We start from the raw sequence: 72,089 nt of genomic DNA, 5'->3' as shown, positions 1-72,089 counted from the left end.
TGTTGTTATTATTTATTTATGTATTCATTTATTTATTTATTTTAAGTCTACCAGGGGGTGGGTTTTAAATTTGTTCAGCTGCTTTTTGTTTTGTACAACTGTTCCCTGAATAAAATTCAATAAGCAGTTGTTAACAACAAGAAATGTTGACTAATTAGTTAATTTGATTGTAACACATGAGAGGGGAACAATTCCACATCAAAGATATTAGAATGATGTTTCAATTCTATACTTGTTTCTTTTGCACATAAAAGCATAAAAGCATCTTAAATGTGTTTTCATGCTCAGACACAAATGAAACACAAATGAAATGTGTCTTTGTATCTCCCAACTGTGGCATTATATCACACAATATGACTTTTAATCTCACAAATATTTCTCATTGTTGTGAATTTTTAATCTGACCCTGTGACTTCTTGACCAGACTATGCATGTGATCTTCCACTTGCCACTTTATATCTCACGATGTGACTTTATTTCTAATTTTAAATTTTATCTCACTATCTTTTTTTTATTATTATTATTATTATTTTAATGCTGAGGTATAGGTGCTCCTACACACAGAATATATTTTCTGCTGAGATGCTGCTCCTATACATTGTACAAATTGCTGCACATGGGCTAGTTTAACCATAATTTACAATAATTGGATATACAACACCAAAAGGAGGGTACACCAACATCTCTCTCAAAGTATAAAGCATCGTGGCTGGTATTTAAAATAAATAAATTCATTAAAGCACCAGCACATACTGAACTACGGTTAGTCTTTAATGTATAATTAATAAATCTGTGTCATACATATGTTTTAGTAAATCCCTTTGATACTTGGATTACTCAATCTGTTGTATTTTGCATCATATAATTTTCCCTCAGATCACAAAAATATAAGAAAATGATAAAGAAAATAGAAAGTATAGAAACAAATTGAGGCAGGATGATGGAGTATAACTGGCATCTTAAAAGTGACAAAACCACAAAACAGGTGACGTGTGAGGAAGTGTGAGAGGTTGTGAGTGTGTGGGCATGTCAAGACAGTGTCCGGATTGATGACTTTGCAGTTTGTGGAGCAGAGGATGAGAAACTTGGAGGGGAGCATAGACGAGAGGTTTGTCATTATCTGAAAATGAGTTACAGCCCCTCCTTCGCTTCACTCCCACTGCATAAATAACAGAGCTGTCACCCGCTCTTAACAAGCAGAGAAACTAAACTGAGCTCTTTATTAACACACAATCACAGTCTGTCGGGATATTGCTCACCTGCGTGGCATGTTGTCAAAGCTCTGTCAATTCTGCTAATACATTAAGTTAATAGCAACATAGCAAAATATTTCCTATTAGACATGATTGTATTTGGACTATATTGTATAATATTGCAATATTGGCAAATGCTGTGAGCTTTTTCCTTTGCTATTGCAATATTGCCAGGCTAATGGGCAAAGGTTTGGTCCATATTAGAGCTTTTGTAGCTCAGAACCACTTACTTAGACATCTGACTGACACGTAACGCTCTTAAGGACTTGTTTAATAAGATCTTAACAGAAAAAGTTGTAGAATTTCTTGTATCATGTAATTGTATATGTATCATGTATATTTAAAACACCTTTATATTTAATGTATCTAATGCAATTGTTAGAAAATGAACAACATAGCTCTTGCCAGTGCTTATGTTTTATGTGCCTCTTAGTGGTGGATTTATCTAAAACAGATTATGCCTCAAAAATAGGCTGGTGTGAAATAATGATATATAAATAAAAATGAAATAATAACTCTGCAGTCACTGTGAGTACAAAAAATACTGGAGAAACAGAGAAAATCTCAGATCACAAAAAAAGTATTCTGCTGGAGACAGTCACATATCTATAATTGTCAAATGTCAATCACATAATGTAACATGCAACAAGACTCTAGTATTGGTTGCTTGTTGTTAGTGGAAGGACAATGGTGTTGCATAAACAGTTAAGATGTGTATATGGACTCAAAAAGCTTTGCCTCTTCATTTCAGAAGTCAACCCCAAGCCCCGGTTAAGCGAGTATATGCTCTTTCTGTGCACTTTTTACTTGCTTAAGTTGCTGCCTACACATCACTTTGAAACTCAGCACTAGAAGAAATGTGGTTTTGATCGTTTTGTGTTTATTTAATGGCTCTTTCTCTCTTTTTTGCATCCTTCAGTTCTTTCTTCTGATGCAAAATGTAGTAATGGGTTTGCAGGCCAAACGGCCCTTATTCCTCCATCTAGCACTCCCTTGTTCACCACAAACGTTTACCGCCTATCATTTATTCATTCCCTATTTTCGCTAAAGTGCTTTTCTCTTTCTCTCTCTGAGTTCTGATTAGGAGGTCGTCTAACACGTACCTTTTATTTATTTTTACAGCTGGAGAAAGAGTGAATGAGCTAGTGCAACCCTTTACATCACCACAATTACCTTCACTAACACCTCCGATAAATAATCAACTTGTGAGTAGAGCCTTGAAAAGCATTAATCACGGCATTAATGAAAGGGAGAGCTCACAGGATGCATTTCCTGAGTTAAGTTTGTGCCATTCAACGCCACGTTACATGCAAATAAAGTAGCTCCTATTGCTTGATATAATAAAACTGATAACAAGTTATCATAAAAATCCATTCTGGTTTGTCAAACTGTCAAGTTAGCACTTGCGCCGCTTCAAACAACTTGTCGAGATAGTGGTCGCTTCATTAGCTTCTTCCTTTGAGGATGCACTATTTGAATAAAAATCAGCAATTATGTGACTTCTCTCAGATATGAGCCACTCTAATGTAGCAGATGAAGTTTATCTCGCTAATTTCTGTGCAGTCAACTAGCAAGGCCACTTATTTCCGAAAAGAGTTATTAAATTTATAGGAACGGCTCATTTTATGAGCCTCATTTCGTGTATTCAAATTATAATTTATTATCGGATGCCGTTCTCAACATGTATGGCTTTCTTTAGAGATTTTGAAGAAAGCTTAATTTCTTTTTGTCCATACAATAAAAGTCGTTGGGCTTATAGATAGATAGATAGATAGATAGATAGATAGATAGATAGATAGATAGATAGATAGATAGATAGATAGATAGATAGATAGATAGATAGATAGATAGATAGAGAGAGAGAGAGAGAGAGAGACTGAAATAGTATTTTATTGTAAAATATGCTCCTAAAATCTTTGTTTTATTTACAAGTTCATTTTTTTTCTCCAAACAGTGTATGTATATGTTGAATATCACCGTCCATTTAAAATGTGCTTGTTTTCTTGGTTTTGTTTCTCTACATATTCAGCTTAAATATCATCAAATTAATATTTGGATCATTTACAGATCACAATATCTAATTTCTGACCTAAGAATATATTTTAGAAGTGCTCTAGGCTGAAAAACATAACAATCCACTTTGCTTTGCCCTGTCACTCTGTCCCCTCTAGATAGAAGATAAAACAAGTATAATTACATTTGATGACTCAGTTTGAGCAAGAAGCTATACTCAAGCTTCTCACACAACTGGCCTCTTATGAATAACCTTGTATGCATCATTGAAGTGAGTTTAGAAATGGTTTGAGATCTCTCTATACACTGTATAATCAGCTGAAAAGGAGGAGAATAAAGGATTGATAAAGAAAAACAGCTTCCTTATAGGAGAGGAAAGAACGTTATAAAATAGAGGGTCTGAGTATTGCTGTAAATTATTGGATTTTAGCAGCACAGAAACTCCTCAGAGGACCAACTCTAGGCACTTAAAAAGAAAGATCCAACTGCACAGACAATACATTTTTTTCCCATACCATCCTCCCCTCCTCGACAACATTCAGCTTTAAACTTAAAGAATATCTTTGCTATTGACTCTGGATGGCTTCCAACTGTGCCCTGCTCCCTAGCACACTGGAGGTGGGATGGTGTGCGTCTGTAAATCCTTTCCACAGACTTTTCCTGGTGTCAGATTGAGTGAATGTTTGAGAGGGGCCAGGCGAGATAGGACACTTCAAAGGGTCTGATGCAGCGGCGTGTTTGTACAGGCATAGCAGCCCTGTGCCCGTTCTGATTCAGAAAAGAGATAGGTGCTCGCAACAGCTTTGATGCGCTCGCAGGACATAATGCATATGGAGGAAGCTGGGATTGAGAATAAGGATGAAGTCATGGCGTCATGGTGCACATTGTCTAGTCAGAGTTAGTCAGTAGAAGCCTAAACTAGAATCCAGACTGATGCTCTCAAACTGTGCTACAATTCAGGATTCTAGACAATTCTGATAATGGAATTACTAATGTAAAAGTTTAAAAGAGAGAAATACCACTTTTTCCCCATGTTTTTCAGGCTTATGAACATTGTATTGTGTGTTTCAGTTTATGTAGTAGACGGAATTTCTTAAATACTAATTAAAATAAATAATGTAATTATAATATAATTATATACTATAATATGATGATATATAATATAATATATTATATAATTATATTATATCATTTGTCGCTTTGGATAAAAGCGTGTGCTAAATTACTAAATGTAAATGTAATGCAATTATAAGCGACAAATGATATAATATAAATTAAGATTTAAAAAAAGAAAATTGACCCTTATGACTGGTTTTGTGGTCCATGGTCACATATTTGATGTGAAATGTCTGCTGAGTTGCGTTTAAAGTTTTTTGTTTCATTTTTTTCCCAGAAGAGATGAACGTACATTTGATACACATTAAGTAACATTGGTTTTATACATGCCACGCATTAAATTTCATTAAATGTGACTAATTATCTTTTCTGGTTAATGTACCAAATTTGCAGTCTTTTACCCATATTGCTAACATTTACACATCAACACTGAAATTCTGTTAAAGCTCAGTGTTGTCATTTGCCGGAAAAACGTAAGCTAGTAATCTCTAATTTTTCAATACTTTGTCAACTAATTTATTCATCCACTCGGTTGGAGATAAGCTCTTTCATTTCTGTGCTTGTCCAATTTGACAATTTGTTTATTTCTTTACATAGTAGATAATTACAATTTCCAACACAGGTTCACAGCTAAACAGTTAAGAATAAGTGCATTAGCTCCTTCTGAATATTGCGATGGGCTCAAACTCTTTGACAACAGATGTCTTTTATCCTCATACATGTTCAAATGGTGAATCTTACAGTTTGTTGACACACAGCATTGATACGGATCTCAACAACAATGTATTCTGTTCACACAAGTTCTGGAAATAGAAAAAAGAAACAACTGCATTAGATCTCCTGAAAAGTCTACAACTATTTAGAAACTATTTCCTAGCTTACTTTCTGACTCTACTGGATAATTGGCGACAATCTGTCTTGTGACTGCTGCGTTGTGTTCTGCACTGTCCCATTGTGCATTGCTAGTGGTTGTTGAGTGCTGGAACGCATCCCTCATCTCAGAATGCATCATAAAGCTGTACATATTTTTGCCAAAAATGCTATCAGCGCTTACCCATATTTGTCTAGATTTACTTCAGCAAAATGGCAACCGCCTTGTGTGTGCTGGGATATAGTTTCTGTTTGACCAATCTTGATTGCAGCTGTCAGGGGCTTTTTAGACTTGCTTGAATACAGTGCACTCACTTTTTTAGTCTGGATTGCATTAGATTTTTGGTGGGAAAGACTTTAAATCCTTCTTCGTGCCTCACAATATTTGTTTCTACAACTCATCAAGGCGATTCCTTGAAGTCTGAACTTCTAACTCTGGCTCGCCAGCCTTGTGTTATTACCGTTTGTCATTACAAGACCTTGTCGACCTCGATCTGTTCACTAGCCGCCCTTTTCTTCTGTTGGACACCATCAAAATTACCCATGCTGCAGTAATCCAACTTTTATGGAGGTCTGACCAGTCAACTTGGTGTGTCAGTGTTAAATAAGCTATGAAATGTGAAGGATCGGTTGATGAAGTCATTGAGGAGAATTCCAAAGCCTTGTGGTGGTGGCGAGTGTGTAACATTAGACATTTTTGCTATTATTTGTTTTATACTTTGGCAAGAAATGATGCCGTAATGGTCATATTGTTGGTGTCAAGCAGGTGGTCCAGTAATCTGCTTAAAGAGCCTGAGCAGATGAAAAAATGATGGATTATGTACATAAAACAAATGTGTGGGCTCAGATATTGACTGAACAATGGGAGCCACTTAGTCTGGCATACTACTGTACACACACACTCACACACACAAACACACACGCGAGTGCTCGCGCTGGTGTGTGATTGTTTGTGGGGAGGAAGGAACAGGTTATGAATGCCAGGAAGGGTCTGTGTGTTCAGAAAGGGCTGATGTGCTCTCCTCTGCTCCTACCATGGGAAAGTTGCACTCTCTACGTCTCATCAAAACAATATTGTGTGTATGAGCATGACACACAGTTACCCCCCTTCTGCAGCCCACACATCTCTTCATGTATGATTCAAGAGCTCCCCCTAGGCCAATGCGAAGTGAGAAAGCAGTTACATGAACACACAACATAGAAGGATGGCGATACATAAAGAGAGAGTTTTCCCTCTTTTTTTCTTTCTGTCATTTCTTCTTTATTTTGCTGTACTGTTCAGTATTTATACCAACAGTAGTTTTACCACCTTCTCCATAAAAATTAAAGAATTAAAAAATTAAGAATTAAATGTGCCAATCTATGCCACTAAACAGAATTCCAAAAATAATGACCGTGTTGTCTACCATTGTTTGGCCAAACAGGTAGTCCCATCTCAAATTTGCATTGGAGGTTTAACAGATATTGTTCATCCCAGTTGGGCTACTGAAACAAACTGATTGCAATTCCCTTTGGTGCTGATGGAAACCACAGAAAATCACCTAAGTAAAAATTTGATTACTATAGTTCCAAAATTAATTTATCAGTAATTTTTAGCATGAGGCATTGTTTAAATTGGAACCTGCTGTTAAGTCTACAAAAAAAAAAATCATGATGAGAATATAATGCTTATATTGACCTTGCACTGTGTATTGGACATTTGCATAGGACATTTAATGTAAAAATTGGAAATTGGTCAACAACAGAAATTTGTAATTGGGCATGTGATAAATATAGCTTTTTCTTGGTCATCTATATGTTCTTTAATTTCATTGCAAACGTGTTTACTTTACTTACTTACTTTACTTTTGTCATTTAGCAGACGCTTTTGTCCAAAGCGACTTACAAATAAGAAAAAGTAACTAAAACGAAAAAGTTACAACTCTATAAATACTATCTACCCACATATTTAAGAAAATAAAGAAATTAAATAAAATTAACACATGCATATAACAACAACATTTCAATAATAAACATATCAATGAAAAAATTAAATAAAAAGCTACTACTATCCCTTGCCGGTGTCCCTGCCCGGTGGAGTCGCACGGTAGAGTCGATGGTCTTTACACTCTTTACTTTTTTACTTTTGTCATTTAGCAGACGCTTTTGTCCAAAGCGACTTACAAATAAGAAAAAGTAACTAAAACTAAAAAGTTACAACTCTATAAATACTATCTACCCACATATTTAAGAAAATAAAGAAATTAAATAAAATTAACACATGCATATAACAAAAACATTTCAATAATAAACATATCAATGAAAAAATTAAATAAAAAGCTACTACTATCCCTTGCCGGTGTCCCTGCCCGGTGGAGTCGCACGGTAGAGTCGATGGTCTTTACACTCTTTGGTCTTCACACTAAGAGGGCTTCACACGACGACTGCCGCGACCGCTGCCGCGGTATAATAACCTTTATTATACCAATCCAACAAATGATCATTTACATTCAGCTGGACCCACTTTCCTGTTTATCAACTACAAATGGCCAAGCAAGTGCACACACTGGCAAGATACACGATACAGTACGAGACCAAACGCGATTTCAGCAACTCTCATCCTAGTAAACAAAATAAGCGTTTCCTAGCAACGGCAAATGCGCTAAACACTGAGACAAGTAAATACACTTACGAGCTGATTTTAAACTTCCGCTGATAGACTGCTTCTCTTAAAGACCACTTCCATTACACTGCCTTCTGCTGGCGCTTGAACCCACTTTCCTGTTTATCAACTACAAATGGCCAAGCAAGTGCACACACTGACAAGATACACGATACAGATACTTGTTTATTGTATTGCTTTGCATTGTATTGCATTGTATTGTATTGTATTGTATTTATTTGTTTGCTTGCTTTGTGATGTGTTTGTCAATTTGGGTGCACTTTATTTTACAGTATATTTACTTTCATGTACTTACAGTGTATTTACCCTGTACCTACCGAAGAAAGTACTGGTAATATAAGGTAAGTACATGGGGTAGGGTTAGGTTTAGGGGTAGGGGTAGAGGTAGGTCCAGGGTTAGTACCTAGTTATTACCTAGTTATTGTAATTACTATAATAAGTACATAGTATGTACATGAGTAACAGGACTGTAAAATAAAGTGCTGCCGTGAATTCTGCTCGTCAACTTCCTGGAATTACCTGTGCAATTACTGGTTACATTTCAAGCTAATATTGTATGATTTCTTTATATCTTATACATATAAATATTCGGACACAAATTCAATATCTAATGAAAATAATGTATATGTGTTAAACTATAATAATAAATAATAATTGTTCATAACTGAATAATAAATATTAAACAATAAAATATTACTGTTTAGCTGAGAAATTCTATTTTTGTTTGTTTTCTTTTTTTTTTTAATTGAAAGGATTCACCTTCAGTTGGTCCCCATTCACTTGGATAGTTGTTATTTTTTTGTATTTTTTTTCATACCATGGAAGTGAATAGGGACCAGAAACTGAAGTTGAACTTTCCCTTTATCAGATGTGGCAGCCAGAGGTGGATATAGTACCCAAAAACTGTCCTCAAGTAAAAGTAAAAGTACTTATAGAAATATTTACTCAAGTAAAAGTAAAAGTAATAGTCTGGATAGTTACTTGAGTAAGAGTAAACAAGTATCAGATAAAAAAAACAAACAAAATAAACCTACTCAAGTAGTTAGTTACTAGTTACTTTGGATCATATACTGTACACACACACTGCCATTCAAAATATTTTTATGTGTTTTTATTAAATGTCTTTTTAATGTAATTTATTTCAGAGATACAAATCAGAATTTTCATAAGCCTTTATGCCAATCTTCAGTGTCACATAATCCTTCAGAAATCATTCCAATATGTTGATTTATTATCAATGCTGTTCTTTTTAGCATCTGTTCATCAAATAATCCTGAACAAAATGTCACAGGTTCCAAAAAATATTAAGCAGCAAAACTGTTTCCAACACTGGTAATAAATCAATATATTAGGGCATCACTCATTGCCTAGAGAAAAGTGGACGGTGCGTTTGGAGTAAACTAAAGCATTTTTAACTTGTATTGCATTAAGATAAAGTAATGAGAGGAGCGTCACCCACAGTAACGAAGTAAAAGTAATGTTTTTTTTCACTAAAAATGTACTTGAGTAAAAGTACCCCTCTTTAAATATACTCTAAAAGTATTAGTTACCCCAAAAATGTACTCAAGTAAATGTAACAAAGTAAATGTAACTCGTTACTACCCACCTCTGGTGGCAGCACAATTAATTGTGGTCCCTTTTTATATCCAAAATGCATTGATACTAGATGAATCTCAACAATTTCTGTGTACTCGCTGCTACCCATGCTTGAAAACACTCATATGATTATGTACAGCAAATGAAATGACCAGGATCCAGAACAGTGACCTTCTGCTCAGATAAAACATTGATACACTATTACATCTAAAGCAGAACCTAAATCAAACACTAAAAGGCCTAAGTAGAGTCCTAAGATTACATTGTGTAAAACTGCATCATTTTCATTAGTGCTGAGTAGTACTGTCACCCAACTCATCTCTCAGGCTGGCCTCAAGCCAATCTGATGCATAATTACTCTTTCATATTCATACTCTAATCCATATCCTCCCTGAAAATCTCAGGCTGCCGAATACACTGTAATGTCATCAGAGGGGCTGTGAGAATGACCCTATTAGCTAGTCGCTCTCTTTTGCACACACACACACACACACACACACACACACACACACACACACACACACACACACACACATGTCTGGGTTACTATCCTTGTGGGGACTCTCCATAGGTGAATGGTTTTATAATGTACAAACCATATATTCTATCGCCCTACGCCTAAACCTACCCCTCACAGAAAACTTTCTGCATTTCTACAAGCACAAAAAACAAACAAACAAACAAAAACAAAACATTATGCATGATTTATTAGCTTGCTTCCCCATGGGGACCACAATTTAGGTCCCCATAGTGACACGAGTTCCCATGTGTCAGTGTGTATTCAGGTTTAAGTCCCCACCTGGATAGAAAAACATGTACGTACACACACACACGCACACACACACTTGTTCTTATTTGTTCTGGTAATCTTTATATCTTTTTATCTTGTTCTGTCAAGAATACTATTGTTGTCTATCAGTAAATGGGTTTTATAATGATAATTATTTTCTCCTTTGATTTTACCAGCTTGTTTACATATCAGCTCTTAATGGATTACTTGAAGATGGTGTCAAATTTAAGTGAGTTTTTGTTTGTTTGTTTGTTTTTTAATCATAAGGAAAAATTAATAAGGAGTTTAAGTTTTATTCTAGCTTTTTCTTTTTTTGTTATCATACTTTTTGTTTTAACTATCAAAATTTTCCTTGAGGTCCATTTGTATTGTTAGTATAGTGTCATTATTCTGGTGAAAATAATGTTTCTGCTTTGACAGCACTTTAAAAGTTAGTTAGATTTTTTGTTTATTACAAGGCACATTTAAATATTAAAATATAATAATAATGATGGTAAGATTATTATTATTATTATAGTGTATTTTAATTTTTCGTTTTATTTATTTACAAGACACGTTTACATAATAATAATAATAATAAAACTGTAGTATTTTTTTGTTTGTTGTATTTCTTTATTTATTCATACATTTATTGAAAGGCACATTCCGTGATATTACAGTAGAATTTGTATTTTTTTTTTTTTCAAAACACGTTTAGATAAAAAAAAAAAAATCAAAACAAAGAAAAACATGACAATAGTAGATAATATTATGTAGTGCCCTACTTTGGAGACTGTGTCCCGAAATGACTGTAAATCATTTAATCTGATTTACGCAGGTTTACGCTGATATTATTCTGTCAGTTTTCACCAATTTTCACCTTTTATGATCGATTTGATTTATTTATTTGCATACATAATATCGACCTTGTATCAAGTTCAGTAATTCCACCCTGTATGAACACAGAAAAGTGTCTCTTAGTTTCTGTGTGTATCGCTTGCCTTCCACCCTCTAGATCCACCGATGTAGTGCTCACAACAGCCAGAAACTACACCAACCCTGACTAGTCATATCGTCTGATGTCATCCACACCCTGAAGTTTCTCTTTTCAGACATCCTTTCTCATCACTGTTCCCAAAGTTGGGTCCAAACCACTGCCATCAAAGAAAAGTCCACAACTGTACTGAATGTATCTTTGTGTTCCATAAAACCCAAGAAGCACTGGTTCCAATCCAGCATCCTGTTGATGGTGGGGAATGTTTATTATTTTCTCCGCCTCACCCTGTGCACCTTCTCCCACACGTTTCCACTCGGGTGGACTGTGAGGACCAGTTTTGCTCTCTCCATTTCGCCTCTCTAAAAGTACCCCAGGCTGGACAGTCTAACCGAATGCCTGTCCATCATTTCCAACAGGGTGTAAATCAGGGCGGACAGCTCTACTGTGTAGTGGCGTGTTGACAGATTTACGACAGGTCCGCCTCACCGTGAACTCGTGCTTTTAAATCCCAACCCTCACTTAAGCCACTAAAATGAAAGTTGGACGGACTCGGGCCTTTTGTGAGGAGGAAAGTATTAAAAGAACAAAATCTGTGTAATGTAGATTAAAGTTAAATATTGGGTTAAAGAGCTAATGGCATGAGATGGCCATTAGCTTAATCAAATACTCCAAGTATTTCAACTGTTTCTTTGCAGTAAAAATGTACTTTATAAAACATATTGATTCATTTTTTTCTTATTTTCAAATGTAATGCTAATTTTACATATGCAGTGAATGTGATATAGCAGCCTAGATATACTGTAGCACAGCATATTTTGAAATTTAAGGATTTAAACTGTGTTTTCATCCAGTTTTGCCCTGACAAGATACAAATGCACACTCCAGAGGATCTTACCTCTGAATTCATTAAAATTAGCAATTTGTGAAATTAAATATTTACTAGATTCTTTGACTTAAATGTATATTTGCTCAATAGTAACACTACATGAGAAAGCTTTATAGTGTTTACCTTTATATTACTAATATTGACTATTAATAATATAAAGGCAAGCTTTTTTTAATATATAACCTGTACTTGCTTTGTTCAACAGTTCTGTCTAATAATTTATTTAAAAGACAAACTAAGGAAGGTGGAAAATGGTAGCTTTTGTGCATCTGCACTGTCAAAATAAAAGTCCTGCTTCCGACATAGTGGAAAAACATATCGACCTTTGCTCATATTTAAAAATGGCAAATATCGGCTGATATATTGGTAAATTTTTCCTGCGGACAACAGGTGAATTTTTTTAAGAAATTCAAAATGATCATTCTGTTTAATATACTGAATGTGAATGAAAGCTGGGGCTGTCAATGCTCTAAATTACAGTAAACTGCCAGAAGAGTATCATAAAAGTGGTCCGTAAGACTTTCTACATTTATATTCCAAGTACAAGTAATTTGAAGCCATTTCATAGCTTTGTGTGAGAAACACATCCTGATCTACTTTAAAAATCTACTTTAGCTCTGTTCACGAAAGTAGCAGCAGTGCCAAGTGTGGTGTTCTTATATACGATGAAACTGAATGAGGAGAGAAGGTGTGTAAATATTTGCACAATCTTCTTTTACTTGGCTTTTCTGATTTATTTTGCATCTATCTGCTGAATGCTGTAGATGTCCACTGTGGCTCCTTTCATTTTTATTTTATGGGGGTGTTTGTGAATGGTGGGTTGAGAACTGTAGTCTTAAATTAAACAGATTCACGTGATTCATTGTTGGGATTATAGCTGGTAGGGTTACTCAATCTCCTCACTAAAATATATATTTTAGGGATTTGTTTGACAACGTGTGTCAGTGATAAATCTGTCACCTGAAGAATGAGTAAAGAATGTCGGCATTGTGCCAAATGTGTGTTTCATGATAAATCTTGTTTGGTTATTTTGAGTTTATTCCTCGTCTGCATGTTCCTGTATCATCCGCGTGTGTGCACCTTGACAGTTATAAGGTGACAAAATTGTGACACACAAAACAATATTTTAAAGATTTGTTTACACTCTGTACAACAAAAGTCAATGGGGTCCAAAAACAACATTGGACTACTTTTATGTTTTACAGAAGAAAGAAAGGCAAGCAGGATTGCTCATTGTAGTAGCCAGTTCTTTTCAATTGTAGTAATCACAGCATAATAGGGATTTACAGCAATGTTAAACGTGGCATAAGCAATAAGCTTTAAGAGAGACTATGTGAAAAATAATTATCCTAATCCTTTGTCTTTGTTGGCACCTCACATGAGACAGCAAGACAGAAAACATGAGGCTTGATTTCCATTCTAAATCACAAAAAATATCCTTCCATGGACTCCACAGACAAGCTAAAACTGAAAATGTATTTCAAAACCTATATGACTTCCTTTCTTCAGTCCATAGAGTAAAAGTCAGTGGAGTCTAAAAAAACATTGGTCCTCATTTGCTTTATTTGTAAAGAAACAACAACAACATAACAAAATGTTTTACTTTTAGGGAGTGAACTATACCTTTAACTGGAAAAGAAAGCATAGTATAATGTCCAATTGATTGCACACTTCACCTTGAAGCCATATGCACTAATCTAAACCCCTGCATTGTGAGTGAGAGGGACAAACAGAAAGATGGAGTTCTTTGTAAGAGTTATTTTTAAGACACCTGGCTTAACCCAGATGTTCTCCAGCAAAATGTGCATGAGATAAGAACCATTCCAACATTCCAGAACCCTCCTGTCATTTCCAAACTCTGTGTGTCATTCCTTCTTCCTCCATGTGGTTTTGCTCAATGCTGGATCCCACACGAGATTTGCCAAAAAATCTTTGCTCTGAATTGAACATGAGTCTGTTTATTACTCATCATAGACAGCCAATAAAGATAAAGAAGTTCAAGAGAGGTCTGAGATGCTAGTAACCCCGCTCCTACCTTTTTCTCAGAAACTCTATCTATCCAGGAATCCCGGTATTTGCTGGAAAACATACCTCTGGTTCCATCCAGAATGAAGAGGCTTCACCTGTATGTGAAAAGGTCACCTGACCACCCATTGGCGAGTCAAGACAGATCCCGCTGCCACACCAGATGATAGACAGGTGTGTGAGTCAGCCAGGCTTGATTAATTAATTCATTTCTTTCTGTCTATAGACGATGAGGATGATGATGGTGATGATGGCTGGATGTGCTTAATTAAATTAGGGAAGTTCAAAGAGATCTTGGGGCGCTTATCAGTTTAGAGCAGATCAAAGAAGATTTTTTTCCTGTTTCAGGAATTACTGATTGACAACACAAACAATTGATGTAGGTAATTTGACAGGCACATTCAAAGAAGAATAGATAGACACACAGAACCATTTCTATTGAATTCGCTCCATCTCACACTTGGTGCCCTAAATTATGTGGAACCACGAAGGTCTGCGATAAATTTGTTTAATTCGGTAATAATTGACACTTGATTCTTCACTCACTGACGGAGATTAAGTGGCTTTCTTTTTGTAAACACTTAAAGCGGTTTAAACCTGCAATTAAATGGGTTGGATTCAGGTCTCTGCGTAACGATCACAGTGGATAAAGATTAGCCCGTTACTATTACGGTTAATCAACAGCTTACCTAGCAGGAGATTTTTCTTTATTTTTTCTTTAAACCTTCTTAAGATCTGATTGGACATATTTCTTTAATCTGAGACTAAATATAACAGGAATAAAGCTTATCCTTGTAATGTTTTTTTTTTATTATTATTATTATTATTTGACTGGCAACATTTACTTCTAAAATCTCCAGCTTGGTTACTGACTTTTACAAGGCCTTTTAGTAGATGTTTGTCAGATGTTTTATGTTAAGGTGCACTCTGCAATTTTTCCTCATAAAAAGTTGTAGCTGTAAATAAAAGAATTACAAAAATTACTGGAAGCACATTTAAAGAGCGAGTTCACGCCCAAATTATTAATTTACGCACCCTCATGTCATTCCTAAAATATATAACTTTCAAAATATGTTTTGAAAAATAGTTCTGTTTTATTCCCTTGATACAGTGAAAGTCAGTGGGGTCTAGTGTTGTTTTGAAAATAAAATTAAAACAAGTATATATATATATACTTGTTTTAGTGTTCTATAGGAGAAAGTAAGTCGTACAAGTTTTGAATGATATAATAGTGAGAAAATGATTACAAATGTGTTATTTTTGTATGAACTATCCCTTTAAGTAAACCTCTGAAATGTGAAATTTTGTTGTGCAGGTTAAATAGAGATGATATATCTCTTCATGAATCTGTCTGTGTATCCAGTTTACCTCAATCCATGTCTTATAAGATTTCAATCTGAATCTGATGTTTCCTTAAGATAACTATAAGTCTTTTCCTTTGATAGTATAATAGCTTTCCTGGGCCTGTGGTGTGTATTCAGACAGGCAAAAATGAAAAGATCAGAGGCGACAGGTATCGTTGCACAGCTTGGGTGAGTTAAAGAAGGATGTAAGCAATTTTCTGTTTTGTCAGGATAGCTATCTTCAGCTCACGCCTCCAATCTTCTGTAAGCAGCCACCTTAGAACTGGTAAGTGGAGGGCTGCTTTAAAATCTTGGTGACCAGCTAGAGCATTTATTGATTCGATAGATGTTTACTCATGTCTACAGAGATGCGTACGCTCCTCATGTGTTAGTCACAGATATATTGTGATCCAATGAGAGACACATTATTGTGCATTCATGATAAAAAGCTTTCATGCCTCTGGTTTGGAGTAATAAATGCCAAAGGGAGATGGAGAGAGGATGGTGTCGTTGTGGTATAATGAGTGATTTACAACAGATGCGCTAAGTACACCATCTCATCATTGGAATAACAATAACATTTAGCGACATGAGGTTTCTTTGAGGCTCCTCTTCGATCTAGATTAGATCCGAGCTAATGGATGAAGCACAAGACATAAAGTTTATTTTGATTTTATTGGCTGCTTTAATACTTTGTCATATAATAAAAAAAGAAGTGCACCACTACCTTCTCAAGACAGAATTGGGTGTTTTTTATATATATATATATATTTAAGAAACATGTTTTTGTATTTATTATGCATATTAAAAAATAATAATAATAATGCAAAATAATGTGAACACCTGCAAAATATGTCTTTATTAAAGTGTTTTACTACCATTTGCCTTTAATACAGCTTCCAACCTTCTTAGAATAGATACATACAACTTAGGTAGTCTCCAGTTGAATGTTGTCTACCAAAGCATCTGCCCGTTGCTTTAAAGATGTTGGAGGAAGGAATCTGCTTCTCACTCTTCTCTCCAAACTTGTCTAAAGTAGTTTAATAATATTCAAGTCAGGTGACTGAAATAGCCATGGTCAGATGTTGAAGTTCATCTCGGTGCTCCAGTTTTTATGATCATGCACTTTAACACCATCTCTTTTTTTGCATTTCGCAATGGTGTCTTTGAGGAAAGCAATTGCTGCACTTTCATGAATGTTGGTTTTGAAAAGTTCTCTGTGCAAACAGGGTCTTCAAGGTGAATATTGAGGCTTGCATTCACTTTGATGCAGTATTTCTGTGTTGTTTGGGCACAGTTCTTACTGTTTGACTGTTCCTATAATTCACTTTTGCTTTCCTTTGCTGATAAAGTCTTGCCATGTGTATGCAGTCATAATCATAAAGACTGTAGTTCTTAAAATACAAAAAACTGACCAACCTCTGTATATTTTTATGCTATTCTGATTGTTTCTAAATCTCTTGTGTTGTTCTGCGTGTGATTGAGTTTGTATGTGTGTGCATGTGACGTCCCAAAAGCTTCTGCTCATCTTATCACCAGGAACATACACAGTTAAAACCCTTGAACTGCACTAAAGCACACTGTGATCTGTGCTAGTTACACTGTGTAAGGTTATTTCTGGAAGGTACCAGATAACTGTCAGAAGAGGATGTTAGTGCCATTCATTGTCATCTCTGTCACACCTGTGTGTGAAGAAACACTCGCCCACATACCATTGTACACTCGCTCTCAGAGTAAAAAGTGTGCATATTACTCTAGTAAAGTTCAGTTCAGCAAAGTATCAAGCAAGTTGTCTAGGCAGCGCTCAACTAACAAACAGCTTTCATGCACTCTTTTTTTACAAACTCGGTTTTCAACAAATAATAATAATTGAGCATATTCAGTCATTGATATGTATACATGTATGTATTTATTTATTTTAGATGTAGGAATATTATAGCAATAATTAATAACAGTAACACAATATGAATAAAATTATTATAATTTTTTTGTAGTATGTAAGTGTTTAATACATTTGGTTTTGTTTTGGGTCATGCAATATAAAATTGGACAAAACCAAGGGAAACTTTTTTTTTTTTTTTTTTTATTAACTTTGGGATTTGTAATGGAATGTCAGTTCTGACCTTAAGCCAGCTGACTTCAATTTAATTAGGTCTGGCAGTCCAAAAATACGAATTAACATACCTCATGGTTTCATGGTTAACCCCTCTTTTAGACAGTAGCACTCTCACACGCTTACACACGCTGTTCTACACTAGTGGAAGGATTACTGGAGTGTGGGTGAGATGAGGAGAATTATTTTAGAGCACTCTTGGGTGTCAGTTTTGATTGAGAACCAGTGGAGGAGATCAGATGAGAGCGAGAGAGAAACGCCACAGAACAGACAGCGAGTTTTCATCATCTTCATGCCCACATACAAGTGTCTTTTTTTTTTTCAATCCTATAGTTCTGTAGTAATATAAACAGACATAATGCACACACACACACACACACACACATTGTACATACACATACATTTATAAATATTTTAGAAGACTTTTGAAACCGTGATGTTTTTTTTTTTTTTTTAATGCGGATGGATGGATGGATAGAGAGAGAGAGAGAAGTTCTGGAGCTGAGAGACAAGACAAACCACAACGTTCCTAACCTGTTAGTTAGTCAGACAATTGACCATGCAGACAGGACTGTCTGACTCACAGTCTCACACAGAGAGAAGAAATGAGTGTGTGACAGAAATATGTGACATACATTAGGTCTGTGGTTTTGTGACAGACCATAATGATGTGTCTTTCCCCCATACCAACAGAGACAGCGGGAGTGGTTGACACTTCTACACAATAGGAGTAATTAACTGCTGATTACTGCAGAGAGTAAATATGTGCCACACACAGAGACGAGCAGATTTCACACAGTTTCATAAATACTATAGTCCCGCATTATGGCTTCATCCCTGTCCACAAACTATCGATCCTAAATTGTCTGAAACATTTAATTTTCTTCATTCCAGGTTATACTTCATTGAAATCATTATGCTTAGGCTGCCTGGTAGATGTTTGTGCTATTGTGCTATGGACTACATACATTGTTTGTCCACTCTATGTTTTTTATAGTAATTGTTTGATATAATAATAAACATTTGAATGATATACTGTATTGTATTATTCTAGATGTTTATGTATATTTTAATTGTCCATTTTGTACATGTTAGCATTTTTTATAATAATTATTGTATATTTAATAATAATAATAATAATAATAGTAATAATAATAATAATAATAATATATATGTATGTATTATTGGTACATTGTATATACAATTATTATCATAGGGAAATTTGGACATGCATAAATTAACTACAGTAACACATGGTACAAACACTGAGCCAAATATAGTATTGATGTTTGTTATATTATGAAGTGTTCATTTTTGGCCAGATATTAACATATTTATTATATTATTATAATATTATTATATTATGATTTATATAATATTTTATGTTTACTAAACATATAGAGATATATTTATATATCTTAAAAATGTACAGTTACAAGATTAGTGGGTTTTCTTTTTTTTTGCATTCTGTGTTGTTTCTACACTTTATTACCATGAAATGCATTTTAAGTAAAGGTATTCAGCTAGATGCTAACGCTTAAAGGCTTATAGTATACATGAAGGGGGTCTGTGGCATATAAATGCGGTTTTATGACAGTTTACTTTTTCACTGGTATGGACTGTGTCTTACTGCAGATTAGACTGATTAGTGTGTAGCAGAAACATTCAAACTGAGACCCAGCCTAACATCTTAATCATGTTTGTGAAAGGTTAGGGAGTAAGGGATGGAAATTCCAGTCATTTTAAGTTATAGAAATTCTCTACTGATTGAAGAATCACAAAGTTTTCTGTCAACATCAAACTGTGGCCTTCTCCTCACTCTCTCCCTGTGCTGTCTCTAATCTCATCCTTAATGTCTCTCAGTCACTTTGTAAATATGGATGCAACAATGCAGCATTTGAAACTGATCCGCAGAGAGACTGGAGACAGGGATTGTTGGGTCGTAACGGCGCTAATTAAATCCAGCAAGTTATCTGCGATTTTTAAGAGATGAATCCCCAAGTGTTGTCCAATTTTCCAGCGTTTGCGCATAACTCAGCACTCATAAATAATTTCGACACTTGAGCACTCAAGATTCCAAACAAATGATGATACTGGCACTTCTCTTCTGTGATTTTTGAGCAGTGACACAAATCAGCGGACTGAAAGCATTATGAATGTCTCTGATCAAACATTACACGGCTGTCATGCACACAATGCTTGTGCATACTCATGCAATAAGCACAAAGTTGTCTTCCTTTCTTTTTTTCCGATTTACAGGAAGAGATGACTGCATGAGGAGTCAGGATTAGGAGTGTTGGCTTTGATATACTGTATCAAGCTTTCCAGTTGCTGTCATTGGTCATTCAGGCTCGTGTAGATTGCCAGAAACGGCACGACTCAATGCAGCGTGGGATATTTTTTAATGCTTTATCTCAGCAGTGTGCCTGCACAGTCGATAAAGGGATGCTTGCGGCGGTGGAACAGATAGAGTGAGAGAGCGAGTGAGAGGAGACCATAAATGAATGAGTGCACAGTTGTGAAGGCCCTTAGTAGTGGGTGATATATAACAGGGATAGTTTCCTTGGGGCGGTTTTTGGTCTCCAGGAATCAAAACCTCAGTCAGAGGAGCATCATCCGTGATAAAATTAGAATGTGTTGCCTAAACTCGCTCAGCTGCTTTGTATTTAAGGAAGGAGTTAGCATACACACAAGTAAGTCTTTATAAACTTACAAAAAAATAATGTGGTGGCACCGTGGCATCAGTTGTTAATACTGTAGTACTTTGATTTGCATTATATCACTCTTGTCCCACTGGATGTATTTTGGCCCTAAGAGCGTATTACAGTCAGGTAGATTTCCAAAAGAAAATGTAATGGTATATAATGGGCTATGATTTTTTTTTTCCTCAAGTGCACATAAATATAATTCCCTTGGTTTATCATATAAACAAGGTTGTGCACAATGCAGCAATCACATAGATAGATAGCACTTATCCTCATTGCAATTCAACTTCCTGTAGGCATGGCCAGTTCAATTCAAGTTCATCATTTCTGATTATTGCACAACCCTGCATGTTAAACAAAAAATAAACAGGATGTGACATCTGCAACAGCCATATGTTTCCCCTATCAGTTTCTTCTGGTTTCAAGTCAAACCACTAGCCGCAAACTAGCAGCCATTTTGGCTCCAGCAGCCCTACGCTCATCATTTTAGGTGGAAAATATAACCCAAAGTATGCAGGGGTCAACCAGAAACATGTTAATAGCCACTTAGCATCCAGCAAACCTCATTCACACAGATGCACAGATGACTTTAACAGCTTGCCAATATTTAAAGAAATTGTCGTTGTGGTTCAGCTAGTCTCTTGTTGTTCACCACACACTCACTTTCCTACTGTATTTTGCCCTCTCTCTGTTTTCCTTTATTCTCACAGGTGGAGAGAGAGAGACATAATGGGGGCACTAAACAGAAAGTGCTCAAGATACCTAACCTTGCAACAAGCGTTTTGTCAAATCTGACAAAGAGAAGCTCCCAAGACATCTCTTTTAGCTTCCATGTACAGCGGCATGAATCGCTCACAAATGTTCTGCCATATTATGATAGAGGGTGGTAAGGGATTGTGGATAAAAATTTAGGCAGGAGACATGAAGGCTGTTGGTTTGGAGCCCACAAAAGGCAATTCATCACCACTGAGCTTTTGACCAAGACAATTTTTGCTGTAATATCTTGTTTTATCTCGTCACAAGTTTTAATACCTGTGAAAAATTGGTGTTTGAAATTTGTTGACAAATTTGTCCTTGATTTTGTGGCTATTTATCTTCTTGTTAATTTCAGGCATACATAAAATGTTTAGGAAATCTTCTGCAGAGGTATAAACTTTTTTTTAGTGGGTTTCTAAAATTATTATTCCTAAATTGATTCCAATCCATAAACTCGCCATTGGATTTGGATTTCATTCTGATTTATTGTGCCGTATTTGTGTCCATTGCAAATGAAAGGGTTAGTTCACCCCCAAAAAATAAACCAGCCTGTTTTACTCACCCTCAAAGCATCCTTGGTGTATATGACTTTCTTCTTACAGACGAATCCAATCTGAGTTATATTAAAAATTGTCCTGGCTCCTCCAAGCGTTCGTCACTAATCACTCAACACCGCCGACATCCTACGTCATCCGCCTGGAAAAAAGTGTTTATTACATTTGAAATATGGATATTTATCTTACAAAAACACATGGATTCGCTACAGGAGGCCTTTATTTACCCCCCTGAGCCGTGTGAGGCATGTTTTATTATGGATGCACGCAATTCATTTCACGTCTTCTGAACTGTTGACAAAAAGCACCCGCTTACTCCATTGTAAGGCTTGGAGGGGCTAGGACAATTTTTAATATAACTCCGATTGGATTCTCCTGAAAGAAGAAAGTCATAAACACCTAGGATGCTTTGCGGGTGAGTAAAACACAGGGAAATTTTCATTTTTAAAAAAAAATCAAATTCTGTCATCAATTACTCACCATCATGTCATTCCAATCCCACAAGACTTTCATTCACCTTGCATTGTGGTAGTCTCCTGAATGGTGGTGGAGACTGACTGGAAGAAAATAACAATTTAATAAAGTTGTAATTTTTGTTTTCTTTGTGCACAAAAAGTATTCCTGTGGTTGCATAAAATTAAGGTCGAACTACTCATGTCACATGGACTATTTTAACAATGTCCTTACCACCTTTCTGGGCCTAGAACGTGGTAGTTGCATTGCTGTCTATGCAGGGTCAGAAAGCTCTTGGATTTCATCAAAAATATCTTAATTTGTGTTCTGAGGATGAACAAAGGTCTTACATGTATAGAGCAACATGAGGGTGAGTAATTATTGACATAATTTTAATTTTTGGGTGAACTATCCCTTTAATGATGGAAGTTATACAGGAAACAGTTTGTGGACAAAAATGTACAGGTTTAAAATGAACAACATAGCTCAAACTATACAATTCAATGGCTGTTTATTTACTGAATTGCTATTCATATGCAATTCATTTGCTATTTATTTACTGAAATTCATTGAATCATTCATTACAAGGACCAGTTCAAAAGAGTCAATTGTTTGTGAATTGAACCACATGTTGATACTTCACAACAAATTACTAGGTTAAAAGACTCATTTGTTTGTGAATCAGACTACACAGATTGCATTGTATATGTTTGACTAAAAAGAACTGGTTCATAAGAGTCAGTTGTTTATTAATCTGACTACACTGACTGCTCTATATGTTATTGTGTGCAGCCTGAAAGATGTGTTTCATTGCCATTATTTTGAATCACACAGGCTTACATCTTAAATCTATCTTCTCACATTCTATCTGAACCTCCAACTCAAGTGAAATGTGACTTGCTTTGTTTTGGGGTTCAGGATTCAAGAGTGGAGAAATACTGGCAGTGAGGTAAAGATTGTAGATCTGTAAGAAAATCAATATCAAGATCATTCAAATGAAGACTGTGTATTTTTACCCAGCCCAAATGTTAATAATAGATGTAAACAGCAGGGTTGTCTTTGTATTAAATGTAATGGAGGTTGCAAAAAGCCTCTTCTTCCTCTTCAATCAGTTCTCTAAATGTTGGACACATAGTGTAACAGTATTAAGAAGTTCCTTTGTAAACATTAAAATGCTATCAGGAAGATAACCACACCATCCCACAACAAGTGCTAATTATGCACAATAAACAGGAAATGAATTGGAAAAATTAGCTTTTTAATGAAGGTCTGTTTTGAACTAATAACTATCTGACTCCACCTGAGGCGGGGTGGGGGAGCGTTATGGCAAACTTACCGAGGCATTGTTGTATTTCATAATTGCAGCATAATTAGTATGCAATTGTGTTTTTTTCCTCTGTGGTCTGTGGATAATAGATATTATTTGAAGCATATTGCTGTATCATAGGGTGTAATTTCTTTTTAATTACAATACAGTGATTACATGTCAGACAAAATCACATTGTTGATTCATGGCAGGAGTTGATTTACATGAGGAGAACCACACTGACAGCAACCTGCTGACACAAATACGCACGTTCAGACACGTACACTTGCTCGACACATGTATGAAATGTGCATGAGATTGATTTTGTAAGTATATGCCTGTCTGTAGATTTCTGTATGTTAATCTATTCTAGACCTTATGACATTTTTTTAGGTCAACCGGTTTTCACTGAGGGATTTAAACACATTAAACACACTCTCAGATGTTAAAGTCATCATGGCAGTGTACAACTGTAAGCTTGAGAAATCCCCCATCATGCACCTCTCTACTGCACCTTTCCATTTCCTGGAAACACTATCCCATCTGCCTCTCAAAACCGCAAAGCAGAGGATCATGGGAAAATAAAGGACCACTGCAAACAAACTGAGTGAGCTGGTTCAGCTTAAATTAATTGATTTCTTGTTCTTCCAGGTGAATGCCAAAATCAGATGTTCTGTAAATGTGTAGGTATTGCTGTTGACAGCCTCATCCCGGCTTGTTTTTCAAACCATCACTTATAAGGTCATGGCTTCTCATGGTAATATGAGAAACTGCCCACTTTCCTTTTGTCATTTATACTGACAAATGCTTCCAGCTTCTTTCCAGCAGTGCACAATTCCTTTCTGTTTGTCCTTCATTGTGTTCCTTAGATAAATATTATCCTCCTCCTTTTCTTTCTCTCTCCCAACCCTCATTGTCATCACTGAGGCTTGCAAACACTGAAAACTTTTGCCAAAATCTCTATATTCCACAATGCTAACCATTCCTACATGTTTATCTGCACGAAACCTGTGTATAAATGTCTTCCAATAATAAAACATTAAATTATTTATTTATGTTTGCATTTTTTTCTAAATTTAAGATACAATTTAGCAAAGGTGAAAGCAAAAGTCTAATTAATAATCAATCAATCAATCAATCATATAAGTACATTTGTAGAGAATTATCTGTAAACAAGCCCCATAGTCCTTTTGCTGTCTACTGATATGACACAGTGCAGGTATTTTGGGGTTGAACATGTAATCAGAATTTAAAGTAATAATCTGGTTCCAGACTTGTGTTTTAAATTTGTCATCTGTCTTCTGCTGATTTCTTTCAATGACTCCTCTGTTGACTAACCGGGCCTACACAGGCTGCCCAAATCCGGCCTGGATTCCCAAGTCCTGCTGCGATGTAAATCACGTCTTTTTTTTTTTTTGCCTGTCATGGATACGGGATAAGCTCGGCCCGCAGCTGCACAAGTTTTACACACTGCCCCGGTACACTCTTTATCTGTTCTCCCAGAGGTTACACACTCCCTCTTTTTCTTGTTCAGCTCACATTCACTCTAGCTAGCATGAGCTCTCTTGCCATATGATTCATGCTAGTTGCTATCTGGATAATCTCTCCCTCTCCTGCTCCCCTCTTCCCTCCCTCCACTCCTCTTTTCCACCCTAGTCTGTGGAGTATCTCTTTGACAGAACATGATATAAACAGCCTTTGATTAAGGTCTGTGAGACCCAAAACAGTAAGTAGACGTGGCCCGGGGACGGAAAAGTCCAAATGTTTGACTTTACAGTCAAAACACACAGTATGTAGGGTTAATTGTGTGACGTTGGCTGATTGTTTGATTTCGTTTATATTAAGTTTTCCAGTGTAAACTAACAGTGTAGCAGAAAGTCTGAACTGCAAGCTTGCTCCATGTTCTGGATGGTCGAGGTGCATCTAGCAGGGGATTTGCGATGTTTTTGTTTCAAGCTAGCTTGACGCTGTGTAACAACTGTCACCTGTCAACAACATCTGCGGTGAACAGCTTGCCTTCACCGGATGATTGAGTTTGGCCATACCTGCTGCCTCTGTCTCAAACTGTCGCATCTCAAATCTGTTCACTCTTCATCAGTTTTAAGATTTTGGTGAACCTTTTTAGCGTCTTGGAGTTGTTGAGCACAACCTGAGTGATTTGAATATGGATCAGCATCAGTGGTAATGCTTTACGAGAAGATAGTTAGATTACTTATAAAAGTAATCACTGAAGTGACATTAAGTTTTGATTTGACAATGTATAATATTTCAGTTTCTTAAATTTCAAATTGTTAATCAAATTGTTAATGCATTAGGCATTATGAACTAACAATAAAAACAGTTTTTAAATACAGTATTTGTTAATCTAAGCTTTATGTGTGTGTGTGTGTGTATACTATTATTGTTCATTGAGGTTCTTTCTTTCATAATGTATAAGTTAAAGAGAATTTATACAAAATGATAAAATGTTTTTGAATATGTCGAAATTAACATTAAAGTGCCCCTATTATGGATTTTTGAAAATACCTTCATGCAGTGTGTAACACAGATCTAAGTAAATGAAGACACCTGTAAATTTTTAAATCTGAAAGTGCACAGTGTATAAAGTCATCGTCTCTCAAAATACCGAGTCAACTCTGAATCATTGGAAGGAGTCGTTTTTAAAAAGAATGCCAAGCCGTTTCGTGTTGACGTCAACATGAAACATTAGCATATTGCCAACCCACTTGTTCGTCTTTCCTCATTGGTCTGAAAAAAAATGCAAATTCATTCTTTGCCAGTTGGAGCGGTACAAATGAAAAAGCGGCATTTGAAGTGGCATTTATATTGCTTGTAGATGTTAGTACACTTCGAGTGAGGTTAACCTGTGGCAAATTCAATCGGAATGGGTATGATTTGGAAAGGCACACACATCTTAATAAAAGGTTTAACAGCTGATAATGCATAACAGAGCAAAAACTAAGCCCTGAGGTCAAAAGAACTGCCTGTAGAGATCAGAAACAAGTCTGCGTCAAGCCACACATCTGGGGAAGAGTTCAGAAAACAAAAATTCTGCAGCATTGAAGGTTCACAGAAGCATGTAGTCTTTGTTACCCTTAATGGAAGATTTTCGAAACAACAAAGACTCTTCCTAGAGCTGGCCTCCTGAACAAACTGAGCAATTGATGGAGAAAGGCTTTGGTTAGTGGTGACCAATAACCTGATGGTCACTCTAGTTGAGCTCCATGATCATATGTGGAGATAGTAGAAACCTACAGAGGGAAAAATATCACTGCAACACTCCACCAATCCAGTCTTTATGGTGGTGTTGCCAAACTCAATCCTCTCCTGCAGTGAAGAAATATGAAAAGACACTTGGAATTAGCAAACAAAAAAAGCACCTAAAGGACCCTCAGACTGTGAGAAACAAGATTATCTGGTCTGATGACCTCAATTCCAAACATCATTTTTGAAGGAAACCAGGCACTGCTCATCACCTGCAGAGTACCATCCCAAAAGTAAAGTGTGGTGGTAGCAGCCTCATGCTGTGGGTGTGTTTTTTTAGCAGCAGTGACTCATCAGAGTAGAAGAAAGCTCAATGCACCAAAATATTGAGATAGCCTTAATGAAAACCCAGTTCAGAGCATTCAGAACCTCAGACTGGGCCGAAGGTTCACCTTCCAACAGGACAATGACCCTAAGCACACAGCAAAAGTGGCTTATAGACAACTCTGTGAATGTCATTGAGTGGCCCAGCCACAGCCTGGGCTTGAACCCAATCAAATATTCTGGAGAAACCTGAAAATGTGCATCTACCCCATCCCACCTGTCAGAGCTTTAGAGGTGAAGAGGCGAGGAGAGGAATGGCAGACAATTTCCAAATTGAATGTGAGCAAAACTAAAGAGCTGATCATGGACTTTAGGAAGAGACAGCAGCAGCCCTACACTCCTCTTATGATCAGTGGGACCCCTGTGGAGAGGGTGAGCAACTTCAAGTACTTCGGTGTAAACATCTCCGAGAACCTGACTTGGACTACACACATCCAAACACAGGTTAAGAAAGCCAGGCAAAGACTGTACCATCTGCGACAGCTGAGGAAATTCAGGGTCTCACCAGCAATCCTGAAAACTTTCTATTCAGGGACCATAGAAAGTGTATTGACTCAGTGCATCTCAGTGTGGTATGGAAACAGCTCCAATCAGGACTGCAAAGCACTACAGAGAGTTGTGCGCTTAGCTGAGTGCATCTCAGGGTCTGCTCTCCCCTCTCTGCACCTCAAACGCTGCAAAAGTAGAGCTGTTAAAATCATCAAGGACTCTAATCACCCTGGTAACCATCTATTCACTTTGCTTCCATCTGGTAAGCGCTTCCGTAGCCTGATGGCAAAAACTGAGAGACTTAGAAGGAGCTTCTTCCCCCAGGCCATCAGGCTCCTAAACCCTAACTCTGTCATAACATCATATGACTCCATGTAAATATCACTATATCAATAAGCTTCAGAATTTGTTCTACCTCATACTGCTGCTATTTACATACCCTGTACAACTTTTTGCACAACAACATACTGACCTGCACATTTATACTTATATTCATATTTTTTAACTTTATTTTATTTAATTTTTTTCTACTTTTCTTTTTCTTAATATTTGTATACTTTATAATTGCACTGTCCTTGGAGTGGACTTGACCTACATTTCACTGCTGGTTATACTCTGTATAATTGTGTATGTGACAAATAAAAATCTTGAATCTTGAATCTTGAATCTTGAATTCTGATGAGCAAAGATTGTCGCATCAAACTAAAAAGACTTAAAACTGTAAAGGTGCCTCAGCTAAATATTTAGTTAAGGGAATGAATACTTATGCAACACATTTATTTCAGGTTTTTATTTTTAATACATTTACGAAGTTGTGACAATTCTGTTTTTGCTTTGTCAATATGGTGTATGAGTGTAGATTGATGTGGGAAAAAAAAGGAATTTAAAGCAGTTTAACATAAGGCAGCAACATAACAAAACGTGAAAAAATGAAGGGGTATGAATACTTTCGCAAGGCACTGCATATAAGTATTCATATTTTCGCTATATATATATATATATAACGCAATTGTTAGGGAAGCAAACTTCACACAAAGTATTAGTTCAAAGCAGTGGTGTTTATTTACAGCAGAGCAATCAACGGAGGATGAGACGGTAAGTAGAACGTGCAAATATACTTTGTAGGATGAGATGATTGGATGACTGGACTGAATTGTCTCGACAGGAACTCGTGGACGCTGAGAGGACCATACACCTCACTGTTAGATGATGACTTTCTTGACAGGAGATCGTAAGACGAAACTGGAACCAGGAGACGGATACACACAACGCTGGAGGGATCACAAGTGGTAAGTAGACAAGCAGGTAAGTAACAGGTAAGCCGCTGTGATAGCATATAGGAGTCCACTTTGTAAGAATGAGACCGGACGTCTGAGTGCAGTGAAGTGTGTGGTTTTATAATGTGGAGTGATGAGGTTTAGATGACGTGCAGGTGTGCTCCATTAGAACTCAGATGATGGTGTTCGTTGCGATTGGCTGGTTTGGGAGCCTGGCCGATCTGTGACATTACCCCCCTCTCCACAGCCCGCTCCAGAGGGCCGAAGACCCTGATGTCGTGGTGGTCTACCTCTTCCTCTGGGAGCTGGTCAGTCTGGGTGAGTGGAGTGGAATTCTTCGAGTAGTGTTGGGTCTAAGATGTCATCTCTGGGGACCCATGACCTCTCCTCTGGGCCATAACCCTCGCAGTCGATGAGATACTCCAAACGACCACCACAGCGCTGGGAGTCCAGGATCTCCTTTACTTTATAGATGGTGCCGTCCTCTAGTATCAGCGGGAGAGGGGGTTCTTCACTCGGACCAGGCTCTGTGGAGGAAGAGACAGGAGAGTGGTAAGGTTTCAAGAATGATACATGAAAGGTGGAGTTAATTCTGTATTGTGGCGGTAATTGCAGTTGGACACTTTTTGCAGGGCAGGCGCATCCAGATGTCTCTTGTTGACAGCCAGACCTTCTGTCCCGGCTGGTACTGTGAGGCTTCGGACCTACGAAGGTCTGCTGTCATCTTGCGCCTGCGACCTGCACATTGGAGCTGATGGTGAGCATCGTCCCAGACCCTCTCGCTCTCTCGGAACCAGTTGTCGACCGCAGGTACCTCCGACGGTTCCCCCAACCAGGGGAATAGAGGTGGTTGGTAACCGAGTACACACTGGAAGGGAGTGAGTCCAGTAGAAGCTTGACGCAGGGAATTCTTGGTGTACTCGGCCCAGCCAATGAACTGGTTCCAAGAGTCCTGGTGGCTATGGCAGAAGGTTCGTAGGAAGCGACCGATTTCCTGGATTTTCCTCTCCGTTTGCCTGCTGGTAAATCGCGTGGACTTTTGGAAATGGCGCATTCCGCGCAGCCCTGGATGAACCTTCAGATCCCTGGCCATGTTGGGCCACCAGTAGTGATCTTTCAGCAGCGAGAGGGTGGCCCTGGGTGGCCAGTGCCCAGAGATGTGTGAACAGAGTGAAGTGCGTTGTGTTCGGGAGATGTATTGTGCACCTGGTGGTCAGCCTGGTGGAGTGGCTGTGGAGGCATTGGCGGAGTACCTGGCTCAGGATTCCACTGGATAGGACAGATGATGATTTTTTTCTGGAATGATAGGTTCTGGTCTTTCCTTGTTTTCCTCGGGAGCATGGAGGCGGGATAAGGCATCTGCCTTTACATTCCTGGGCCCTGGGTGATACGTGACACCGCAACGTGGTGGCGATGTTCAGCCAAGCTCCGAGAGTAGATGAGGATGTCATCGATGTAAACTAGGCCACAAAAAAGAAACTCGAAGCAGCAGGGGAGGTTGAAGGGCGGATGTAACCTTGCTTAAGTGCCTCATCGATATACTCCTCCATGGCCTTCTGTTCGGGAAGTGACAGTGGGTATATTTTACCCTTGGGCACTGGCTCACCTGGTATGAGATCGATCGCACAGTCCCATGGCCGATGAGGAGGTAATTGGGAGGCCTTCTTCGGGCAGAAGATGTCTCTGAAGGGGGCATAACAGGTTGGTATGTAGATGGATTGCTTCTCAACAGGGCTCTCAATGGAAGTAGAATTCACAGTTATGATCTGAGTTTGTGGACGGAGTGATTGCGGAATTCTGGGGAAACAGTCTGGGAAACATTGATTGCCCCACTTCAGGACTTCTCCGGTGCGCCAATAGATGTGCGTTTCATGTTGTACAAACCATGGACGCCCGAGAATGTACCAGGTTACGTATGTAACCCAGGTTCCCTGAAGGGAACGAGAGCTGCGTCCGAAAACGCTATGGGGAACGCCATCAGCGTGACCATGCTCTGAATCACCTGTGCAATCAGTCCGAAGGAGGCGAGGCGTCACGGGCGGGGTGACGCCACGACCAGGAAGTATATAAGCATGTGCGGCGGAGCCGGCGTCAGCTTCCAGTCATGAAGCAAGCGCTGGCAGGGATGCCGGAAGTGTGGCCACGAGACGCAGCTCCTGATGGCTGACGGAAATTCCCGGCAGACCCCGAATCAAGGAGGGCCTGGACTGGAATGGATATGTTGGGAGCAGTAAGCAGTACTACAGTTGTGAGCGGCTTCATATTTTGAGTGATGGGTTGAATGACACTCACCAAAAGTTGAGGAGGGCGAACAGGGCATGTGGATCTTACATACCCGCTATTTCCACGATAAAGGCAAAATCCATTCTTCAGTCGCCTCTGCCGCTCAGCATCAGACAGATGAGCGTTATCAGTTTGCATGGGTTCATTAACAGGTTCTGGAGGGAGACTTGCCTCTCGGTAGCGAAAGGGAGGAGAACAACAGGTTAACTGTGGTTGTTCAGCAAAGCAGGATTGCATGCATGTAGAACATCGGATGGACTGTTGAATAAAGTTTTCCAAACCGCAGGAGTCATCATAGCTGGCGAGCTGCAACCGCAATCTGGGCTCCAAACCCTGACAATAAGTGGTGAGAAGGGAACGCTCATTCCATCTGCTGGCTGCCGCTAGGGTCCTAAACTGAAGGGCATATTCATTGATGGATTTAGTACCCTGGCGGAGATGATAAAGCTGATCGCTGATGGAGGGATCACCATAAGATCGACCAAAGACTTCACGGAAGTGGATTATGAAACTATTGAATGATTGAGTGACGGGACCAGATTTTGACAAAATAGTTTCAGCCCATTGGAGCACTTTAGCAGTTAGGAGGGACATGATGAAGGCAATTTTGGATCTTTTGGTGGGATACAGATGTGGTTGCATTTCTATGTTCAGCAAACACTGCAGGAGAAACCCCGTTGCCTCCGCCACACCAGAGAAGGACGCTGGTCTGGCCATGGGACTGGAGATCACGGGAACCGATGAAGTGGTGGTACTGGTGACTGTGGTGATCGGTGGTGCTGGTGGTGGTGATGGGACAAGAACTCGTCGGAGGGTGTCCACGAGTTCCTGGAAGGGGGGATTGCTCATGCTGCACCTTCGGTGTAGGTCCAGTCTTCTCCTGATCCAGGCTGAACACCTCTGGTGTGACTTTAAATGCAGACCTTGAGCCAAAAACTCATCGTCAAAGACCAATGACTTGTATAGACACTATAAGGACAAAAGTGTTGGGACACCCCCTTCTTTAGAATAGAAAAAGGCACTAACAAAACTGTGGCAACAAAGATGGAAACATAATTCATGTATTTAAAAATTATATTTCCATCTCTGTTGCAACAGTTTTGGACGTGTCTAAAATGACAGTACCCTTATGTACAAGTCATTGGTGTTTGGTGATGAGTTGTTGGCTCAAGGTCTGCATATAAAGTCACACCAGAGGTGTTCAGCTGGTATTCTTCCACACTGACTGAATCAATACCAATGCCTTATACACAGATAAGATTCTATTCATTTTAGAATAGAAAAGGGTCCTGCCCAAACCGTGGCTATAAAATTAGAAGCACACAATTCCAAAGTAGTCAAACATAATCATTAGAAGGGGGTGACCCAATATTTTGGCAATATAGTGTATGATCAAAAATACAGTAAGTACAGTAATAGTATGATAACAATTAATTCCTGATGGCAAAGATGATTTTTCACAACTATTACTTCGGTCTTTAGTGTCACATGATCCTTCAGAAATCATTCTGATTTGGTACTCAATAAATATTTCAAATGATTAATTTTGACCAATAAATGCTGTAAAAGTATTGTTCATTATTCGACTAACATTTCCTAACAATGTTCTGGATATGAAAATCCTGAAGATTTTTTATTGTTTATTATGTTATATGATTTTATTATGATAATATATGTGAGAGATAATGTAGAGTCAGCCAGTCATTATCACAAAATAAACATGACAGGATAATCAGAACCCGACGCGTATCATCAACTAAGTTTTATATCATCCCAAATGGGGTTATTTTGCGATAATGCATTATCTGGCTTGCAAAGCTATTTACCAAATAAATAAATGTACATGGAATATTGATTTGAGCTGAAATTATGTGTTATGTGAGAAGAAAACACTGGCTGAGAGGATTGGTTACCAGGGACAACAGTCAAATATACAGTTTTGCGCTCGTTATGCAAAAATATGAATGCAGCGATGGACCAATCAGAGCCAATTATTCCAGAAAGCTGTCACAAATAATTTGATTGCACTTTCAGCTACCAGTAAGAGAGTAATACGCTCAGCTTTATATAACACTTTCACATTTTTCAAAACTGTTCCACAGAATCTCTCAAATACAGCATATAAAATCCCCCCAAATTCCGTTGGGGCCTGCCCATCAGCATTGAAACATCTTGCCATGAAAGTAAGCTCTGTTTTTAAGTGGTGCACAAATTGAAAATAGAAGATGAATACTAAACGGGCGGCTGAGCCCAGCGATCAGGGATCAGTGCTGGTCTGTAACTTGTCTGACACTCTATGTGTGACTGGGTAATCCCTCAGAGTAATGAGGATTGTCTATGAGTTTGTGTGTGTTGTAGCATTCACCTCCAGTGCTCAGCAGGGCTATTAAACCATCACATCCATCTCTGTAATGGGTGTGTTTGGGTTAATACCCATTAAACGGATTATCTGTGTGTATGTGTGCATGTCTGTATAAGGAACATTACAAAAGATCAAGGGCAAGGTGTAAGAAGTTTGTGTCGTAGTGACAACAAATGGAGATGATACAGATAGAGCGAGCGGGAAGGAAGCAGTGAAGCGTAATATCAACTATGCTTATGCTACAACTATGCTGTTTGTTTCTGTTAGTGTTTTGTGCAATTTCAAATTGAATTGAGAATGGCTTTAAGTTTCAGTTCAATTCCTGAATTTATATGCAAAGTGATACAGACAAAATTATTCATAATTTTAAGTCGAATTTAAATCGTATTACATATTTAATTTCCCTTCCTTTGAGTAATAATAAATAATATTATTTAAATAATGAATGTATTATATATTAAAACAAAATTAATAATATAATGTGCACACAGACACTGCTGTGTACTGTTTAAAACTTTGAAGTGTGCTTTATTTTTTTATATTGTTTTGGAAGAATTACCTGATGCTGACAAAGGCTGCATTTGTTTGATCAAAAACACAGTAAAAAGACTAACTGTGAAATATTATTACAATTTAAAAGGTCCCACTTTATATTGTCCCTAATACCTGTGTACTTACATAGTAACTTGATGTGTACATACTGTGTAACCACAGTGTAAATACACATTGGTACATCGTATCTACAGCTGTAATATTTCTGTAACTACACACATGTAACAACCCTCAAAATGGTATGTGTAAGTACAAATGTGTAACAGGACATTGGTAACAACACTTATATTATATAACTACATTTTGTAACAACAGTATATATAAGAGTAATTGGAACAATTTGATCCAGGGAGTGGAAAACGGTACGTTTAGGGATATGTAAAGTGGGAGCAGTTGGATCTCGAGTTGGTGGAGTTGGTGCACCACTGTAATACCAGTGTACTTACATGCTAACTCCTCAGGAACTGTCCACTTAATATAAAGTGTAACACTCTGGACACGTAAAGCCTAACTTGCTGGTCGCTGCTGTGTAACATCAAAGTAATTACATGGTAAATCCATAGGAATTGTCTATTTAATATAAAGTGTAACACTTTCTTTACCAAAAAGTGCTGTTAGTCCTGTTCCACATTTGTACTTTCATTACCAAAAAGTGTTGTTACCAATGTCCTGTTACACATTTGTACTTACACATACTATTCAGTAGGTTGTTCCATGTGTGTAGTTTACACAAACATTAGAGCTGTAGATACTATGTACCAATGTGTACTTACACTGTGGTTACATACTATGTACACATCTAGTTACTATGTAAATACACAGGTATTAGGGACACTTAATATAAAGTGGGACCTTTTAAAATAACTAAATTAAAATGTTCTATTTATGTTTTGAAATATAATTTAATGATGCCAAATCTGCATTTTCAGCAGCCGTTACTCCAGATTTCAGTGTCACGTGATCTTTTAGAAATCATTTTAATATGTTGATTTGGGGCTCAGGAAACGTTTGTCACACTTTATTTTAAGGCCCAGTTCCTCGCTATTAACAAACTATTAACTACAACTTTTGCTTCAATAAACTCACAATTTGATGCTTATTAAAAATCTAACCAATAATATTTTTTTCTGAAAAATAAATATGCATTTTAGTTTTTCCATTTAATTCAGGAATGATATTCCCAGAATGCTCTAATTACTCAAACTCTTCTGTGACTGGGCTGAATTGCACTTTTAAAAAATAAAGGTTCCAAAAGGGTGTTTTTGCAGTGATGCCACAGAAGAACCATTTTTGATTCCCCAAAAAAAATCTGGCAGTGAACAGTTCCTAAAAGAACAATTATGAAGGGCATTTTAGAAATCTAAAGAACCTTTTTCGACTATAAAGAACCTTTTCTACATTTGAAAGGTTCCATAGATCCAGGTTCTTCAGCATTGATGCCAATAAAGAAATTAGTTTTTTTATTTTCCTCATTACAATTCAAAATTCTGTGGGGCGTCACCCATTCTAAAATGAAAAGGAATCAAATGTTACATTTTAATGTTGCCCAACTGGTTTGTTTATTTCAAATTGTGTCTCATGTTGATACTGCACTATAAGTTCACACAATTTAAAACTAATCCCTATGTACAGTAACATTTAGTTAAGAAAGTTTTGCTTTCTCACACACTTCTATGCTGCTAACCCAAGCTCTCCCCCATTTTCTCTTGTCAGATCCAACCATCTCTGAAGTGACTGACAGTTGCCCTTTGCCCCATTGTGTCTGTACAGACTTTTGTCTGATTAGCCTTGAATCTGTACCTCTGCGATCCATTCTGACAGTGTGTATCTGTCTGGCTCTTTTGTCAGAATTGCCCTTTTCAGTGTCTACACTTGATTCAAGTGACTCAAAGGCTCGCTTCAGTGCTTGAGATTCACTCTTTAGTGCTCTTGAGTGGGACTCTCAATTCACAACTTTGACTTCTCGAGTTTTGATGCCTTGGGGCTTCACCACCACACAGTATGAGATCTAGTACCCCACGTTTAATGCAAACAGGACGTTCATGTAGCTCTGGCATACCGTTTCTGAAAGCAAGTATTATCTGCACTAAAAACACATCTGGAATCATTCCTCACCCTCACGGTTGTGTTAAAAATATTATACAGCATCAAGTCACGGGCCTTCGTCATGACATAGCCACAACTTTGACTCCCTTATTCCACACACTCCTTGATGTCTCCCTCCACATGCATAACAACGTATCATGTTATCACATTACCTCGGAAACCCACCGGCGGTGGTAACACAGTGAGGCTCGTAAGCAAAACTCTAGTTTTATGAGCTGACAAAAGGCTGAACGGATAGTTCGTCCCTGCAGCGAGGCGCGCACACAGCAGCAGCTCAGAGGAACTGACGTGAAGGGATATTTATGTTCTGTACTGCTGGGCTTTAGTGGATTACAGAGAGAGGGGAAGCTGGGGTCTGACGATGTCAAAATTTATTCTGTGTTCTCTTCCCCTGCTCTGTCATTCCTTCACGCTAAAACAAAATTGACATGAGCGCATGCTTTAGAAAGTTTCCATTCAGTCCCACACAAACACTAACATTTTGAAGTACTGTTAAAAAGATGAATGGGAAGCTTCCATAGTATATATTTATGTGCACCACCCCATAGAGAGAAAAATGAGGGGAAAGAGACTTTGTGCTGCTTCTTGTTTGAATATACTTGTGTTTTGTGTGTGTGTGTGTGTGTGTGTGAGTGTGTGTGTGTGTGTGTTGTTTGTTCACCACTACAAAGGGAATTAAATAGCGTGATTAATAAAAATAAAATTAAAGTTGACATGTCAGACCAAAGACCTATGCACAAATAAAGCACTGTTTACAAGCAAAAACAGTCCAAAATGGTCCTGAATGATATTGATGTGAGAGAACAATAGGGATGGATTTTTTTTGCTGGATGAAGCGTTATTGTGGATTATGGAATCACATTTTGGCCAGAAGCAATGGTTTAAAGTTAAAACGCAATGATGGATTTGTTTCTTAAAAGTCAGCAGCTTTTCACTAAGAAGATGTTAATTGATTGTTTGGAGTCATGTGGATTACTTGTGTATTATTGTGATGTTTTTATCAGCTGTTTGGACTCATTCTGACGGCACCCATTCACTGCAGAGGATCCATTGGTGAGCAAGTTATGCAATGCTAAATTTCTCCAAATTTCTTTCAAATGAAGAAACAGAAACAGAAACAAATTCATCTACATTTTGGATGGCCTATTGTTTTAATATAATTGGTTGTGATTTACAGTTATTAGAAACATGACAGAAAAAGGTTGCTCCTACAGCAGTTACTGTAGGACAGTACTATACTGGTAACAAACAAATAAATTCATAATAATTTTTTTTTATAAAAAATAAACATCAAAATTGATGTTTGTATCTGAATTTCTGAAGTATCAATGTTTCTACTCATTCCTAGCCAGAATGCTCCCTGTTATAAATTGACATTTACCCTATTCTACCAGGTTCTAAGCGCACAAGTGGAAAGATGAAAGTAGAGGGCGAGCAAGACACCTGTAGTCATCATTTTGTCATATAGTATGAATTGTGCTCATAACCTTTAGATCAATTCTTCATTGCTATTTTAAGTCATAATTTGTTGCAGTTATAAATAACGGTGTATATATATATATATATATATATATATATATATATATATAATACTACTTGTACACTGCACTACATGCCAGAAAAAAGAAAAAAAAATCCTTAAATGTGTTGGTCGCTGCACAGTGTCCCCACTTTTCTGGATGGACGCCAGAGCTGAGAATGCAGAAACACTTAAAGTACCTCAAAGCACTCATGTAAAACCTGAGAATGAGGAATGAATGTCGCGACTAATGAGAGTGTAGGAGGCATAACTCAAGTTTGCCAGAACCGGAGAGAATGGGTGCGAGTGTGCACGTGTGTCTGTGTTTGTGAACTCTGTTGTTTTCCAGTCTCCATTCTGACAGATAAATGACTGGGGTAATGTTTGTCTGCTGGCTCACTCTCCCACTCACACACATCTGTTTGCCGGAGTGCCATATCAGAGTTCTGTTCACACATAAAAACATACATATAGAGGCATTTGTACAGACGTGAGTCCGTCTGCTGCTCATTTGTCTAGGAGGAAAGGGTCTGTGTGTTTCCCGCTCATAAAAGCATTTATCCTCGGCACACTGCTCAATTCCACATGACAGCAGTCTTGAGTGTGGCAGTAATGCAGATTTCATATATAGTTGGGTTCAAAAGTTCACATTGAATTTCTGAGACTGAAAATCTCATTTAAAACTGAAGCAAGCAGGGTTTTAGGATTTTGATAAATGTAAAGGATGTGATAATATAGCTGCAAGCAGTGATGGCGGGCCCAAGCAGTCAGTGCAAACGCCACCCTGGTGGCATCAGGAAAATGGTGCCCAGTGGGCATATTCATTACAGTAACCCTCTGGCAATCTGGTTTAAGGGATACGACAATTAAAGGGTTAATCCAAACATCAACTCTGTGAAACACAGAAACACACAGAACAACATATAAAACTTTAGTAACACTTTACAATAAGGTTTCAGTTTTTAACATTAACTATATTAATTAACACGAACAGTAAGTATATAGTATTAATGTTAGTTAATATTCAAAACTTAAACATTATTAAAATTTAAAGTTTTATCTGTTAACATTAGTTAATGCACTGTGAATTAACATGAACATTTTAATATTATGCTGTGAAAATATATTTTTCATTGGTAGTTCATGTTAGTTAATGCATTTACTAATGTTAACACATGAAACATTATTATAGTGTTACCAAAGCTTTTAATGATTTTTAAGCATTTTTTTACGATTTACTTTTACATGAACTAACATGAATAAATGTTACTAAAACAAATTAATAAAGTAAAAATATATTGTTCATACTTAGTTTATGTTTATGTATGTGAATTAACCAATGCTAAAAAAATATATATTATTTAACTGTTAATTAACATCATCAATAATTATATATCATTTATTAATGTTAATTAATATTAAGTCCAAAATGTATTAATACATTATTAAAATTTAAAGTTGTATCTTTTGAACATTATCTATTTTTCTAACATTAAAAAGATTAAATGCTGTAAAATATAAATCAATAAAAATATATTGTTTGTTGTTAGTTCATGTTCATGTTCAATGTCATGAACTCATTTTAACAAATTATACCTTATTATAAAGTGTTATCAAAACCTTTAATGATTTAGAAGCATTTCTTAAACTATTGTATTGATCTAAGCATTCGTGAAATACTTTTGCCTGTATTACAGCTTAGTCTGCATCTGTCAGCTGAACTGTTTTACTGTTACTTTTAAACCACTTTTAAAGCATCAAAAGTTTAAACAGACTCTCTCTCTCTCTCTCTCTCTCTCTCACCCACCACTCAACCCACACTCAACAAACACAGTCACACACCCCACACACACTCAGAAGCAGAGTGAAACAGCTGTCTTTATGCTATGCATAGTGTATTGTAAATTCATGGAATTAATCACATTTCCTCAGAACAACTTGTTCTGTGTATGTAATTATTTATGAAGTGTTTGGAAGCTGCTCTTAAAAGATACAAAAAATATATATTTTTTTACTGTTACTTTAATAAATCGCCACACCGTTCAAAATATCAAAAATTTGTTCACAATTTAGCACTTTCAGTATCTTGGCATCATGTTGACAAAGTTTGGTGTGAATTACTCGTTTCTGCTTGGAGGCGTATGCATTTATAAAAATAAAAATAGCCAATTTCCTGTTTCTCATAGCTAATGACTGTAAATTAGAAAGTTGTCCGGCTTGATTAGAACAATATATGTACTGAGTTTGGTGTCTGTAGCTAAACCTAACCCCCCATTTTTGACAAAAGGTGGCGCTATAGAGTGCCTCTTCCACGCCCGTTTGTGAGCGTTTGCCAGTGTCTAACTATCATTAATACTGATATGTGTGTTGAGTTTCATGACATTCTAAACATGTTATCTGCCTCAAAATCACCAGAAAATAATTTTAAAGTTTGACATGTTGCCATGGCAACATTATTTTAGATATCAATATTCCCTTCGCAGTTTTACATCTGCCGTGTTTTGACATTATTCTGATGAAGTTTGAAGTAAATCAAGTAAAAATAAGATGCTGAATTCAAAGCATTTTGAAAATGACACACTTCCTGTTGGAACTCAGCTGTTTTGATAATCTTAAAAAAATAAAATAAAAAAAATGGGGTACTTTAACATTTACCTTTTCTGTGCTGCAAGGATTCCTAAATTCACAATACGGTTTCCGATTTGACTATGACAGTAATTTTACACAGCGTCTTTTGTGTGTGTGTGTTTGTACCTCTGCAACTTTCATCTCTGCTGGAGAGATTCTAGAAAGTACCTGTGTGCTAATCTGAATAACAAAGTGTGTATTTGTCAAATTTTCCTCAGTGTGATGTGTTGTCATCCCCGTCTGCCTCTAATATCCTCTTCGTAACACGCTGCACCTGCACCCTTGTTCATTTAGATGTCTCCGTTCAAGACATTGCTGCTCCATTCATCTTATCTCTCTTTCCTCACCGTCACCCTAAATTACACAGTGCACAGGAGGAGGAGGGAGACAGACGGTGTCATAAATACTGAGTGCAGAGAGAGAAGAGAGACAAACAGACAGGGAGAATGTGTATGTGTGCGTGCTTGTAAAAAGGGCCCTGTGTGGGGTTTAAATTAACAGATTCCAACACTTCCTCGCAGATTTACAGATAGAGAGCGAACATGAGAGAGCGAAACACAAAGAGGCGATGTGCTTAACATCACTGCATAATATTAAATTATTCTCTGAGACCTGTCATCGCCTCTATACATTACACTTTATCTGGGGCTTTACCTTTCGCTATAGGGGCCTCGCCATACAGTATGCTCAGGTAACATTAGTTTCACATACACATTTGACAACATGTACTCGGTCCACACTGTTGTGTAGATGGTTTCAGCCTTATATGTGATTTAAAATGACGTAATTTTAAAAAGACTGAAGTTTAAAGATATCATTTGATGAGTAGTTTGCTTTCATGTGTTGACGTGTTTGCTTTTGAAACAGGAAGTATAGGTATTGAAGAGCTGGTCTGTTTTATTTAAGCAGTGAATATTTTCTATGATTGGATACACAAAATCACCAGTTAGAGACAGGTAGTCTCAGGGGGCGTGGCTCACTCATATTACAATGCATCTTATTGGATAAAAATCATCTCTAGGTTACGTATTTAACCCTAGTTCCTCGAGGGAACGAGACGCTGTGTCCGAGAATGCTAGGGGAACTTATCTATGATGAGCGTGACTGGCTCTGAATACAAGTGTAATCTGTCCAATGGACAGGCGAGACGTCACGGGCAAGGTGACGTAATGACGAGCTGGTATAAAAGCACATGCGGTAAAACCGGCGTCAGCTTCTAGGAATGTAACAATTGCAGGCAGGGATGCCAGAGGCGTGGCCTCGAGACGCAGTGTCTGGTTCCCTAGAGGAACTAGGGTTACATATGTAACCTAGAGACGTTCCTCTTCAGGAACTCGAGAATGCTACGGGAACGAGATACCCACGCCGCCAGACTTCCCTGCGGAGCACATCTAGGGCGAGAGGACGGAAGAGCCTGGAGTGGCCCGCATGTCAAGGCCGTAGAATCTGACAAAGGTCAGAAGCTTAGCCCATCCCGCAGCGTTGCAGATGTCCTGTATAGGGACAACTGCGAGGAAGGCCTTGGAGGACAAAAAGGCTTTGGCCATGCCTGGCGCAAAGCCCATGCTAGTAGGGGCCACTGAGAGGGCCTGCAGATCCCCAATTCTCTTTAGAGAAGAAATCGCTAGAAGAAATACAGTCTTCAGTGTGAGATGGCGATCAGAGATCTCCTTAATAGGCTCGAAGGGAGGCCTACAGAGAGCTTCTAACACCACAGCCAGGTCCCAAGGTGGAATACTAGACTGTACTGGAAGCCTTAGCCCCAGCGCACCGCGGAGGAAACGTGTAACCAGGGGGTGTCTGCCCACTGACTGTCCACCAAGAGAGGCGTGGTAGGCTGATAGGTATCACGTTGGATGCAGCTGCCATCAGACCCAGCAGTCTCTGAAACTGCTTGACAATGAGTGACTGGCTTTCTTTCACTCTCCTGACTGCTGTGAGTATTGACTCAATCCGAGCAGGGGACATACGTGCCTGCATTGTGGTTGGATCCCACACCAAGATAAGTGGTTCGCTGTAATGGAGAAAACACACTCTTCTTGGCATTCAGTCTTAGCCCCAACACTTTCATGTGAGTGAGAACAACATCTCGATATTGAGCCGCCATCTGCTCTGACTGAGCGAGAATCAACCAATCGTCGATGTAATTGAGTATGCGAATGCCTTGTAGCCGCAACGGAGCTAACGCGGCATCCACACACTTTGTAAAAGTGCGGGGTGAGAGTGCTAGGCCGGAGGGAAGAACCCAATATTAGTAAGCTTCGCCCCCGAAAGCAAACCAGGAACTTCCTGTGAGTGGGAAGGATGGAGACATGGAAGTATGCATCCTTTAGATCAAGCGTAACAAACCAGTCCTCGGACCTGATCTGAGACACCACCTGTTTGAGTATCAGCATCTTGAAAATTCAGTCGCATGACTGAGCGGTTCAGCTGTCGTTGATCTAAAATCGGACGCAACCCTCCATCCTTCTTGGAAACTATGCAGTACCGGCTGTAGAACCCGGACTCTCTTTCGTGAGGAGGGACCACCTCGCTGGCCTCCTTCCTTAAGAGAGTTTCTACTTCTCGTTCCATTACCAGAGCCTGCTCGGGGCCCACCAGAGTGGGATTCACCCCATTGAATCGAGGCGGAGGAGAACCAAACTGGATTCTGTAGCATCTTTCTACAGTGTGCAGGACCCACTGAGATACATTTGGCAGTAGTTTCCACGCTGCCAAATGGTCTACTAAGGGAATCAGTCTCTCGAGACTGGCCTCTGGTGTAATCAGAGCAGCTAGTTTGGTGCCCTGGAATGGCAAACCGACAGGGGACGGCCAAATTTAGCAGCTCTAGAGACCCCCGAAGGGGTGGCGAGCATCCCAGCTCCGCTACGTTTCCGGGAGGAAGAAAGTGGGATGTGTGCTCGCTGGAGATCGCTGCGCCCTGCAACACCGTACGTGGCAGGGTTAGCAGACCGATCTCCTGAGGGCACTGAGGAGAGACAGGCACCGTGCACTGCGGTGAAAGCCACTCTTCCCCAGAGGGGGCTACCCTCATAGGCCTTGGGCCATAAGTATCAGGGCCTCTTGGCCGAAGACCTCTGTGCCTTAAGAACGGTGCGCAGATCCAGCTTAGGCTTCGAGGCCCCCGACCCAGAGCCTTGCTTACCGTGCTGCCATAGACCGCCCAATAGCACGGGTGGTCTCCTTGGTGGCACGGATAGACAAATCAGTGGTTTTGCAGAGTTCTCTTATATCCTCCGCATTAATCTCCTCACCCTCATCTAGCTCTTTGAGCAGGTCAGCCTGGTACGCCTGCAGCAGTGCCATGGTGTGGAGATACGAACCAACCTGACCCGCTGCCACGTACCCCTTGCCCACCAGCGCTTATGATGTGCGCAGCGGCTTGGAGGGCAAAGCTGGAGCCTTCAGAGACGACGCAGTGTCGGGGGACAGATAGCTCGTGACCATCTGTTCCACCCGAGGGATCACTCTGTAACCGTGCTCACTCGTCCCCGCCACATTACCGTAGTATTCGGACGAGGGAACGAAGAGGCAGGCCGAAAAATGTCTAGCCCATGCCCTCAACACCTCGGTGTGGAAGAACGGCAGGCTCCGATGTGGAGGTGGGGTTTTAAACCGCAGAAAGCTTTCATCCAGCTTGGCTGTCTGTGGTTCAACCTGACACTCGGCCGGCCAATCGATATTTAATTTGGCCACCGCACGAGTGACCACCTCCACGAGCTCCTCATATTGGGGCGAAAGAGAGGTCGAAACATTCTCGATGCTCTCCACGTCAACCTCCTCGGAGGAAGAGAAGAGAAGCACAGAGCCTGCTGCCCGAGAGGATGTATCCGCATGGTGGGCTTCCGATCACGGGGAGCGGTCACCGGATCTGATGAGTGAAGACGGAGATAGAGACTCGCTCGTCTACGATCCCTCCATCAGATCCAGCTGCGAACCCCACAAGTGCCTCCGCCGCTCCGCCTCGGCGGCAGCGGGACCAGCACTGCGGGGAACGCTAGTGAAAGCCTTTCGGGAGCGAAGTGTACGCAGCGGGAAACTCTCGCAGTGCGGACAGTCGGCTCACTTTTCTTTTTTTTTTCAAGTGCCGATTCTGCGTGCTTCGCTCCAAAACAAACCACACTCAAGCTGTGTGTATCACCTGCAGACATGTAGCGTTTACAGGGAGGAACAGTCAGCTTGTATTGTGATCTGCTCTCGCCCTTGTTGTGCTTAGCCTTATACTGGCTCTTATACTCACGCTTTAAATGCAAAGGACTGACAACACCAAATAAGACAAACAGTTCAGACACAGAGCGCTAGCTGAATGACAGAAAGCTGACGCCGGTTTCACTGCACATGCTTTTATACCAGCCGGTCATTACGTCACCTCGCCCGCGACGTCTTGCCCATCCATTGGACAGATTAGACATGTATTCAGAGCCGGTCATGCTGAAGGCGTTTCCCTAGCGTTGTCGGACGCAGCTCAAGTTCCTGAAGAGGAACTGTTTAGTGCAGGATGAGTCATCAGTAGTTGTGGGTCATTTTCCTGTTCATTTTAAATGTTATTTCTCTTTCTTTCTTTCTTTCTTTCTTGTCTGATGTCATCAGAATAATAGCCTTGTGATTTGTGTTTAAGTGAAAAGTGAGTGAAGTGAAGTTACATACGACCAGGTATGGTGACCCATACTTAGAATTATTGCTCTGCATTTAACTCATCCACAGTGCACACACACACAGCAGTGAACACACACACACACCGTGAACACACACCCGGAGCAGTGGGCAGCCATTTATGCTGCGACGCCCAGGGAGCAGTTGGGGGTTCGGTGCTTTGCTCAAGGGCACCTCAGTCGTGGTATTGAGGGTGGAGAGAGCGCTGTACATTCACTCCCCCCACCTACAATCCCTGCCGGATCTGAGACCCTGAACCCGCAACCTTTGGATTACGAGTCCGACTCTCTAACCATTAGGCCACAACTTCTCCCTTATCTACAGTAAATTATGTCTACAGTAACTGTCATTTTACTGAAAACTGTAAAAATATTATTTTGCTCTTTTCCATGTAGTGTTTTTTTCTTTAGGAAACACAAATCTAGCTCAGTTTTGACATGCTTTGTGTGACCAAGGAAACCATTAAAACATTGCAGTTATTACTTGTCTAATTAGGCAATGTCAAGTTATAAGCAGATTTGTGCTTTGCTCTGAATTTCATTGATCCTTAAAAGCCGATTCTGACTGCCTCCGTCAAGTTGAGACCCGTATCTAAGACTAAAACTAGTCAGCAGCTCAGTATTAGCATTAAGCTCAGTATTCAGAGGTGGTCACTGCTCTAAGTCTGATAAACAATTCAACCATGTTTAAATATAAACTGGCTTTTCATCTTAAGCACAATGAAAAGAATTGAATTTTGTGCTATCTGCATGTGTACCACCTCTTTATGAACAATAGTCATGCCAGCCTGAAGCAGAGAGGAAACCTACCAGTGTTTACCTTTCTTTCATATGCTCTTCCTGCTTTTATCTGAATAGCTCAATTCTAACAGGCATTGTTTGTTCACAATAACGCCGGACAGCCATCCATTGTAATAGAATGGTAATGGAATCTTTTCAGGTGTTGAAGTAGGAAGCTTAGAACATTTAGCTACTTGAAATCAAAATCGGTAACACTTTAGAAAAAGGTTACATTTTTTAACTTTAGTTAAGTACATAAGTTAATAAAAACTTACAATGAAAAATACTTCTAAAGCATGTATTAATATTAGTTAATGTTGATTCTAACATTTAATACATTATTAAAACAAAAAGTTGTATTTAGTTCTATCTATCTATCTATCTATCTATCTATCTATCTATCTATCTATCTATCTATCTATCTATCTATCTATCTATCTATCTATCTGTCTGTCTGTCTGTCTGTCTGTCTGTCTGTCTGTCTGTCTGTCTGTCTGTCGTCCGTCCGTCCGTCCGTCTGTTTGTTGTTTGGCTATTAGTAATGAGTCACCTTCATTTTGAACCATTAGCCAATGAATCCTCCGTAACATTGCAGGTGTCATGATGATCACAGAGTTAACTCAAGCTGAATTGTTTCTAAAAACCACATCAATGACATATCGTTTAAAAATGTTCCGTTCATTTCAGCATAAGTGAAAAGAGTGTCCATGTTTTTTTTTTTTATTATTGTTTTCAAATATTTATTTTTCTTTCTTTCTTTCTTTCTTTCTTTCTTTCTTTCTTTCTTTCTTTCTTTCTTTCTTTCTTTAGGTATTGCTTCCTTGACCTCTTTTAAGAAAATGCCCCTAGTTCAAGGCAAAATCCCCTTCTCTTTTGAAAGGAACTCTATCAGAGAGTCCACTATCAACAAGGACACGCTATATTGCAGTCGCTTCAGGCAGCAGAGGTTGAGGTGCTGTACCCAAGGTCAGGGAATTTGACAAGAGAGCCATAAATCTCTGGTTTAAATCAGTGCTGTAATCATGGTTTATTAGAGAGTGATTTGCACATGTGTGCAGTGTGGAGCCCATTGCATCTTGATCGCAACTGAGCACCGGAGACCATCAGCCCCATCAGCTCCATCTCTTGAGATTTAGTTTCCTTTCCTGCCATTTAATGACTTCTTATTACAGTTTGTCTGATTATCTCTCCATACTGAGTAATGGATGCAGCCGTGACAGTGCTCTATATCTCTATATGACCCCTTCTATTGAAACTCTGCTGAAGGTAATATGCCATAAAGCAGCACAGATCATAGCGAGTGTGAAAGGATGGTACATTGGTCGATCAATCTACTTTTATGGGCCCTGTCTTCTTCTCTCTTTCTTTTCCATTTGAGCTCACCTTTCATATTCTCTCCTTATCTTTCTCTGCTTTTCCCATCCAAAACCTTAAATAACTGTAAATATCACGTTTAATGTCAAGAGTTTTTTTTTTCTGTTGTGCGTCAAAATGCATTCGTAAAATGGGATATTTTCCATCTGTCTGTCTGTTAATCGAAACTGTATGTGCTAAAGAGTTTCTTCATTTTATTTTATTGCAAGAAGGTCTATAATACCTGGAGACAGCAATCCGTTAGCCATGCTAACCAGCTAAACTTGACCTCTTCTTTAGTTGTGAGCCTTTTTTCTATCTACATTAGGGCAGCAGAGAATGGTTAATGGGAAGATATGTTACCAAACCATTGTAAAGTCAGATTATTGACGCAAACCAGATTCGATCTTGAATTTTCCATATGAGCAATGTAACTGCTAAGCCACGGGTCCAACATAATATATACCACATTTTTAGCACTTCACTTGTTGCTTTACTTTGTCCTGCTCTCGGTTTGTCTTTCTTGTTCCCTAGCTATCATTTTGTATTCTACCACTTTCTTGTTTCTCCTCAGAGGTGGAAATGACAGTAGATCCGTACCATCCCCTGGCTCATGACCTGCCGCTGAAATACTTCATCAAGCCAATCAATAAAACAGTGGTGCGTTTCCCAGCTAATGTCAAGTGTCTGAGGACCGCCACCTCGATGCATTATTAAACACGCATACGCAGACTGGAGGCAAAGACGTGGAACAGAAGCTCTGGCAAAATGAACACGAGATCTGACAGAGGGAGCGAAAGAGGGAGAGAAAACTTAATTGAAGCCTGATTACTGGCCCTTGGGAGGTTACAGTTTATTAATATGTCACTTTCAATAAAGACGTTCCCGTATTCAGATTCCCTGTTACCATGGCAACCTCATTTCTTTTTACATTTTACTTTTTTTCCCTTCCCTGGGTGGAAGGAGAGGTTAACGACACAAATCCTCCCGACGCTCAGGTTGATTTTCAAACCCCTCTGTCTAACATAATCAGTGTCTCGCTTTTCTGCGACTCTGTCTTTGCCCTCTGAGCCGCTTTGGGAAGAGAGGAAATATTTTATGCCCGTTACTCATTATGTGTTCGATTTTTCAGGAAGGCAAATGGCCCTCTTTTAAACAACCTGTGAAATAATACAACTGAAGATTTACATTAATGTGTAGATTCCTGCCTCTTATCAAGCGAAACATACAGCTAACTTGATATATAGTGCCCCCCCAAAATATTTGGACTCTTAGGTCAAACCTAATGGTGTCTGAATTTTGTTTCAGTTTCATTACATATAAAATGCCAGACCAAGTGGCACTGATGATACAACTTCCTTTTAATCAATGAATCCAAAAGTGTTTTTTAGTGGATGAACTGTACTGTTCAAAAGTGGGGTCAGGAAGATTTTTTTTTTAAATTTAAGTCAAATTTAAAAGTAGTATAATTTAAATAATGTTTTGTATTTTAATATAATTTAAGATTTATTTTATTTGTATTATGCCAAAGCTGAATTGTCAGCAGCCATTGCTCCAGTCTTCAGTATCACATGATCTTTCAGAAATCCTCAAGACACATTTCTTATTATTATCAATGTTGAAAACCTTTGTGCCACTTTTTAAATTGATCTACATTTTCCGACACCTTGAATTTTAACCAAAGAATTAAATTGAATTAGAGAAGAGAGATGATAGGAAGATATACAGTGGTGTGAAAAAGTGTTGGCCCCCATCCTGATTTTTTATTTTTTTAATGTTTGTCACACTTTAATGTTTCAGATCATCAAACAAATTTAAATAGTAATCAAAGATAACACAAGTAAACACAACATGCAGTTTTTGAATGAAGTTTTTTTTATATCATGGGAAAACAAAATCCAAACCCACATGGCCCTGTGTGAAAAAGTGCTTGCCCCCTAAACCTAATAACTGGTTGGGCCCCCCTTAGCAGCAACAATTGCAATCAAGCGTTTGCGATAACTTGCAGTGAGTCTGTTACAGCGCTGTGGAGGAATTTTGGTCCACTCATCTTGGCAGAATTGTTGTAATTCAGCCACATCGGAGGGTTTTCGAGCATGAACCGCCTTTTTAAGGTCATGCCACAGCATCTCAATAGGATTCAGGTCAGGACTTTGACTAGGCCACTCCAAAGTCTAAACACTTTTTCACACAGGGCCATGTGGATTTGGATTTTGTTTTCCCATGATATAAAAAAACTTTCATTTAAAAACTGCATGTTGTGTTTACTTGTGTTATCTTTGATTAATATTTAAATTTGTTTGATGATCTGAAACAATAAAGTGTGACAAATATGCAAAAAAATAAAAAATCTGGAAAGGGGCCAACACTTTTTCACACCACTGTATTATAAAAAAAATAGATTTTTGACTCAAGCCGGATTCAATCTTGAATTTTCCATATGAACACTATAACTGCTAAGCCATGGGTCCAAATAATGAAATGTTTGTTTTTCACTGACAATTATTCATCTTCCTGAGCAATCAATGTATCAGTATTTGCCCATCGGTTTTGGAGTGCACATGGTGTTTATATGGTGTTATCCCAGATTGACCTGTGCACATAAGAGGTTGACATTCTCTGGAAAATGTAGGTGTTTGAGGTATGTCTGTGTACAATGTCAAGGGTAGTTATGTCATTTCAAGCTGGGTATGGAGAGTCTACTCTGCATTGGACAAGAAAAACTACTAACAGTTTCCAGCTTCTAAGCTACTAATATGTCATATGTTATTTGATTGTACATTAAACATATTTTCCCAAAGCACTATTCATTTCTGTAGGTATAACATTTTTTAAGTGGAAAAAACATTTAGTGCACTTAAATTGATTGATTTACTGTCAGCTTCTGTTTCACCTTCTAACTCTATATTGACTGGTTGTATGAATGGACTGTTACATTCATGCAGTGCTTTTCCAAAGCAGTCTATGGTGACACAATGGCAGCTGCTATGTTTCTCTACTCACCTCCAATTGACTTTGTAAAGAGAAAGACATGTTCGGTTTGTAGGTGGCAGATTATTGAGCGAGTGTTTGGATAGTTGACATCCTGGGACATTTCTGACCACCAAAACAACTGAAATGTTTCAAAACACACGGCCAGATGTGTGATACTAACATATACCATGGAAGCGTTGTCTTGAAATGCTTGTATAGATGTAAACAGATTCGCTCGCAGGAAGCTGCCCTAAATTTCACAGTAGGCTTCCCAACCGTGTCTAGTTCAGACAACAAAAGCTTTGACACTGAGATGTTTTCTGTTTCTCTTAAGGCAGTGGTGGCAAGCTGTGTGTAAAGAGAGGATTATTTCAGCTGAAATGGGCCTGGTTTATCTATTGTCTAGCTGATGTGCCTCCTGCCACTTTCCTCTTCCAGTCCTCGCTGAAGTCAGTGTCCATTCCGGGTCGACATAATAGAACCCTGAAGAGCATTTTAAAGGCCTGACTGGTCCATCCGTGCAGTTAACTCCTCGGCAAAGAGGAAGAGTTGAGTTTGATTCTCAGTCAAAATGTTAATTTAAGTGTTTGTGTGCACCATTGGGAGAAGAAAAAATATCCGCAAATGCATTTGACTCAGTAGAAACACTTTTATTCAGAGCCATTTTATGAGGGGGAAAAAAGTGTCTCTCTCTGGTGTTTGAGTTTGCTACTCTACGGCTGGTGAGGCGACTGCTGTTTGTGTCCTGTCACGGAAAAAAATTATCGTTTTCATTGTGTTTCAGATATTTTCGCCCACAAGCTTATTTCTTAATTAATGTTTGATGTGGGTGGGTGCTGTGTGTTAGCTATAAAACTGTTGCATGGTTTTATCAGTGTGTAAAGTGTTTGTCTGCATGCCTTTCTCTATGCATTTGAATTTGGCCTGGAAGTGTGTTATCTACCGCGCCTCAGTGGCATTGAGCTCACTTCCTTCATCAGAGACCACAAGTTCCCCGGACCTGCCTCTCCCAGGGGAATTCTCAGACAGGAAGTGGCACAATAGCCAGTCCATTAGCTCCTATTAGTCTGCACCTGCCTGCCACAGCAGGGCCAAAATAAGCAACCAGCAGCATTTCCTGTCTGAGCTCATAGCACCAGAGCCCGGCGCGCTGTGAAATCACTCGGGGAGCAATCGAGTCTTACACGAAACGGTAGCTCAGGGCCTCTGGGATGGACTATCAGGAGAAGTGATTATGTGTGTGTCTGTGAAAGAGAGAAAGGAAGAGCATGGGGTAAAGGAAGCTGATTTGCGAGGGTCTGCATGTGTGTGTGTCTATAATGTGGGTGTGAGAGAGTTAGTGCTGTCTCAGCATGAGCAGGACTGAGTCAATCACGTTAGATTGTGCTGATGGACAGGAATGCTCTCAGACCGCCGCTTCCATCTGAGGTGAGATAGACAGACAAGCTGCCCACATCACCAACCTTTAACATTATGATTACACAATTGTATCTTTGCTCACAGATGACTGTTAGAAGTTTCGTGCTCATTCAAAATTTGTGGACACTCATGTTGTTGAAATAGATTTTTAGAGCACTTACCAAAAATGTTACCAAAAGTTCGATAGCATTTTAATAAATAAATAAACTAATTCATAATTACAAATTATCAATAATTATAGATCATAAGATGATGTAAAATGATAACAATATGATATAATACTTATTATAACCCTTTTATTATTATTATTATTATTATTACAGTAATAGCACCCTACAATTATTTTTCAAGATTTTGTATGATTTCATGCAAATAAATAAACTAATTAATGATGATAAATTATTAAAATTATAAATATAATGATGATGTAAATATAATGAATTTAATGATAACACTATGATATAAAAATTATCAGTAGTATAAGGCTTCTTTAAAAAAGATTTAACAATAATACTAGTTAATTATTATTATTATTATTAGGGCCCGAGCACCGATGGTGTGAGGACCCTATTGGAATCGTTCCGTTTATTATTATTATTCCGCATCTTCTTCAAAGTGAAATCGCATTTTTGAGGACCTAAACATGCTCCAAAACTCATGAAAATTTGCACACGCCTCAAAACTGGCGAAAATTTACATCTGATATGGATTTCAGAAGTGGTTGTGGCAAAATGGCTCAATAGCGCCACCTATAAAAATTCAAGTGCGCCACGAGCTACGTTTCATGTACATGTACGAAACTCGGTCCACACATGTAACACACCAATACCTACAAAAAAGTCTTCTGGTTCAATATCCCAAACCCAACAGGAAGTCCGTTATTTTGAATTTCCTGTATGATTTTTTTTGCGGTTTTGTCATTTTCAGGCTTCGTATTTTAACAAACTCCTCCTACAGTTTTAATCAGATCATCTTCAAATTTGCTGAGTGTAATCATAAAGTCTTTGCGATGCTCAATTGTGAAGATCTTGAGTTTTCGTCAAGGGGAGTGTCCCTGGCGGCCTGACAAATTTCGATGTTTCGCCATGAAAGAGGAAGTTGCTGTAATTTAGGCAATCAATGTCCGATCTGCCCCAAACTTCACACGTTTGAAAGGAGTTCAGTCCTGAACACATACCCATACCCATATTCAGTTATAGTCATAGCGCCACCTGCTGGCAACAGGAAGTGACGTTTAACACTGTTATGGACTCCTTGGAGCATATTAAAAAGTATCAGCAAGTGTTAAATAGGCTAGCAATATGCTAGAAACATACTAAAACATGCTAGCAATACTTAGCTAAGTGCTAAAGCATGCTATTAATGCAGTGAAACAGGAAGTTGCTGTAACTCAGGCATGCAGTTTTCAATCTGCCCCAAATTTAACAAGTTTGATCGTTTCTTCTTTTTGTTCGTTTTCTGAACACTTCTACATGCCAAGATTCAGTTATAGTGATAGTGCCACCTACTTTCAAAAGGAAGTGACATGTTTAACACTGTGATGCACTATTGGCAACACAGTAAAATATGACATTATGTGCTAAACATGTTGGAAACATGCTCAAACATGCTAGCAAGTCTTACTACGTGCTAAAGCATGCTATTAATGCCATCAAACAGGAAATTGTTCTTACTCATGCATACAATGTCCAATCTGCCTCAAACTTCACATGTTTGATGAGAGTCCTGTCCTGAACACATCTACATGCTCATATTCAGTTATAGTTATAGCGCCACCTACTGGCAACAGGAAGTGACATGTTTAACACTGTGATGCGCTATTAGCAACACAGTAAAATAAGCCATTGTGAGCTAAACATGCTACAACTATGCTCAAACTTGCTAGCAACTCTTACTAAGTGCTAAAGCATGCTATTAATACTGTGAAACAGGAAGTTGTTGTAACTCATGCATACAATGCCCAATCTGCCCCAAACTTTACACATTTTATAAGAGTCTTGGCCTGAACACATCTAAAGGCAAGGCAAGGCAAGTTTATTTATATAGCACATTTCATACACAGTGGTAATTCAAAGTGCTTTACATAAAAGAAAGTGAAATAGACATTAAAATCAATAAAAACATGGAAATAAGAATAATAAAAACAAGGAATTTTAAAATTCCTAAAGGCCAATATTCAGTTATAATTATAGCGCCAACTGCTGGCAACAGGAAATTACTTGCTTCACACTAACTTAAACATGCAATGTCTGATGTGCCCTAAACGTCACACGTTTTATAAGAGTCCTGGCCTTAACATATCTAAAGGCCAATATTCAGTTATAATCATACCGCCGTCTGTTAGCAACAGGAAATTCCTTGTTTTACATTAACTTAAACATGCAATGTCCGATCTGCCCCAAACCTCACGTTTGGTAAGAGTCCTGGCCTGAAGACATCTACATGCCAATATTCAGTTATAATCATAGTGCCACCTGTTGGCAGCAGGAAATTTGCCATATATAAATGACTTTGACATATTCTTCCTATATTTACCACTTTAAAAGCATATTGCCCACTGTTCCCTGTTTTCCTATGACCACGTGATGGCGGTGAGCCCGGGTGCGAGGGCCCTTTCATCGCTGCTCGCAGCTTTAATTATTAGTATTATTATTATTATTATCATTATTATTACTACTACTACAGTAATAGGACCCTACAATCTTTTTTTTCAGATTTTTTTATGATTTAGTGGATATGTATTATCAAAACAGTGGTAAACAATTTAATGCATAAATATTTTACAATTTAATTATTATTTTTAAACACAATCAATATGTATAGCCCTATTTGTAAATTTGAAAATTAAATATTTTTTAATTTTGCTAAATTATTATATGACGTTCTGCCTACAGTAAATCCAGTTTTATGATTGGATTGTACAATTCTGTCTGCATTTTCCACATCATGGAAATCATAGGGCCCTACCTTTCTAATCTGAAGCTTGGGTACTCTCCACTTTCAACTAGAACTCCTTTAATACAGTCGAACTGGTTGGCATGACTGTGTTTTGAGTCTCTGCATATATTGATCATAACACCTCCAAAAATCTGAATATTTTTAAAACAGTTTTTCAAAAGGAGCCTCAATAGTTCACTGTTTTGTTTGGATTTTTAAAGGTTGCATCTTTCCCTTCATAAGCCACACCTTTCACAAGGCATAACCAATCAAACACAGCTTAAAACTTAATGGAAAATGACGCTCACACTTTCTCTGTCTGTCTCACCATTAATCATCCATTTTAGATTGTAACTGAACAAATATGGATTCAAATTGAATACTGTTACAAATTCTGCTGTCTGAAAGCAAATCAATTCACATCTATCAAACAGGAATATATTTTACTGCTGTCTCTCCTGCTGGAAGCTTATGCAGGTGTTTTTTCACAGCGTAATTTCAAAAGGCATCTGTCAGCAACGAGAGTAATACGAGCTCTTGGAATATCACCCGACAACTTAAGAGTCTGTGAATTTTGAACGGCAATCAATATAAAATGTGTTGCCTTGCTGGCCAGTTGTCATTTATAGTGGCAGGTGTTGTTGATGTCATGGTTTAATAACCATGTATAATAGAAGAGATGTCAAACTTTGATGCACATTCAAAAATGACTGTTGTACAAATGTGAGACTCCTGGATCAAGAAAACGAGAACAGCTTGGACAGACTGTGCCTGTAAAATATTTGGATTGTCTTTTTTTTCTTCTTCTTCTTGTTCTATGTGAACTTGAATAGAGAGAGCACACGCTTCTTTGGACTTCATCAAAATTAATTTTTTGTGCCTTAATGTTTGTGTGGTACTAGGATGTGTCTATAATGAGTTTGCTAGATATTTTAAAGCAATCCTAAGTATATTAGCATAAAGCAACTGTGCACAGTTTATTTAGGGGTGGCACATCTTACCCCACTCACCCTTCTAAGAGTTTGTTTTAGTACACGAGCATATGGACAACTATTTTATTTTTTTAATTTGAATTAATTAGTTAATTTATGTATTTATTTATTTATTTTGCAGTTATATCATACCTGTAGATATGAATCCATTTTTGTGCCTCTAAATATTATAAGCTCACAGTTTTGCTGAAACGTGCACAGATTAATTGTTCACAATAAGATTTATAACATGCATTTAGATAATAGATAATGTGGTGGGTTTTCATTTTATTCAGCTCTTTCAGAAATAGAGGCTTACTACCTCCAGTGAATGAGCCAGAGGTCTTATAGGTTATCATAGTGTCTTATGCATTCATTAGATTGGGATTAATCAGCAGGTGACATCAGTAGTTCTGAAGTATCCTCTGATGCTCTCTGAAAAATTATGTGCCACTCCTAAATGGTCATTTGAAACGGGGTCAAAGATACAGTCAGTTTAATCATGAAGAGCTTAGATGGATTACAAGGGTTAATGGTGCATGGGTTAACCATGGTTCGTTTTGATTCAATCCCTCTTTTTTTCAATCCTTCTTTCCTTTTCCCACTTTTAATGAAATCTATCTATCTATCTATCTATCTATCTATCTATCTATCTATCTATCTATCTATCTATCTATCTATCTATCTATCTATCTGTCTGTCTGTCTGTCTGTCTGTCTGTCTGTCTGTCTGTCTGTCTGTCTGTCTGTCTGTCTGTCTATCTATCATCTGTCTGTCTGTCTGTCTGTCTCTCTGTCTGTCTAGCTATTTATCTAGTTTGCTATCTACAATTTATTTTAGCTACATTTAAATAAACAAATTCAGTTGTCTAACTTTCAACATTTTATTTAAATGTAGTTAAAATAAATAGTTTGCAACATACCTTAAATAAAATTAGTAGAATTTTTTTCAGTGTAGCTATGTAATATTTTGAATTTATATTTTATATTTCCCATAGCTAAAGTCTTAGAATTTTTTTGTGATTTTGCAATTTTTGTTAGATTTTTTTATATCAACACCCATGCAGGTTTTATATATTTTTGTCCAGTTTTGGTTATTTTTGAAAATCAAGTTAAACTAAATGAAACTGAGAATCATTTAATATTTTATTTTATTTAATTTAACAGTTTTTTTATATTAACGTTTTTTTTTTTTTTTTTTAATCTTCTTAGTTTTTGTTAATTATAATAACCCTGGTTCACTGTACTCGTGTTTGTGTGTATGTTTGTGTCTCATGCTTTGGCTCTACACTGATCATCAATCACAGCTGGAAAACACTTTATGTGCTGTCCCTTCCTGACGTTTGACCTTTGTGCATTTTTTCCTCCTGTTTTCTGCTGTTTTCCACTCAGAAATATGGTTCGACTAAAATTTTCGGTCACACTTTATATTAGGTGGCCTTAACTACTATGTACTTACATCAAAAAATAAGTACAATGTACTTATTGTGCTCATACTGTATTGCAAAACACTATTGCTGCTATTGAGGTGGGATATGGTTAAGGTTAGGGACGGGTTTGGTGGTATGGGTAGGTTTAAGGGTGGGTTAAGGTGTAAGGGATGGGTCAACAGTGTAATTATAAATGTAATTACAGAAATTAATTACAGATGTAACTACATATAGGTATTTTTAAAAATATAAGTACAATGTAAAAACATGTATGTACACAATAAGTGCATTGTACCAAATTATTAATTTAAATATAAGTACATAGTAGTTAAGGCCACCTAATATAAAGGGGGACCAAATTTTCATAAATGGCTTCATAGATGACCTGACAAGTGTCGAGTCTTCGTATGAAACGAGCATAAATAAATCATAATGTCTCACATTACAACAGAGAGAAAGAGAGAAATTTCCTGTGGGGAATTTTGTATCATTTCTCCCAAGAGACCAAGAGAACATTTTTAACCTCCTGGTGGAGAGATTGACAGAGAGAGAGAGAAATACAAATAAGAAGAAAGTCTACTGCTCTTATCACAAAACACATAGAGAGAGCATCAATCACTCTATCAGAAAGACTTTGTTGTAGAAGCGCAACACTTGAATCTGGACAGAGCACTGTGTGTTTACAGTTTTTCTCAGTCGCTTTGGTGCATTATTCAAATCATCCTTTATATTTGCAAAGAAGTATGAGAGTACCATTTTTCAAATGAATTCATACAAACACCACACAATAGATTACCTGCAAAAGCCTGTAACTTACTCAAAATCTTTAGTTTATCTCTCAAAAGTAAGTGTTTAGGTCAATGAACATATCAGTGCCATCAGAATGAAAAGTCCTTGTGTCATTGTTCACAAACAAGATAGTCAAAATGCTTAGTCATGTTGTCAATATAACAGTGCACTCTGTTAGTATTACCTGATGTAAACTATGGTAACAGTTTGGATGACAGTTACTGTACTGAAGTGCAGAAGGCTGCACTTCTTGTGTATGCCATATTTCCTTTCAAAAGTACAAATTTACACATTACTGTATGTGGGATATTGATTGAAAGAGACAGTTTCCAATTGTTTGAATTATTGAGGATATGGTCGATCTCCCAATTTTTAGCTGCACCCTTCAGCCATTGTAAGGCCATATAATTGACAACATTATTTAATCTGATATGTGACACTGTCCTTGGCCTCTTCTTCCTCTTCCTCTGTTTTGAATCTGTACACTTCCATGCATCCTTACATCTCTTCTTCCTCTCGGCTTTTGACCCTGATCATTTTCTGGATGTTCATCCATCGTCAGAATTTGTAACTTTTGTGTTATCCTCTGTCTATTTTGCTTTCCAATTGAAGGGTCATGAAATGCACCTTTGAGCTATTTCAGAGAATTGGTTTATAATTGGTCGATCTATATTCTCTTCATTAGTGAGAGTCAAGATTCTCCTGCACAATTCATGGCAAATTTACAAAAAGTCTAATAGAGATGTGTAGAACATATGCTTGACAGTTTATGACAACTAGATCAACCATTTTGCATCTAACGACTTATACGATGAACTAATGACTAGATGTTTTGAGGGGTAAGACAATAGCACAGAGAACTATATAATACATTTTGAGCAACATGACAATAGCAACTGATAATGTAGGAAACAGCAGACAAATGTACATAATCAGTTGCATGAATGTACCAAAGCAATCGCAAATTGTTCAAAAGAATGAGAAACTGCTTTCATGATGTGCACAAGTGACTCGATGATGTGGAGGTGGAACAAGTAGTTTTGAAAATTTCATTTCTGATCTAAGAAATGCACCAAAGCGACTGAGAAAAACTGTAATAATGTATTTTATTTGAATAGTCATGTCTGCTTTAAAACATTAAAATAGTCTGAAGCTATTGAAAACTACCATAGCAAATTCACAAATTCTGATTATTTTTCATTATCCCTCTGGACCTAATAGCTACCTTACAGCTGTCCTGGATACACTTCCTCAACCTGTGTTCTCTGGTTGTCTAAAATATCCTGAACTTCCTCTCTACAGGGGATAACCGATGTCCACAGGAGGGCTGACCATACCCCACTGACCCAGACTCGATTTTCCCAGGGAGGACATGTCTAGAGTGCCAGACCATTGAAATCTGACCCTCTTTCCTGCTAGGACGTCCTCCGATGGGCTAAAGGCAGTGAGGTAATGTTGGTGATATTACACATGCTCTCTCAATGAGGATCAGTGCGGTTCACTGTAGGGCTGGTGTACAAGCTTTGTGCAGTAATACCCTTTAACCTATCAGCATATGGCCTGAGTCAGAGCTCATAGTGCCATATGCTTTCTCCCACTGTCCAAACTTCTCCAACTGCACTATGCAAAGCTTTTATTTTTTAATTGTGTAGATTTATACTGCCTTACTTGTTTCGCATCAAGGCTCTCAAAAGAACAAGGCTCTCAACAGAGATTTTATAAGGTTGCTATCTAGAAAGAAAGTGGAAAGTGTACACAGCACACAATGGAAATAATGAAATTGAGAGTGTAAAAGAGTGAAATGTGTTGATACAATGAAGAAAGTAAGAAAAACACTTTTCCACCCTGAAAAACAATACAATTCTTGATATTTTATGCAATTTTGCCTTGTGAGTAAATTAGTATCATGTTAATATGTCATCATTTTTTAGCTATTAACCTATTTTTATTTTTTGGAAACACTTGATTTTAAGGTGTCCTTCGTAAACATGTTACATGTACTTACTTTCATAATAACAATACACTATGCATAATTACATGCAAATAACCCTAAGCCAAACCCTAACCTTATAGTAAGTACATAATTAATATTACTCAATACTTGAATATAATTATAATTTATATAATTATACATATATAAAAATGAATCATCTAAATCTGCGTAAAGTTACCTGTTTACATCTTTTGACTTTGTTTTATTCATTTTTAACTTATATATTTAGTCATTTCTATGTTTGCTAAATTTTTATTTATGTATTTATTTTTTTTTATTAATCTAAAACAGTCTGTTTAAACTTTAACAGCTTCCCAGCTTCTCCTCTTTTTCATAGAGACTCTTTTTATTATTATTTAATGAATACTAAAGAGCAGTATTAGAGTTTTGGAGTGGTTCATACAAGCAGTATTACTGTCAGCTTTAATTTCATGCTTAATCTTGAGGTCATATTAAAAAGACACATGCTGTTTTTTCATCTGCCCTTGTCATTTATACAAAAGAGCAAAATGACAGTGTGAGAAAGAAAGGATGAGAGGAGGAGAGCAGTACACAGAAGGGTGCACATGTCTAATGCAAGTAATGAGCAGAGAGAGGGAGTGAAAGGTAAAGGTCAGCAGTCTCTCTCGATAGTCTATGATGGTGGGACTTAGCTAAATCTTTCTCCGCTTCATTTAAAAGTCGTTCTTTTTTAAAGTTGTCTGCCAGAGATGGAGGAAACTAAGTAGCCAGGAGATTTAGATGTCTGAAAAAACAGTGCAATACGAATGAAACTGAGTACACAGTCTTTTATGGGCCGTTAGATCTATTTCACGTTAAGAGCGGTTAAGCCTCTTTTGTTGGTCTAGAATCCCATCACTGATAAACCGTGAGTTTGACCTAATCGTCTCTGTGTGTGTGTGTGTGTGTGTGCGTGTGTGTGCGTGCGTGTGCGTTCATGCACAAAATGAATGTCACAAGCAAACCTCCATTGAGAACAGTTTTCATACACCAACTTTAGTCATAATGATTTATATCCAGACTCCAGTGTGATTGTTTGGCCTTCAAGCTGACAGAATGTAATAACACACATCATGTGATGTCATTTCCTTGGCCAGTCAGAACACAGAACCACCATCACACACATTTCAGCACTGTACTCTTGTTGTAGCGCTCAACAAGATCATGTTTGATGACAAAATCGACCTGAGAAAGAGCACAAATAATTTATGAAAAACTGAAAATGTGCTTTTAGAGGTAGTGCACTTACTGTATTTGTGTGGGAAAGGATACGGATGAAGAGAAAAACTCTTGCTGGTAATCCATCTCTGACCTGGCCTTCACATCCAAAGGTTATTGGGTCTCTATCAAATACTATCATGTATATTGCCATCCCACAATGCTCAGAGACGGCGCTGGCACCAATTGAAACAGTGTTTCTTTGTGTGTTTCCACACGAGATTAAAGACAGGGACATTATAGATGGGATTAGAGATGTTTTGTGTGTGTGTGTGTGTGTGTGTGTGTGTGTGTGTATGTGTGTGTCTGAGCAGGAGATATTACACTTCAGTTACAGTATTTGAGGTTGGGCGCTAACGTTTTCCTGTGTGGCGTTTAACTCATACAACAGACAAAAACAGATCAATTCAGTGTTATGGCATCTAGCACTGTGGTTTGGAACATAAACGCACTGACTCATGAACCATGGGAGAAATGTTTCTTTGGAAAGAGGACTTGTCTTGGTTTGAGGAGCTTATGTCTGAGGAAATTAATAATTCAGCCTTCTTTTTCACTCCTACTCAAGCCTGGTCATTTTCTCTTGAGGGTTTTATTTGAGGTTATATAGATTATTATAACATATTCTCTCAGTTCTCTCAGTTGACTCATAAACATCCAGATGTTAATACATGCATTCTCAATGGGAATTAATTTGTTTTATTAATTTATATAAAAAAAAAAAAAAATATATATATATATATATATATATATATATGTGAATTAACACTTTTTTTCAATTGATCAACAAATGCTTTATGAAAATTAAAAAAGATATAAATTTTACTTACCCTTAGTTTTTTTTTTTTTTTTTTCATACAATGAAAGTCCAGTGGTGTCCAGTATTGTTTTATACTGTATGGACAAAATATGTTTTTATTGTATAGTCACAAAAAAACAAAATAAAAAGAGGTTAAAACATTCTTCAAAATATCTTCTGTTGAAATAAAAGTAGCAAATGCACACAAAGTTTATTGTAATTAAAATAAAAAAATAAAATTGTTGGCTGCTAGTTACACATTTTACTGTGGAAATGCCATAATGCAGTGATGATACCATGATAATTTGATATATGTATTTGCTTATTACCTTTTAAAAGTTTGTGGTCAGTAAGATGTTTTATTATTTTTTGGACATTACATTAAATTGAATTATATTTAAATATAAATATATGCTTTAAATAGAAATAAATAAATAAAATGCTGTTCTTTTAAATTATTTTAAAAGAATAAAATAATTTTTAAATTAAATTATTTAAAAAATAAATAAATAACAAAAAATCACAGTTTCCACAAAAATATTAAGCAGCACAACTCTTTCAATAATAATAATAATAAATATTATCTGAGCACCAAATCAGCATATTAGAATGATTTCCGAAGGATCATTTGGCACTGAACAGTGAAGACTGGAGTAATAGCTGCTGAAAATTCAGCTTTGTCACCACAGGAAAAAAATGCATTTCAAAATATATTAAAGTAGAGGAAAGTTAATTTCAATTGTTTTTACTGTTGTTGTTTACTTTTGTTATCAAGTAAACAAAGCCTCAGATAAGATCATTTTGAAAGGTTTTGTATGTTATTATAAAGAATATCATGGTATCCAAAAAGACAGTATAGTGCACCTGCACATTTTGAGATAATTGTTTTTTTTTTTCATTGATTTTGTTTTCATGTCCATTCCACACTTGAATACAGAGGAAAAGCAGTAATAATGTGCAGAAAGCAGGTTCTATAAGGTTAAAAGTCTTTTGGCTGCATCTATTCTTGTAAGAACAGCTCTGTGTGCCGCATTAGAGAGAGGCAGAGCCACAGAAGGAGCCGTTGTCTTGACAGCCTGTCACCGTGGCGACCGAGCACATTCCAGGTTTGTTTCCTTTGATTCGGTATTCAGGGAAACGTGCATTAGTGAGAATCTTGCAAAACAGGAGGCTGCTGGTTTTATTTATGTTCATCATCATTCTCTCTGAAACCAAGATGGATTAGTATGCTAGTGTACTGAAACACAGCCCATGACAAACCTCAAAGAACCGGGGAAAGCTTTTAATGGCTGCAGGTGCACAATATAAGTTTAATGAATACTCTGGAAGCACACATAAATCCTTATGCACACATTTGCAAAGTGACAAGCATTGATTTCTCTGTAGGCTCATGGCTTTTGGACTCTTATACTCTCTAAAATGATCAAAGAAAATGAAGCTTTTTTTCTGTTGTGCTGATGGGCAGTTTCTTATTCTCTTCATTGGTTAGATATCTGCATCAGTTTATTGCATCAGTTTAATTTTCATGTGTCACTAATGAAAGTAAATAAATAAATACATTTTTGCCATAGTCGTGTCATACTTTTTGAAATGATCACAGTAATTATATGGTATATGAATAATTCAGTTGGGATTACCATTTTATATCATTACTGAACAATGTACAAACGCTATTTACTTTTACAGTGTCTCTTGTTAGTTAGGGATTTGCTTTGAGTTTCAGAATTTGCTTAGGCAATATTTTATTTTATTTTAAATTTATTTTATTTTACATGTATTTATTTGTGGACTTTGGATTTATTGATGTATTTCAGTGCATGTATTTTATTTTTGATTCTTTTATAATTATTGTATAAATGTATTATGTTAAAAATCTTTTATAATTTAAAAATTCCTTGTTTTTATTGTCATGATTATTTTTTATGATTATTTTAATTACTTTTATGTAAAGCACTTAAAAATAAACTTTGCCTTTCCTTGCCTTTTATTTAAATAATTTGACTTTCATTTAACTTAATTTATAATTTTTTTTTAAATGTACATCATTACATATTTGCCAGTAAAGTAAGAAAAATAATTTATATACTAATATATTTTTAAAAATTATAATTCAAGATATTTGTCCTCTCGGGTAGCCTACTGTAATCTTGTTGTAAATAAAGAAATAAATACATTTATATTTATTTTTTCATTTATTTATTTCAAGAAAACATTTATCAAGATACCCCCCCCCCCCCCTCCAATTACTGTGTAGACATTTTTTGAACTTTAAAGACATGAAAATTATTTTATCGTTTATTTAGCAAACTGTTATGGCAGCCATTGACATGTTGTTGTTGTTTTTTTAAATGGCTGCTTGGTTGGCCACATTTTTCAAAATATCTTCTTTGTTTAGCAAAAAAAAAAAAAGAATAATAACTCATACAGCTTTTGAACAACTTCATGGTGAGTAAATGATGACAGAATTAAAATTTTGGGTAAGCTATCCCTTTAAGTTTAAAAGGATCCATCATTGAAAATATGTTCACACACCTGTTCTCACCTTTCATTCATATGGATGTTTCCATTTGTTATTGGTGAGCAATGCCATCACTTCATGAATGGTCTTTCTACATGAATATTAGCAAAATTTAGGCATAGATGTAGAAGGCACTTCACTCAGTAAGCAATGTCGTGTGTGTGTGTGTGTGTGTGTGTGTGTGTGTGTGTGTGTGTGTGTATATGTGTGCACGCCCAAGGAATGGGAAGATATTTTAAACTAGGTAAATTAACAAATGTGCATACTCAGTGAACAAAAAATGCCATGGCAACTATTTAAGGTCAGCTGCTCTTTTTATGCAGGAAACTCCATGAGCTTGTATTTAGATTAAAAATTATTTAAACCCATCAGAAACTTTTTCAGACCAGTGAAATGAGGCTCCTTATTATTTTCTTTCATGCTAACTTCATGTCACAGGTGAGCTAACGCTATTCTGAACGCACAGGCTGCAGCATTAGAAAAAAATAAATAAAAGACTGCCAGTGAGTCACCAACTCCCCAGCTTTCCGCTGTAGCTTATTATTTGCCGGCTGAAAAATGGAGAGGCTCTTTCTGAGGCAGCGCAGAGGGAACACTTAGGGCCCTAATGGGTCCTCGCTAAAAGACTTAGTGTATCCGTCCCCTGCTGCGGCTGTCTTTCTCTCTCATTCGCTCACATATTCATATCTTAACATCAGGAGCGCTGAACACTGACACTTTTGAGAAGGATTTAGGGGAAGATTTAAAAAATGATACGAACTGGCTGTAATTTCAAGTCTCTCCTAATGTTTTATTAATTTGTTCAGATAAAAGAATATGAATTGAGACGCTGTAACGACACCTAAAGTCCATACATTATGAAAATGGTTGGAGACATTGTACACGTGTTATGAGGGAATATGAAAGAATCTGAGGGAGGGCAGGAGAGCCGGGACCTTTTAATGTGGAACTGAATGGGAGGCGGATTCTCTCTCTCATACATACACTCACACAAAGGTTTTGGCTCTTTGTATCTGGATGATTCAGTAGTAATTCTGGCTTCAGCTCTGAGAATCGGACACGTTCCCAGGCATGCCGCTCAGGAGGGTATGAATAAATGAGACTCTCTCTTTCTGGCCACGTACACATTCAAAAGCTTTGTGACAACCTCATTTATTTTCAGGAGTGAATCCCCTAAGTTATAATTCCATGTGTGAATGGAATTCAAGAGTGATTCCTATACGACTCCAAACCTGTTGGCAGTGTAACTCTTCTTTGTAAACAAAGAAAGGGTTCAAACAGCTTATTGTTTACTGTTTTTACTATTTTTGATCAAATTAACATTAAATAACAAAGACATACTAGTAGAACCACTAGTAAAATAATTTCCTCTTGCAGCTTTTCTAGTAATTAAAAAAAAGGATGTTATAAATTTCAGAATTTTAGAATATCTTTGTTTCCGTTACATTCAACAACAAGTAATGGTGAATCAGTTCACCAAAAGGATTTGTTTGGGTTTGCTCATTGAGTAATTTAGAATTGTTTACACCAGTATTTGTTCACTTGATTTGTTATGAGTGATTCATTGAATCATTCTTTCAACTGATTCATTCAACTGAAAGTTTAACAATAACAACACATTTTTATTACAAATAATTTTATGATCATAACAGTTGAAGTGAACCATTAAACTAAAGAAATGTACATGAATTTCAGAATATCTTCATTTATTTTATGTATGTTCTTTTTCGTTTTGGTATGTCAGTTTTTTTTAAAGAGCTTGTAGTGGTAACTCAAACCTTTTGAATCAGTTCATATCTGTTCCCTGATTCATTCAGATATATTTTTACGCTAGTAAATGGTGATTTGGTTTGTTATAAATCATTCACTGAATTATCTATTATTAGTATGTTGTATGTTGTGGACCCATCAAATTAAAAGTGTTAGAAGATATTAAGCAGACAGTCTACTAATACTCTAATGACTGCTAGTTGACATGTAGTCGAAAGTTACTTACTGTTAGTAGAATGTCTAAAGTGGATTATCAAAATAAAGTATTACCCACAAATTAAGCTCCACTAATGGACAGTGGCACACAAGCTGACATTCACTTAAATCTGAATTGTTGTGAATAACAGAATGTTGTCATTCTTCTAAATAACCAGGATTAAGAGAAGTGATGAATGTTTTGCATTTAGTTGCAGTGTGTATGGCCTTGGTCTCTCCTCCTCTCCTCAGGCCAGAGAGTTATCCAGCTCATCTAATGAGGAAAAATGGTGATGTAATGCCGTAACAATCTCTGGCCCTTTACTCCGCATCATCTGCGGCACCTCCAGCCCATGGAGCTCCAGGTTTAGCTTCACAGTTCTCTCATAGCCCATGAGCAGCATCAGTGCTGCATGAGTTTATTGTGTAGCGTTGTTACACACTGGCGTGAAAGAACACAAACACTGGTGATCTTTTCTGTTAGTCTTCCACTGCTCTGAGTACAGCACAGCCGTTAACGAAGGCCTGAAGTGTGTGGTCAGACATTTAGAGGATCCTATTGACCTTGTGCTGTGTGAGTGTGGGTTGTCTGGGAGCACATCTGTTCGCATTAGCCATACATTGAAAGGCTATCTCAGAATGATAAATGAATACAAATTGATCACCAAAAAAATCTTTCTGTAGTCCTGCACTGCTGGAATGTATAAAACTCATGATAAACAGATTCAAGAGAGTATATAGATTTGAATCAAAGGCAGTAGTGATAAATTAATAACAGGAAATGTATACAACATGTGAGTTGTAATTTGTACATGGATTAAAGGAAGCAGACCCCCCACCCTCCCAAAAAAAGAACATTCATGTCATCATTTATTCATCTCATCTCACTTTTGCCTTTAGGTTTTTTTTTTGTTTGTTTTTTAGAAGCTCTTTGAATGCTCCAGTGCCCATTCAGTGTAAATGCACTGAAAAATTCCATCAGTGCAGTTAAAAATGTCTTATTTTTGTGTTCATGGAAGAAAGTACAAGTAAGTAATATGGGTTTTAAATGACATGAGGTGTGATTAAGATTAGAGAATTAAGGCAAACTGGGTTTGTTCTTTTTAGTTTCCGCTTGTCTAAAGCATCTGAAGTCTGTATTGTTTAATTCACTCAGTGACTAGTGGCAATTCATGTGTAAATTTCCCAATAGCAAATGTCCAAAGTCACACTGCGATAAACACAATCGTCTCAATTATAATCAGCACTGTCTAACGAAAGCAATTATTTTGGAGGCTGTAAATCAGTTGGAATCAGTCGGATTAATAAAAGTGTAATTCGTATTAATGAACTGCAGTACTGTCAACAGGGGACCGCAAATTAAATCGAAGTTGAAAAACATAGCTCACATTGAGTTACACTCTATTTGTCTGCTGGTGAGACAGATACCTTTTTATACAGTACGATTTCAGTGTTCTATTATGAACGTACATACATTTTACTTTAATAAAACCCTTAAAAACATTTGCTAAGTAGTTGAAAAAAAATAAAATAATAAAACTGTATATATGTGTGTGTGTGTGTGTGTGTGTGTTTATATATATATATATATATATATATATATATATATATATAGAGAGAGAGAGAGAGAGAGAGAGAGAGAGAGAGACTTTACTATTGTAAAGTATTGCAATTTTAAATAACTGTTGTCAATTTTATTGCAGTTTATAATGATTTTAAAAGTATTAGTTTCTTCCCCTATACTGACACTGTGGATATTTATTTATTTATTTCTTTTTGGATAATTTCCATACTTGTGTACATGCATACATTTAAATTTATGTGACATTTGTTTGCCGTATTACCCATCACTTCAATTTATATACTGACATTATTTATGTTTTTCTCCTTTTTTCTATGTATTCTCCATCACTAACAAGATTCCCAATTTCACCAAACAGTAAACAAGACAAGTAAACAACTTAAAAACCTTTATAGTTGACAGTACAAGATGAAATTTCCCAATTTTGCTGTGCATTTGGCATATTCTAGAGAAAATTCAGTGATCAAAATCCTGTTTATCATTTACTGCTATCTACATGTGAGCAGATTTTATTTTCATGCTTGTAGACTCTGAAAGGAATTGGTTTGACATCTGTGCAATTCTATAATGGTCATTGCGGTCCCTTCGGAATGAGCTCTGGTACACACTTCTGATATGAACATTCCTACAAATGGCATCACCGCCCTGTGTATTGGGTTCAAAATGTGTTTGGATCGCTGTGTATGGAACTGAGAGGAGGAAGGCCATTTAAAATGAGTTGTAGCTTGTTCCTAATGAAAACTTATGGGGTTTGCTGTTTGCTGAGTCTTCAGGAACCAACTGACCAATTAGGTCTCACAGGAAAGCCCAAACAGACTTGTGCAGGTGAGCAATAAACAACAAACACACACAGTGCAGGTGAGTAATAAAGAACAAAAAACATCTGGACACATAAGACCCTGATGCAATTCTGTAACCAATTATAGCTTTGTTGCATCATTGGCCCCCATGAGCCATAAACACAGTGGCTTGTAAAAACAGAAGTACAGTGCTGTCCGTATTTCCTATGTTCCAAGATATTTCAGGGCTTCACAAAACTGTATTGTTTATCAAATCAGATGTCTGCATTTGATATGTCTGTCTTTGTATTCTTCATTAGCTCGTATTTGAAGTTAATATTAATTATCGCTAACAGTTTGTTTTGCTTTTTCAATGTGATAATGTGATTATTCTTTAGAAATGATTAAAATAATAACCAGATTTTACCAATTAATTGTTTTTAAAAATACCAGAAACATTCATTAAGAATGTAAATTAGTTTTGTTTCCAGGTAATCTTTAAATTAATACGAGATGACGTAAAGTGTTTAAAAAGATTAAAGTTAAGATTAGCGAATAGCCTAATAGCCTTAGGTGCACATTTTATCCCAAACCATCTAGAGAAAATCCAAACTGTATGCCTGCATCTGTTTTCATAATGTAACACATTTTCTTTGCTCCGCTTTCATATTCTCTGTGCTTCCATCAGCTCATCTTGCATTCTCTAATAACCCCCGTGATGCCTTCATCCTAACCCATCACCTCTGCAAATTAAAGTCCCCCTTTTCCATCTTCCTGTTTCCTGTGTCATCATGCATAAAGAGGGCACGTCAATCGGCGGGGCAGTCCTGTTTGATTTGATTGTCTTCTGGATTGATTTGAACGCATGCAGGAGTTCAAGTGTGATCCAGGGGCTCATCTTGCCATGTCGTGTAAAGTTTGTCAGCTGGAAATCACAGTGTCAGGGCAGACGTTCCCCTCAGGGGAAAGAAGCAGATGCATAGGGTGGCCCTGGCGGGGAATATTGATGGAAAAGAAGTGTATGCATGTGGAAAAGGAGGAGGAATGATGTCAATGTATGTGCAAATATTAGTGCGATGCTACAAAAGTTTGAATTGAAGAACCGGCTTTCTTTCAATTCGTGAGTGTGAACTGGAATTCAAATGACCACACCACATATCTGTCTTTCTGTCCATTCGTTCTTTTGTTCTATTAATCATTCTGTCACTAGATTCTTTATATGATTTTGAATGGCACACAACCATGGCAGATAATTCAAAGATGTTTGTACTGATTGCATACAAGTCAAGTAACAAATAAGTGTGTGAATGAACGTGCTACTGCTAGAAGTAAAGCATGACTTGAGAGTAGCTCCACATGACAAGGGTTATCTGCAGTACAAGTGTTATCTATCAAATCAGACCTAGGAGCTGCTTGATTTAATCTGAACAAGCTGTTTATTGTTGCAGATACTGAGAGAGCAAGCATCAAAGCAAGTGAAGTATCTTCTATCTAAACCACTCATACTTTAGTACAATTTTGCACGCTGATTAATTGCGGGATGTGCAGCCGCCACTGGTTTGACGGGAATGTAAATTTGGGGCTTAGTATCTAGGAGTGGTGTAGGTTAGTGTGATGTATGTCTGTGCTGGAGGTCTCCATCCATGGCCGGCACCACATATCAAAAGAACAACCACCTCTGTTTCTCGCTATAGACTGTTCTGGGCTCCTACAGAGCACTTTTGTAGAAAACATCATTGCTTAAGAGCTTACCCTGGTTAATATTTGATTATATTCTGTCTCCTGTGCATTTTCTTTTTCTTCTTCTTTTTTCACAGTTTAATGCAAACTTCAGAACATATACAGACATAATTGGCCCCAGAAAGCATTTAGACACTTATGGTTAAGTGTATGAATGTCATTGAATTGCATAAGAATATATCACAAATATGCTTTTTATTCTAAAGGGAACATCTTTTAGAGAACGATTTCACTAAATAACAAATTAATAATGTTTCTTTTTTCACACAAATTATCATATGGACCATGATGCTTTTTAGCATTGGATTAGATGAGAAAATATCACGTGGCATTCATTTTAAAGGGGTCCTATTATGCTTTTTCACTTTTTGAATTTTAGTCAGTGTGTAGTGTGTATGTTTGGGCATAAAAAGGTCTACAAAGTTATAAATCTCAAAGTCCACTCCAAAGGGAGATATTTCATTTTTTTTTTTTTTTAAATCCCTTTTAAAGAACTACAACAAATGGCTCATTTGGACTACAAAGTTGTTTTCCTGTATTTGTGATATCACAAAAATAATCCTGCCTCCGGAAATTCGAATGGTTGGCGGGTGGGGAGAACGCTTGGTTGAGCACTGCACATTTCAAAATCAACACCCGGTGCGGGTGTTTTTATATCACTGTATTTCTAATGGAAACCGTTTTCAGAAAATTTTGGATGTCATTTTCATTTCATCTTGCATGTAATGTCTGATAAAGTAGCATTTGTGAAAGGAGCTCTGCTTTGTGTACAGCATTACCAGGGAAACCTCGCTCTCTACCATTCCAACTGCGCCTCCCGCTGGCAGAGAATTATTTTGCACATATATGCCGCCACAAATAGTGTAAGTATGTGGGACTATGGTATAAATACATTCAACTGTATAACAGTTTCACTGCAATTCATGTTATAATGTTAGAATTAAAGAACAATAAACATAATACATATTACCATTGCACTTATCTGTACATAGTAAATGCAGTTATTTTTAAGCTGTTGTTGACATCCTGTCTAAAACGTGATTTAGCCAAAAAAACAACAACAATAACATTACCACTTTAATATGTCTTGCAATATCGGTGCGTGCAAAGGTTCTGCACAATCATCTTGTTCAGTATTCTCGGGGTCTGAATTGACATATATGTCAATGTGAATTTATATGGCTTGCTGCTTTGGCAAGGGGCGGGGCAGTACTGAAACGCCTTATAAGCTGTTCGCCAATCACAACGCACTGGGACAGCTAACCAATCACAACACATTTTGTTTTTTCGGAAGGCGGGCCTTCATCAAACCCAGAACTAATCGAGCCATTTGTGCCAGGCTGGGGAGAAAGGTTTTGTAATAATGTAAATTATGTGAAAAATAATGCGATTTTTGGACCATCATGCATGAGAGCATTTTCTAGTACACCCCCAAAACAAAATCAAGACTTTGTAAAAGAGCATAACAGGACCCTTTTAAATGAACAGTTAAATCAAAAATATCAATTCTGTTGTCAGAAAAAAATACAAATAAAATAAATAAACAGCAAAAATTGTGTCTGTTCCCACAAAGGTCCAGATTTACTAACAGCTTGCACCAGTGCAAACCATCTTTTGCCGTTAAAATAATACTGTCAGGATTTACTAAAGACGAGCAGTGAAGAATTAGCTAAGAATTAGCTATTTTCAGTTATTTTCACATCTGACCTTGTTGAATATGCATTTTTGTTCCCTTTCAGATGCAAAAATGTATGGGAGGATAAATCACGCAATGTGATTCACTAAAGTTTGCGCTCATCAAATTATTGGTATTTGTGTCATTATTTAATGCCCCCAAAAATATCATGTCTTAAAGCATGCGGTGATTTGCGCTAGTCTTAGATTGTGCTGGTCATTATGGAAATGATCTAGCTGCGTCTGTATTCTTTAAAGTGCGCAATGTCAAAAATGTTCCCCTCCCAATTATATATA

Source organism: Barbus barbus (genome assembly GCF_936440315.1).
Source record: "Barbus barbus genome assembly, chromosome: 10".
NCBI classification, from domain to species: Eukaryota; Metazoa; Chordata; class Actinopteri; order Cypriniformes; family Cyprinidae; genus Barbus; species Barbus barbus.
Note: the sequence above shows the minus strand (reverse complement) of the source record.